The sequence below is a fragment of the Aythya ferina genome (assembly GCF_964211825.1).
Source record: "Aythya ferina genome assembly, chromosome: 39".
NCBI lineage: Eukaryota > Metazoa > Chordata > Aves > Anseriformes > Anatidae > Aythya > Aythya ferina.
In genome coordinates, this window is record NC_140336.1 from 137,032 (window position 1) to 205,745 (window position 68,714).

Genomic DNA, 68,714 nt, shown 5'->3' on the forward strand with positions numbered 1-68,714 from the left:
TTAAGGGGGATTTAGGGGGGATTTGGGGGTGTTTGGGGGGGGTTAAGGGGGTTTAGGGGGGATTTGGGGGGGGTTGGGGGGATTTAGGGGTGTTTGGGGGGGGGTTAGGGGGGATTTGGGGGGGGGTTGGGGGGGATTTGGGGGAGTTTGGGGGGGATTTGGGGGGGTTTAGCGGGGGGTTGGGGGGGATTTGGGGGGGATTTAGGGGGATTTGGGGGGGTTTGGGGGGGTTTAGGGGGGTTTAGGGGGGATTTGGGGGGAGGTTGGGGGGATTTAGGGGGATTTGGGGGGGTTTAAGGGGGGTTTAGGGGGGAGTTGGGGGGGTTTGGGGGGGATTTGGGGGGGTTTAGGGGAATTTGGGGGGGGTTGGGGGGGATTTGGGGGGGTTTGGGGGGGATTTGGGGGAGGTTTGGGGGGGATTTAGGGGATTTGGGGGGGTTTAAGGGGGGCCTAGGGGGGATTTGGGGGTGTTTGGGGGGGGTTTGGGGGGATTTGGGGGGGTTTAAGGGGGGTTTAGGGGATTTGGGGGGGTTTAAGGGGGGCTTAGGGGGGATTTGGGGGGGTTTAAGGGGGATTTGGGGGGGATTTGGGGGAGTTTGGGGGGGTTTGGGGAGGTTTAGGGGGGATTTGGGGGAGGTTTGGAGGGGATTTAGGGGGATTTGGGGGGGGTTTAAGGGGGGTTTAGGGGGGATTTCGGGGAGGTTTGGAGGGGATTTAGGGGATTTGGGGGGGTTTAAGGGGGGTTTAGGGGGATTTGGGGGGGTTTAAGGGGGATTTAGGGGGGATTTGGGGGTGTTTGGGGGGCGTTAAGGGGGTTTAGGGGGGATTTGGGGGGGGTTGGGGGGGATTTAGGGGGGTTTAGGGGGGATTTGGGGGGAGGTTGGGGGGATTTAGGGGGATTTGGGGGGGGTTTAAGGGGGGTTTAGGGGGGTTTAAGGGGGATTTGGGGGGGGCAATGGGATTTATGGGGGATTTGGGGGGGGGCAGTGGGATTTATAGGGGGATTTAGGGGAGTTTGGGGGGGATTTAGGGTGAATTGGGGGTCCCAGGGGGATTTCGGGGGGTCCCAGTGGGGTTTATGGGGGATTTGGGGTGAACTGGGGGGTGGCAATGGGATTTATGGGGGATTTGGGGGGGTCCTAGTGGGATTTATAGGGGGATTTAGGGGAGTTTGGGGGGATTTGGGGTGAATTGGGTGGTCCCAGGGGGATTTATGGGATTTGGGGGGGTCCCAGTGGGGTTTATGGGGAATTGGGGTTAACTGGGGGGGTCCCAGGAGGCTTTATGGGGGAATTGGGGTGAACTGGGGGGTCCCAATGGGCTTTATGGGGTAACTGGGGGGGAGAATGGGATTTATGGGGTAACTGGGAGGGGTCCCAGTTGGCTTTATGGGGGAACTGGTGACCCCAAGGGGGCTTTATGGGGGATTTGGGGGGTTCCAGGGGGCTTTATTGGGGAATTGGGGTGAACTGGGGGCGTAATAACTTTTATGGGGAAACTGGGAGATCTCAATGGGCTTTATGGGGTAACTGGGGGGGCTCCCAGTGGGCTTTATGGGTTAACTGGGGGAGAGAATGGGATTTATGGGGTAACTGGGAGGGGTCCCAGTGGGCTTTATGGGCGAACTGGTGACCCCAAGGGCACTTTATGGGGGATTTGGGGGCTTTATGGGGACTTTATGGGGGAACTGGGGGATCCCAACGGGCTTTATGGGGTAACTGGGGGAGAGAATGGGATTTATGGGGTAACTGGGAGGGATCCCAGTGGGCTTTATGGGCAAACTGGTGACCCCAAGGGCACTTTATGGGGGATTTGGGGGCATCCCAGTGGGCTTTTTGGGGGAACTGGGGGGTCCCAGTAGGCTTTATGGGGGAATTGGGGTGAACTGGGGGCGTAATAACTTTTATGGGGAAACTGGGGGATCCCAATGGGCTTTATGGGGTAACTGGGAGGGGTCCCAGTGGGGTTTATGGGCGAACTGGTGACCCCAAGGGGGCTTTATGGGGGATTTGGGGCATCCCAGTGGGCTTTTTGGGGGAATTGGGTGAACTGGGGGGTTAATAACTTTTATGGGAGAACTGGGGGATCCCAATGGGCTTTATGGGGTAACTGGGGGAGAGAATGGGATTTATGGGGTAACTGGGAGGGGTCCCAGTAGGCTTTATGGGCCAACTGGTGACCCCAAGGGCGCTTTATGGCCTATTTGGGGCATCCCAGTGGGCTTTTTGGGGGAACTGGGGGGTCCCAGTAGGCTTTATGGGGGAATTGGGGTGAACTGGGGGGTCCCAATGGGCTTTATGGGTTAACTGGGGGGGATAATGGGATTTATGGGATAACTGGGAGGGCTCCCAGTAGCCTTTATGGGCGAACTGGTGACCCCAAGGGGGCTTTATGGCCGATTTGGGGCATCCCAGTGGGCTTTTTGGGGGAATTGGGGGATCCCAATGGGCTTTATGGGGTAACTGGGGAGAGAATGGGATTTATGGGGTAACTGGGAGGGGTCCCAGTAGCCTTTATGGGCGAACTGGTGACCCCAAGGGGGCTTTATGGCCGATTTGGGGGCATCCCAGTGAGCTACGGGCTGACCAGTGTGATCCCAGTGTGGTCTAGACCCCACCAGACACCGGGCTGGGATTTGGGGTGAATTTCGAGCTTTTTGGGGTCGCTCCCCGACCTACCTGGGGGTGCTCGGCCATGGGCTGGAGGCTGGCGAAGGGGGCATGGCCCGACATGGTGGGCTCAGAGCGGGGCGAGGGGCCCGGCCCCGGGCATCCTGCGCTGCTGCCGCCACCTGTGGGGTTTTGGGGGAAAAAAAGAGAGAAAAGGGGTGATTTGGGGGTCGGGGGGGTCCCCGGTCCTGCCTATCCCCTGCTACGGTGGTCCCGAAAAGGATGGGGTTAGGGGGTGGGCGTCAGTAGGGTTCAGAGTGAACGGGATAAAAAAAATGCGCCAGGGTGGTGTTTTGGGGTGGATAAGGCCGATTTTTGGTCATCAGTAGGGTCCAGAGTGAACACAAACAAAAAAAACACCCTGGGATGAATTTTTGGGGTGGATAAAGCTGATTTTTGGCCATCAGTAGGGTCCAGAGTGAACACACACAAAAAAATGCCCCAGGATGGTGTTTTGGGGTGGATAAAGCTGATTTTTGGCAATCAGTAGGGTCCAGAGTGAACAGACTCAACGAATGCTCCCCTGTCTTCTTTTTGGGGTGAATAAGGCCAATTTTTGGTCATCAGTAGGGTCCAGAGTGAACACACACCAAAAAATGCCCCAGGATGGTGTTTTGGGGTGGATAAAGCTGATTTTTGGTCATCAGTAGGGTCCAGAGTGAACAGACTCAAAAAATACCCCACTGTCTTCTTTTTGGGGTGGATAAAGCTGATTTTTGGCCATCAGTAGGGTCCAGAGTGAACGGGAACAAAAAAATGCCCCAGGATGGTGTTTTGGGGTGGATAAGGCTGATTTTTGGCAATCAGTAGGGTCCAGAGTGAACAGACTCAACGAATACTTCCCCATCTTCTTTTTGGGGTGAATAAGGCCAATTTCTGGTCATCAGTAGGGTCAAGAGTGAACACACACCAAAAAATGCCCCAGGATGAAATTTTGGGGTGGATAAGGCCGATTTTTGGTCATCAGTAGGGTCCAGAGTGAACAGACTCAAAAAATACCCCACTGTCTTCTTTGTGGGGTGTATAAGACCAGTTTCTGGCCATCATTAGGGTCCAGAGTGAACACACACAACGAATACCCCCCTGTCTTCTTTTTGGGGTGAATAATGCCGATTTCTGGCCATCAGTAGGGCCCAGGGTGAACCCGCGGGCGGGCGGCGGGCGCTAGGACCGCGCACTCCGGCGGCGTCGCCGCGCCTCCCCGTCCCGCCATGGCAACAGGCTCCCCATTGGTCGGCCGCCCCCGCCGCCAGCCAATAGGGAGCCGGCGGCCCTGTCGCTAAGCCGGGAGCCCGCCGAGCCGCTCCCCCCTCCCCTCCCTAAATACCCCAGGGGAGGGGCTGAGGGGGGGGGGAATTGCCCCCCGGGGGGGTAATTAAAGCCCCTCCTCCCCCCAAATTTGCCCCCCCCCCGGGGGTAATTAGAGCCTGAACACCCCCCTGGGGGGGAGGAGGGTTTAATTGCCCCAGTATGGACCAGTATGAGGGATGGGGAGGGGACTGGGGGCAACTGGGAGGGGGTAGGGGGGACTGGGAGGGACTGGGGGCAACTGGGAAGGACTGGGATGGGGTAGGGGGCAACTGGGAGGGGACTGGGGGGGTTGTACTGGAACTGGGAGGGTTATACTTGTAACTGGGAAGACTGGGAAGGTCATACTGGGACAAACTGGGAGAGCCGTACTGGAACTTGACAATCTCTCCCAGTACCAAACGCACCCCACTGCTATTAGGGGGGTCCCATACTGGTCCCAAGGCCCCTGGTACTGGTCTTAGGGTCTCCATACTGGTCTTGGTGACCCTATACTGGTCTTGGGACCCCCATATTGGTCCCCATACAGGCCCTTGCCCCCCCATACTGGTCCTGAGGCCCCTGTACTGGTCCTGGAGCCCCTCATACTGGTCCTTGCCCCCCCCATACTGGTCCTAGCATCCTCATACTGGTCCATACTGGTTCCCGGACCCCCATAACGCACTTGGGCTCCCCTTACTGGTCCTGAGACCCCCATACTGGTCCCTGTACTGCTCCGGAGGCCCCTATACTGGTTTTAGGACCCCATACTGGCCCCTACCGGCCCCATACTGGTCCCTAGCCCCCCTTACTGGTCCCTATACTGGTCTTAGCACCCCATACTGGTCCCTATACTGGTCTTACCCCCTCATACTGGTCCCTACCGGCCCCATACTGGTCCCTATACTGGTCTTAAGCCCCCATACTGGTCCCTACCAGCCCCATACTGGTCCCTACCCCCCCTTACTGGTCCCTATACTGGTCTTAGCCCCCCATACTGGTCCCTACCAGCCCCATACTGGTCCTTAGCCCCCCTTACTGGCCCCTATACTGGTCTTACCCCCTCATACTGGTCTCTACCGGCCCCATACTGGTCCCTACACTGGTCTTAAGCCCCCATACTGGTCCCTAGCCCCCCTTACTGGTCCCTATACTGGTCTTAGCCCCCCATACTGGTCCCTACCAGCCCCATACTGGTCCCAGCTCCCCCCCACACCGACCCCACCCCCCCCTCTCCCACCCCCCAGGCCCCACCCGGGCCTTGCAGCCCCCCCCCCACCACCAACAGGCCCCAACCCCTCACCTGCAGGCGGCGGCGGCGGCAGCGGCGCTGGAGCGGGCGGAGGCCGGGGCCCGGAGGCCCGGGGCCGGGTTGGGGGGGGGGGGGGGAGGGGAGGAGGCTCCGGAGGCGGCGGCGGCGGCGCCGCGGGGGGTTCCCCAGGCCCAGGCCACACAAAATGGCGGCCACAACAAACCGCCGCCGCCGCCCCTCGGGCGCACGCGCGGCCACGCCCCCGCGCCGGCCGGTTCGGCCAATGGGCGGCGGGGACGGCGGGGGGATACGCCCAAGGGGAGGGGGAGGGCCCGCCCCCCTGCGCGGCGCGCGCGTGCGCGGTGACGCCTCTGACGCCGCCCAGCTTGGGGTAGCCGCCCTCACGGTCGGTGTGCGCATGCGCGTCGCATCCCTACTCCCCCTCCCATCGGGGTAACCGCCCAGCTGATCGATCAGCGCATGCGCAGTGTCCCTCACTACCCCTCCCATCAGGGGTAACCGCCCTCCCGTTCGGTGTGCGCATGCGCGGCGCCTCCCTACTCCCCCCTCCCATCAGAGATACCCACCCCCTCCGTCCGATCTGCGCATGCGCATTGCCCCTTACTCCCCCTCCCTTTAGGGGTAACCGCCCCGTTTGCAGTGTGCGCATGCGCAGTGCCCCCTCCTCCCTCTACTCCCCCCTCCCACCGGGGCAGTGCCCCCTCCTCCCTCTACTCCCCCCTCCCACCGGGGGGTAACCGCCCCTTCTGTTCGATCTGCGCATGCGCATCGCCTCCCCCTCCCTCTGCTACCCCCTCCCATCCCTAAATCCCCGCCCCTTTCCATGGCCCCGCCCCCGCAAGCCGCGCATGCGCATTGAAGATCTCGGCGGAAGTCACGCCCCCTTTCGATGAGGGGGGCGTGGTTATGTTTGGCCACGCCCCCTCCTGGTTCAATTAGCCCCCCAGCTAATTAATCTGCCCCCCCAGAGGTTAATTACCCCCCCCAGTTAATTAATTTGCCCCCGCATAAGGTTAATTACTCCCAAAAATAATTAATTAGCCCCCCCAGTTAATTAACCCACCCCCCATAGGGCTAATTACCCCCCAGCTAATTAATTTACCCCCCCTCCGGAGTTAATTACCCCCCCAGCTAATTAATTTGTCCCCCCATAGGGTTAATTACCCCACAGCTAATTAATATGCCCCCCCAAGGGAGGTTAATTACCCCCCACACACTGTTAATTACCCCCCCAGCTAATTAATCTGCCCCCCCTAGAAGTTAATTAGCCCCCAGTTAATTAATTTGCCCCCCCATAAGGTTAATTACCCTCCCAAGTAATTAATTAGCCCCCCTAGTTAATCAATCACCCCCACATAGGGTTAATTATCCCCCCAGCTAATTAATTTGTCCCCCCATAGGGTTAATTACCCCTCCAGCTGGGTTAATTACCCCCCCAGCTAATTAATCTGCCCTTCCATAAGGTTAATTACCCCCCCAAATAATTAATTAGCCCCCCCAGTTAATCAATTTGCCCTTCCATAGGCTTAATTACCCCCCCCAGCTAATTAATTTGCCCCCCAAGGTGTTAATTACCCCCCCAGCTAATTAATCTGCCCCCCCAGGTGTTAATTACCCCCCAACTAATTAATCTGCCCTCCCTAGGTGTTAATTACCCCCCAACTAATTAATCTGCCCCCCCTAGGTGTTAATTACCCCCCAACTAATTAATCTGCCCCCCCTAGGTGTTAATTACCCCCCAACTAATTAATCTACCCACCCCCAAGGTTAATTACCCCCCAGCTAATTAATTTGCCCCCAAGGTGTTAATTACCCCCCCAGCTAATTATTTTGCCCCCCTCCAGGTGTTAATTACCCCCCCCAGCTAATTAACCTCCCCCCCGGGGTTAATTAACGAGCCCGCCTCCTTTTTTCCCTCTCTTTTAATAAAAACCCACCCCAAAAAACCCAAAACCGCGAGAATTCGCCCCAAAACGGCAGCGGGGTCACTTCTGCTTCGGGGGGGGCCTGGGGACAAAGGGGGGGGTGGGGTCAGCACCGGGACCCCCCCCAGTTGCTCCCAGTTCCTCCCAGTAACACCCAGTTCCCTCCCAGTTCCCTCCCAGTAACATCCAGTTCCTCCCAGTCCCTTCCCAGTCCCCCCCCAATCCCTCCCAGTCTCCTCCCAGTTGCTCCCAGTTCTTTCCAGTCCCCTCCCAGTGGTTCCCAGTGCCTCCCAGTTCCTCCCAGTTCCCTCCCAGTTGCTCCCAATCCCCTCCCAGTCCCCCCCCAACCCCCTCCCACTGCTGCCCAGTCCCTTCCCAGTCCACCTCCATCCCCTCCCAATTCCCTCCCAGTGGCTCCCAGTCCCCTCCCAGTTGCTCCCAGTCCCCCCCCAATCCCTCCTAGTCCCCTCCCAGTCCCCTCCCAGTTGCTCCCAGTCCCCCCCCAATCCCTCCCAGTCCCCTCCCAGTGCCTCCCAGTCCCTCCCAGTCCACCTCCATCCCCCCCCAGTCCCTCCCCAGTCCTTCCCAGTCACCCCCCATCCCCATCCCCTCCCAGTTGCTCCCAGTCCATCCCACTGGTTCCCAGTCCTCTCCCAGTGCCTCCCAGTCCCCCCCAGTCCCTCCCAGTCCCCTCCCAGCCCCCCCCCCATCCCCTCCCAGTCCCCCCCCAATCCCTCCTAGTCCCCCCCCAGTCACTCCCAGTCCCTCCCACTGGTTCCCAGTCCCCTCCCAGTCCCCCCCCAATCCCTCCCAGTCCCCTCCCAGTGCCTCCCCATCCCCTCCCAGTAGCTCCCAGTCCCCTCCCAGTTTCTCCCAGCCCCCTCCCCATCCCCTCCCACTGGTTCCCAGTCCCTCCCAATCCCTCCTAGTCCCCTCCCAATTGCTCCCAGTCCATCCCACTGGTTCCCAGTCCCCTCCCAGTTGCTCCCAGTCCCTCCCAGTCCACCTCCATCCCCTCCCAATTCCCTCCCAGTGGCTCCCAGTCCACCCCCAATCCCTCCCAGTCCCCTCCCAGTTGCTCCCAGTTCCTCCCAATCCCCCCCCATCCCCTCCCAGTCGCTCCCAATCCCCTCCCAGTCCCTCCCAGTGCCTCCCCCATCCCCTCCCACTGGTTCCCAGTCCCTCCCAATCCCTCCTAGTCCCCTCCCAATTGCTCCCAGTCCATCCCACTGGTTCCCAGTCCCCTCCCAGTTGCTCCCAGTCCCTCCCAGTGCCTCCCAGTCCACCTCCATCCCCTCCCAATTCCCTCCCAGTGGCTCCCAGTCCCCCCCAATCCCTCCCAGTCCCCTCCCAGTTGCTCCCAGTGCCCCCCAGTCCCCTCCCAGTTGCTCCCAGTCCATCCCACTGGTTCCCAGTCCCCTCCCATCCCCTCCCACTGCTCCCCAGTCCCTCCCAGTCCCTCCTAGCCCGCCCCCATCCCCTCCCAGTCACTCCCAGTCCCTCCCAATCCATCCCACTGGTTTCCAGTCCCCTCCCAGTTGTTCCCAGTAGCTTCCAGTCCCCTCCCAGTTGTTCCCAGTCCCCTCCCAATCCCTCCTAGTCCCCTCCCAGTTGCTCCCAGTCCATCCCACTGGTTCCCAGTCCCTCCCAGTTGCTCCCAGTCCCCCCCCCCAATCCCTCCCAGTCCCTCCCAGTGCCTCCCAGTCCACCTCCATCCCCTCCCAATCCCTCCCAGTCCCCTCCCAGTCGCTCCCAGTCCATCCCACTGGTTCCCAGTCCCCTCCCAGTTGCTCCCAGTCCCTCCCAGTGCCTCCCAGTCCACCTCCATCCCCTCCCAATTCCCTCCCAGTGGCTCCCAGTCCCCCCCCAACCCCTCCCAGCCCCCTCCCCATCCCCTCCCACTGCTCCCCATCCCCTCCCAGTCCCTCCCAGTGCCTCCCAGTCCCACCTGTAGACCCCCACCACCACGGCGTGGTCGCGCTCGTAGGGCTCCAGCGTCAGCTGCTCCTGGGGCCGCAGCTTCTCCTGCTGCAGCTTCTTCACCTCCGAGGCGAACACGGCCTCGGGCGCCGCCGTCGAGTCGATGCAGTTGGCCTGGGGGGGCCCGAAATTTAAGGGGGGGGTCCCCAAAAAATTTTGGGGGGGGTCAAGACCCCGCCCGACCCCGTTAAGGGGGGGAAAAATGGGGTGGAAGGGGGGGATTTGGGGAAAAAATGGGGGTAAAAGGGGGAAAAATGGGGGAAAAGGGGGGGAAAAATGGAGAAGGGGGGGGCAAAAAAAATTTGGGGGGGCCCAAAATTTAAGGGGGGGTCCCCAAAAAATTTTGGGGGGGGTCAAGACCCCGCCCGACCCCATTAAGGGGGGAAAAATGGGGTGGAAGGGGAGGATTTGGGGAAAAATGGGGGCAAAAGGGGGAAAAATGGGGGAAAAGGGGGGGAAAAATGGAGAAGGGGGGGCCCAAAATATTTGGGGGGGGTCCCAAAAAATTTTGGGGGGGGTCAAGACCCTGCTCGACCCCATTAAGGGGGGAAAAATGGGGTGGAAGGGGGGGATTTGGGGAAAAAAGGGGGGTAAAGGGGGAAAAAGGAGGGAAAAGGGGGGAAAAAAATATGGGGGGGTCCCAAAAATATTATGGGGGGGGGCCCGAAATTTAAGGGGGGGGTCCCCAAAAAATTTTGGGGGGGGGTCAAGACCCCGCCCGACCCCGTTAAGGGGGGAAAAATGGGGTGGAAGGGGGGGATTTGGGGAAAAAGGGAGGGAAAAAAGGGAGAAGGGGGGGCAAAAAATATGTGGGGGGGGGACAAAAATATTGGGGGGGGTCCCAAAAATATTTAGGGGGGGTCCTAAAAATTTTTGGGGGGGTCAAGACCCTGCTCGACCCCATTAAGGGGGGGAAAAATGGGGTGGAAGGGGGGGATTTGGGGAAAAAGGAGGGGAAAAAGGGGGGTAAAAACATAGAAGGGGGGCAAAAAGTATGGAGGGGGGGGCCAAAAATATTATGGGGGGGTCCAAAATTTAAGGGGAGGGTCCCAAAAAATTTTTGGGGGGATCAAGACCCTGCTCGACCCCATTAAGGGGGGCAAAAATGGGGTGGAAGGGGGGGATTTGGGGAAAAAGGGGGGTAAAGGGGGAAAAAGGAGGGAAAAGGGGGGGCAAAAAATATGGGGGGGTCCCAAAAATATTATGGGGGGGGGCCCGAAATTTAAGGGGGGGTCCCCAAAAAATTTTGGGGGGGGTCAAGACCCCGCCCGACCCCATTAAGGGGGGAAAAATGGGGTGGAAGGGGGGGATTTGGGGAAAAAGGAGGGGAAAAAGGGGGGTAAAAACATAGAAGGGGGGCAAAAAGTATGGAGGGGGGGGCCAAAAATATTATGGGGGGGTCCAAAATTTAAGGGGAGGGTCCCAAAAAATTTTTGGGGGGATCAAGACCCTGCTCGACCCCATTAAGGGGGGCAAAATGGGGTGGAAGGGGGGGATTTGGGGAAAAAGGGGGGTAAAAGGGGGGAAAAAGGAGGGAAAAGGGGGGGAAAAATGGAGAAGGGGGGGCAAAAAAAATTTTGGGGGGGCCCAAAATATTTGGGGGGGGTCCCAAAAAATTTTGGGGGGGGTCAAGACCCTGCTCGACCCCATTAAGGGGGGAAAAATGGGGTGGAAGGGGGGGATTTGGGGGAAAATGGGGGCAAAGGGGGAAAAAGAGGGGAAAAATTGGGAAGGGGGGGAAAAAAATATGGGGGGGTCCCAAAAATATTATGGGGGGGACCAAAATTTAAGGGGGGGGTCCCCAAAAAACTTTTGGGGGGGGTCAAGACCCTGCTCGACCCCGTTAAGGGGGGAATAATGGGGTGGAAGGGGGAGATTTGGGGAAAAATGGGGGTAAAGGGGGGAAAAAGGAGGGAAAAGGGGGGGAAAATGGAGAAGGGGGGGCAAAAAAAATTTTGGGGGGGCCCAAAATATTTGGGGGGGGTCCCAAAAAATTTTGGGGGGGTCAAGACCCTGCTCGACCCCATTAAGGGGGGAAAAATGGGGTGGAAGGGGGGGATTTGGGGAAAAATGGGGGTAAAGGGGGAAAAAGAGGGGAAAAATTGGGAAGGGGGGACACAAAAATATGTGGGGGGGGCCAAAAATATTATGGGGGGGTCCCCAAAAAATTTTGGGGGGGGGTCAAGACCCCGCCCGACCCCGGTAAGGGGGGAAAAATGGGGTGGAAGGGGGGGATTTGGGGAAAAAAAGAGGGGAAAAATGGGGGGGAAATGGGGTGGGAGGGGGGATTTGCCCCATGAAGGCTCCCAGTGGCTCCCAGTAACCTGTACCTGGCTCCCAGTAACCCATCCCGGGCTCCCAATGACTCCCAGTAACCCCTTCTGGGCTCCCAGTAACCTATTCCTGGCTCCCAGTAGCTCCCAGTGACCCCTCCTGTGCTCCCAGTGGCCCATTACTGGCTCCCAGTGGCTCCCAGTAACCCATCCCGGGCTCCCAGTAGCTCTCAGTGACCCCTCCTGGGCTCCCAGTGGCCCGTTACTGGCTCCCAGTGGCTCCCAGTAACCCATCCCGGGCTCCCAGTAGCTCCCAGTACCTCCCAGTGACCTATCCTGGGCTCCCAGTAACCCATCCCGGGCTCCCAGTACCTCCCAGTGAACCATCCTGACCTCCCAGTAGCCCATTCCTGGCTCCCAGTGCCACATTCCTGGCTCCCAGTACCTCCCAGTGACCCATCCTGGGCTCCCAGTACCTCCCAGTAACCCATCCTGACCTCCCAGTAACCCATCCTGACCTCCCAGCGGCTCCCAGTGCCCCCCAGCGGCCCGTCCGAGGCAACCCATCTCCCAGCGCCCCTTACTGGTCCATACTGGTCTATACTGGTGCCCGTTACCTTGATGGAGATGACGAAGTGGCCGCCGTTGCGCAGGAAGTTGTGGGCGTTGAGCGCGACGATGCGCGACTGGTCGGGCTGCGCCACGTCGGCGAAGATGACGTCCACCATCCCTGGGGAAATCCCAAAAATGACCCCAAAGCCCAACCCCAAAAGGGTCCCCGAGATCCTCGGGACCCTAAAAAGTTCTCAAATTCCCCCGGAATACCCCAAAAAATGACCCCAAATTCAGCAGGAATGCAAAAAATGACCCAAAATGGTCACGATTCTTGGCCATGGCCAACGAAGAGTACCCTAAAAGGGACAAGAGCTTCTCGCAGGTGACCCCAAAACCCATCCAACCCCACCAAGACACCCCAAAATCCATCCTATATGTCCCAAGACCCCAAAACACCTCTTCAGGATGCCCCAAAACACCCCAAAAACCCCAAATGCTCCCAAAACCACCTCCCAAACACCTTGAGGGACCTCCAGACCTTCTCCCACACCTCCAAAACACCCCAAAACCCTACAAAATCCACCCAAATCTTCTCCTAAACCCTCCTGAGACCCCAAATTCTTCCCCGGGACCCCAAGTTCTTCCCTAGGACCCCCTAAAATCTTCCTAAAGATCCCCCAAAGTTCATCAGGACCCATTTCACACCTTCTCAACGCCAAAATTAACCCCAAAAAACTCTTCCAAATGTCCTCAGATTTCCCCAAAATCCACCCAATCCCATCAAGACACCCCAAAATCCATCCTATATGACTCAAGACCCCAAAACACCTCTTCAGAACCCCCCAAAACACCCCAAAAAACCCAAAACCTCCCCAAACCACCTCCCAAACACCTCGAAGGACCTCCAGACCTTCTCCCATACCTCCAAAACACCCCAAAACCCTACAAAATCCCCCCAAATCTTCTCCTAAACCCTCCTGAGACCCCAAATTCTGCCTTAGGACTCCAAACTCTTCCTTAAGACACCCCAAATTCATCCTTAGGACCCCAAATTCTTCCCAAAGACACCCCAAAACTCCCCAGGACCCACCTCACACCTTCTCAACGCCCAAATTCACCCCAAAAAACTCTTCCAGTTGCTCTCAGATGACCCCAAAACCCATCCCACCCCAATCAAGACACCCTAAATTCCATCCTATATGTCCCAAAACCCCAAAACACCTCTTCAGGATGCCCCAAAACACCCCAAAAACCCCAAATGCTCCCAGATCCACCTCCCAAACACCTTGAAGGAGCCTCCAGACCTTCTCCCAAACCTCCCAAACACCCCAAAACCCTACAAAATCCCCCCAAATCTTCTCCCAACCCCCCCGAGACCCCAAAACTTCTTTTGGGATCCCCCAAAAACGGGGTCTCACCTATCAGCATGCGGTATTTATGGGGGTGCCGGGCGTCCTCGATGACGGGGATGACGTTGGTGCGCTTCTTGGCCACGTTGATGAGGTCGCGCCCCGAACGATGCGAGAACTCCACGGCGTAGACCAGGCCCTCCTGGGGACGGGGACATTTTTTTGGGGTCACCCACCTTCCCCCGGGGACAGTTTTTGGGGTCCCCCGAGGTTGGGGATGTCCATGGGGTCCCCAAAGTTGGGGACAGCACTGGGGACGTTCCCTTGACCAAAAACCCGATAATTGCGTCCAAAAAAATGCCGTCTCCATACCCCTTTGACCCAAATCCTACAACAACGTCCCCAAAAGCGCCACCTCCATCTCCCCTTGACCCCAAATCCTACAACAATGTCCCCAAAAGGGCCACCTCCATGTCCCCTTGACCCGAAACCCTATAACAATGTCCCCAAAAGTGCCACCTCCATGTCCCTTTGACCCCAAATCCTACAAAAACGTCCCCAAAACTGCCACCACCATATCCCCTTGACCCCAAATCCTATAATAATGTCCCCAAAAGTGTCACCTTCATGTCCCCTTGACCCAAAACCCTATAACGATGTCCCCAAAGGTGCCACCTCCATGATATCCCCAACCCACATCCCCTTGACCCCAAATCCTATAATAACGTCCCCAAAAGTGCCACCACCATGTCCTTTTGACCCCAAATCCTACAACACTGTCCCCAAAAGTGCCACTTCCATATCCCCTTGACCCCAAATCTTAAAATAATGTCCCCAAAAGTGCCACCTCCATGTCCCCTTGACCCCAAATCTTAAAATAATGTCCCCAAAAGTGCCACCTCCATCTCCCCTTGACCCCAAACCCTATAACTATGTCCCCAAAAGTGCCACCTCCACGTCCCTTTGACCCCAAATCCTACAAAAACGTCCCCAAAACTGCCACCACCATATCCCCTTGACCCCAAATCCTAAAATAATGTCCCCAAAAGTACCATTTTCATCTCCCCTTGACCCCAAACCCTATAACGATGTCCCCAAAAGTGCCACCTCCACAATATCCCCACCCCACATCCCCAGACCCCAAAACCCTCTAAAAATACCCCCAGATCACCCCCCTCCGCGACATCCCTTCGCCCCCAAAATGCCCCCGCGTCCCCCAAAATGCCCCTGCGCCCCCCAAAATGCCCCCGCGCCCCCCAAAAACCCGTCCCCTCACCGGCCCCACGATGTCAGAGACATGGGACACCGTTGTCCCCGAGGCGGCGCCCAGGTAGAGGACTTTTGTCCCCGGGCGGATGTGGATCTGGTCGATGCCCCCGAGGATGGCGGCGGCCAGTTTGGAGCGGAACGGGTTCCAGGCGCGGTACTCCACCTTGGTGTCACCGTCCTGGGGACGCGCGCCGGTCAGGGGTGCCCATCGGGGTGCCCAGTTCACCCCAGTTGACCAACGGGGCTTCCCAGTTGACCCCAGTTGACCAATGGGGCCTCTCAGTTGACCAAAGTTAACCAACGGGGTCTTCCAGTTGACCAAAGTTATCCAATGGGGTCTTCCAGTTGACCAAAGGGACCCAACGGGGTCTTCCAGTTGACCAAAGGGACCCAACGGGGTCTCCCAGTTGACACCAGTTGACCAATGAGGCCTCTCAGTTGACCAACAGGGTCTCCCAGTTGACCAACGGGGCCTCCCAGTTGGCCAAAGGAACCCAAAGGGGCCTCCCAGTTGACCAACGGGGCCTCCCAGTTGACAAAAGTTACCCAAAAGGGCCTCCCAGTTGACACCAGTTACCCAAAAGGGACTCCCAGTTGACACCAGTTACCCAGCGGGGTCTTCCAGTTGACCAAAGTTACCCAACGGGGCCTCCCAGTTGACCAAAGGAGCCTCCCAGTTGACCAAAGCGACTCAACGGGGTCTCCCAGTTGACCAACGGGGCCTCCCAGTTGACCCCAGTTACCCAAAAGTGACTCCCAGTTTACCCCAGTTGACCAACAGGGCCTCCCAGTTGACCCCAGTTGACCAACGGGGCCTCCCAGTTGACCAAAGCGACCTCCCAGTTGACCACAGTTGACCAACAGGGCCTCCCAGTTGACACCAGTTACCCAACGGGGCCTCCCAGTTGACCAAAGTTACCCAACGGGGTCTTCCAGTTGACCAAAGTTACCCAACGGGGTCTTCCAGTTGACCAAAGTTACCCAACGGGGCTTCCCAGTTGACCCCAGTTGACCAATGGGGCCTCCCAGTTGACCACCGGGGCTTCCCAGTTGACCAAAGTTACCCAACGGGGCTTCCCAGTTGACCCCAGTTGACCAATGGGGCCTCCCAGTTGACCAAAGGAGCCTCCCAGTTGACCAAAGGGACCCAAAGGGGTCTCCCAGTTGACCAACGGGGCCTCCCAGTTGACACCAGTTGACCAACGGGGCCTCCCAGTTGACCCCAGTTACCCAACGGGGCCTCCCAGTTGACCCCAGTTACCCAACGGGGCCTCCCAGTTGACCCCAGTTACCCAACGGGGCCTCCCAGTTGACCAAAGCAACCTCCCAGTTGACCCAAGGATCCTTCCCATTGACCCCAGTTACCCAATGGGGCCTCCCAGTTGACCAACAGGGTCTCCCAGTTGACCAACGGGGCCTCCCCGTTGACCAAAGCGACCTCCCAGTTGACCCCAGTTACCCAAAAGGGACTCCCAGTTTACCCCAGTTGGCCAAAGAGACCTCCCAGTTGACTAACAGGGCCTCCCAGTTGACCCCAGTTGACCAACAGGGCCTCCCAGTTGACCCCAGTTACCCAAAAGGGCCTCCCAGTTGACCAAAGAGACCTCCCAGTTGACCAAAGAGACCTCCCAGTTGACCCCAGTTACCCAAAAGGGCCTCCCAGTTGACCAACGGGGCCTCCCAGTTGACCAAAGTTACCCAACGGGGCTTCCCAGTTGACCCCAGTTGACCAGCGGGGCCTCCCAGTTGACCCCAGTTGACCAATGGGGCCTCCCAGTTGACCCCAGTTGACCAACGGGACCCAACGGGGCCTCCCAGTTGACCCCAGTTGACCAACGGGGCCTCCCAGTTGACCAACGGGGCCAAACGGGGCCTCCCAGTTGACCAACGGGACCAAACGAAGTCTCCCAGTTGACCCCAGAGCTGTCCCAGTTGACTCCAGTTGCCCAAGGGGGCGTCCCAGTTGACCCAAGAGGCCGCCCAGTTGACCTCAGGGCTCTTCCAGTTGACCCCACTTGACCCAAGGAGCCTCCCAGTTGACCCCAGTTTACCCTCAGGACTCTCCCAGTTGCCTCAAGGGCTTCCCAGTGCCTCCCAGTCCCCTCCCAACTCCCCCCAGCCCCTTCCCAACTCCCCCCAGCCCCTTCCCAGTTCCTCCCAGTGCCCTCCCAACTCCCCCCAACCCCCTCCCAGTTCCCCCCAACCCCCTCCCAGTTCCCCCCAACCCCCTCCCAGTGCCTCCTACCCTCTTCCAACTCCCCCTAACCCCCTCCCACTTCCCCCCAGCACCCTCCCAGTCCCTCCCAGTATCTCCCAGTGCCTCCCAGTGCCCCACCTCGACCGAGATCCTCTTCTCGCCGTACACCGACTCCCCCGGCACCATGTTGCGGGTGACCAGTGCGTCCTCCTTCCCCCGGCAGATAAATACCCCTGGGGGGGGGGGCAAATTTTGGGGATCTGCCCCATGGGACCCCCAAGTGCCCCCCCAGACCCCCAAGTGCCCCCCCAGACCCCCAACTGCCCCATAACGCCCCCAAATTGCCCCCAAAACCCCCCAATTGCCCCATATGCTCCCTATAGGCCTATATATCGCCCCCCGACCCTATATATCGCCCCCAAATCCCACATATCGCACCCCTGCCTCATATATCGCACCCCAAACCCCATATATCGCTCCCTAGCCCCTATATATCGCCCCCCAAATCCCACATACTGCCCCCCAGCCTCATATATCGCACCCCAAATCCCACATACAGCTCCCTAGCCCCCATATATCGCCCCCAAATCCCACATATTGCACCCCTGCCTCATATATCGCACCCCAAACCCCATATATCACCCCCAAAACCCCATATATCGCCCTCCAAACCCCACATATCGCCCCCAAATCCCACATATCGCACCCCTGCCTCATGTATTGCCCCCAAACCCCATATATCGCCCCCCAAAACCCCACATATTGCTCCCCAGCCCCTATATATTGCCCCCCAAATCCCATATATCACCCCACAAATCTCATACTGCCCCCCAGCCCCCATATATCGCCACCCAAATCCCACATATCACCCCCTGACCCTATATATCACCCCCAAATCCCACATACCACACCCCTGCCTCATATATCGCCCCCCAAACCCCATATATCGCTCCCTAGCCCCTATATATCGCCCCCCAAATCCCACATACAGCTCTCTATCCTCCATATATTGCCCCCCGCCCCCATATATCACCCCCAAAACCCCACATACTGCTCCCCAGATCCCATATATCACCCCCAAAACCTATATATCGCCCCCCCGCCCCTATATATCGCCCCCAAATCCCACATACCGCTCCCCAGATCCCATATATCAACCCCCAGCCCCTATATATTGCCCCCAAAACCCACATATCGCCCCCCAGCCCCCACATATCGCCACCAAAACCCCATATATCGCTCCCCAGCCCCTATATATCGCCCCCAAATCCCACATATCACCCCTAAATCCTATATATCGCCCCCAAATCCCCACATACAGCTCCCTAGCCCCCATATATCGCCCCCCCAAATCCCATATAATGCCCCCAGCCCCCACATATCGCCACCAAAACCCCATATATCGCTCCCCAGCCCCCATATATCACCTCCAAAACCCCACATATCGCCCCCTGCCCCTATATATCGCCCCCCAACCCCCATATATCACCCCCAAAACCCCACATACTGCTCCCCAGATCCCATATATCACCCCCAAAACCTATATATCGCCCCCCCGCCCCTATATATCGCCCCCAAATCCCACATACCGCTCCCCAGATCCCATATATCGCCCCCCAGATCCCATATATCAACCCCCAGCCCCCATATACCGCCCCCCACCCTTATATATCGTCCTGCAGCCCCTATATATCGCCCCCAAATCCCACATATTGCCCCCCAGTCCCTATATATCGCCCCCCAAACCCCACATATCGCCCCCCAGCCCCTATATATCGCCCCCAAATCCCACATATCGCCCCCCAAACCCCACATATCGCCCCCCAAACCCCACATATCGCCCCCCCCCCCATACCTTCGTGCCGGTGGGGCTCCACTGTCACTTTCTTGCCCCCCTTGAAGCCCCCCCGGCCTCCGCGTCCCCCTCCCCGGCCCCCTCGGCCGGGGCCTCCTCGTCCTCGGCCCCCGAAACCGCCGCCACGGCCCCCCCCGGGGGACTTGAAACCGCCACCTGCGGGAAGAGGAGTGGGCACTGGGGGGAACTGGGAGCACTGGGAGGGGGGTTAAGGGGCTAGGGAGGGAACTGGGAGCACTGGGAGAGGGATTGGGGGGGCTGGGAAGGGAACTGGGAGCACTGGGAGGGGGGATAAGGGGCTAGGGAGGGAACTGGGAGCACTGGGAGAGGGATTGGGGGGGCTGGGAAGGGAACTGGGAGCACTGGGAGGGGGGGATTGGAGGCTGGGAAGGGAACTGGGAGCACTGGGAGGAGAGATGGTGCGGCTGGGAAGGGAACTGGGAGCACTGGGAGAGGGGATGGGGGGCTGGGAAGGGAACTGGGAGCAGTGGGAGAGGAAATAAGGGGCTGAGAAGGGAACTGGGAGCACTGGGAGAGGGGATAGGGGGCTAGGAGGGGAACTGGGAGCACTGGGAACGGAACTGAGCTTACTGGGAGCACTGGGATGGGAGACCGGTGGCACTGGGAAAGGATCTAGGCTTACTGGGAGGGGATATGGGGGTACTGGGAAGGGAACTGGGCTTACTGGGAGGGGATATGGGGGTACTGGGAGCACTGGGAGGGGAAATGGGGGGGCTGTGAAAGGAACTGGGCTTACTGGGAGCACTGGGATGGGAGACTGGCGGCACTGGGAAAGGATCTAGGCTTACTGGGAGGGGATATGAGGGTACTGGGAAGGGAACTGGGCATACTGGGAGCACTGGGAGGGGAACTGGGACGGGGGGCACTCACCTCGCCCCCCCCGGAAGCCCCCACGACCCCCCCGGTCGCCCCCGCGGCCCCCCCGGTCCCCGAAGCCTCCGCGCCCCCCCCGGGGGCTGAAACCTGTGGGAGAGAGAAGTGTTACTGGGCAAACTGGGAGCACTGGGATGGCCCGAGAGGGCTCCCAGTTCCCTCCCAGCAAGCCCAGCAGTGCCCCAGTCCGCCCAGTTCCACACCAGTTAAGCCCCAGGCCTTCCCAGTTGCCCCCAATCCCTCCCAGTTCCACTCCAGTTACCCCCAGTTACCCCCCCAATCCCTCCCAGTTCCCTCCCAGTTATCCCCAGTGCCTTCCCAGTTACTCCCCAGTTACCTCCCAGTCCACACCCAGTTGCCCCCCGTCCCTCCAATCCTTCCCAGTCCCCCCCAGTCCCTTCCCAGTTACCTCCCAGTCCCTTCCCAGTCTCTCCCAGCTCCCCCCAGTCCCTTCCAGTTACCCCCAGTGCCCCTCCAGTCCCTCCCAGTCCCTTCCCAGCGCCTTCCCAGTTACCTCTCAGTTCCTCTCAGTCCCCTCCAGTTACATCCCAGTTCCCCCCAGTCCCTTCCCAGTGCCTCCCAGTTACATTCCCAGTCCCTTCCCAGTGCCCCTCAGCCCCTCCCAGCACCCCCCAGTCACCTCCCAGTTCCCCCCAGCCTCTCCCAGTACCTCCCAGTTCCCCTCAGTTACATCCCAGTTCATCCCAGTCCCTCCCAGTGCTTCCCAGTCCCCCCCAGTTACCTCCCAGTCCCATCCCAGTGCCTCCCAGTTCCCCCCAGTGTCTCCCAGTCCCCCCCAGTTACCTCACAGTCCCGCCCAGTCACCCCCAGTTACCGTCCCAGTCCCATCCCAGTACCCCCCAGCCTCTCCCAGTGCCTCCCAATCCCTTCCCAGTGTCTCCTAGTCCCCCCAGTTACCTCCCAGTTCCTCCCAGTTCCCCCCAGTTACCCTCCCAGTCCCTTCCCAGTGCCCCTCAGCCGCTCCCAGTCCCCTCCCAGTGCTCCTCAGCCTCTCCCAGTCCCTTCCCAGTCCTTCCCAGTGCCTCCCAGTCCCTCCCAGTGCTCCCAGTGCGCACCCGGCCTCATCCCGCCGCTGCTCCACGCGGGGCCTCACGCGCCGCGCGCTCTCTCCCGCTGCCGGAAGTCGCCGTGCGTCACCCGCTAGACCCCGCCCAGTTCCGGGCAGAGCGCATGCGCACCACCGTTCCCGAAGCTGCGCCGGGCGGAAGTAACCGCGCAGGGCCGGGATCTCGCTGGGTCCTAGCGCCCGGCCGTGCCCTAAAAGCGCCCCCCAGGGGCGACCCCTGGAATAGGGGCGGGGGGGTTTAGGGGCAGGAATGGGGGATTTGGGGACAGGAATGACGGATTTGGGGTCATGGAGGGGAACTGGGGAAAGGGATGAAGAATATTAGGGTGTTTGGGGGGGATTTGGGGGCAAGAATGGGGGATTTGAGGGGGTGTTGGGGGGGATTTGGGGGCAGGAATGGGGAATTTGGGGTCATGGAGGGTATTTGGGGAAAGGGATGAAGAATATTAGGGTGTTTGGGGGGGATTTGGGGGCAGGAATGGGGGATTTGGGACAGGAATGTGGGATTTGGCGGTCCTGTGGGGTATTTGGGGAAAGGAATGGGGGATTTGGGGGTCCTGGAGGGTATTTGGGGAAAGGGGTGTAAAATATGGGGGTATTTGGGGGGGGATTTGGGACAAGAATGAGGGATTTGGGGTCATGGAGAGAATTTGGGGAAAGGTGTGGAGGATATGGGGGTGTTTGGGGGGGATTTGGGGGCAGAAATAGGGGAATTTGGAGTGCTGGAGGGTATTGAGGGAAAAGGATGAGGGATATCAGGGTGTTTTGGGGGGATTTGGGGGCAGGAATGGGGGATTTGGGGTCATGGAGGCTATTTGGAGAAACAGATAGGGCATTTGGGGATGTTTGGGAGGGATTTGGGGTCATGGAGGGGATTTGGGAAAGGGATGGAGAATGTGGGGGATTTGGGGGGGGGGATTTCGGGGTGAGAATGGGTGATTTGGGGTCCTGGAGAGTATTTGGGGAAATGGATGGGACATTTGGGGGCTGTTGGGGGGATTTGGGGACAGGAATGGGGCATTTTGTGGGGTCCAGAGTGTGGCTGAAAACAGGGATGGAGCATTTGGAGGGGGTCCTGAGAGCATTTAGGGGATCCTGCGAATATTTAGGGACAGATTTGGGGCATTTTGGGATCCTGGGGGTATTTTGGAGATAGATAATAATCATTTGGAGAATTTAAGGGGTTATTTTGAGGTAAAAATGGCGCATTTGACGTGGAAGCTGTGTGGATTTGTATATAGGAACAGGGCTTTGGGGGTTTTGAAGCATAATTGAGGACAAAAATGAAATATTTAGGATTTGTGGGGTTATTTAGAGGTAAAAAGAGTGTATTTGAGGGGGAGTTGTGTGGATTTATGTATGGGAAGTGGGTTTTTAGGGTCTTGAACTGGTTTTGAGGACAAAAATGGGATATTTGGGGGATCCTGGAACATCTAGGGGGTATTTAGGATCAGAGAGAGAGCATTGGGAGGTTGTGGGGGGGATTTAGAGACACAAATGTGAGATTTTGGGGGGTATTTAGGGTCAGGGACGTGGCGTTTGGTGGCCTGAGGGGAAATTTGGGGACAGAAATGAACATTTTGGGGGTGATATTTAGGGGCAAGTGGGGGGGATTTGGAGTGAGGGATAAAGGGATGGGGCATTAGGGATCGTATGGGGACATTCATGGGGCATTTAGGGGGGGGTTGGAAATGTTTGGGGACAAAAATGGGGATTTGAGGGGTTTTATTTAGGGACCTGTGTGGGAGAAAGGCACAAATTGGGGGCGAATTTGAGGTATTTGAGGAAAAATTGAGGATGTTGTGAGGGACTTGGGAGACATTCGGACTATTTGGGGGTGCTACGAGGGCTTCTGAGCGTGTTTTGGGACATTTCGGAGCCGTTTTGGGGCGTTTTGAGGCGATTCGGGGAGCGCCGCGGCCTCCCCGCCGCCATTTTCCCTCCCGCCCGCAGTCCTCCCCGCTCCCGCCCCGCCCTCGGCGAGGGCCGCTCTACCCTCCGCGTCTCGACGGCTCCTCCCCTTCTGCGAGCTGAGCAGCAGCCGCTACTTCCGGCGGCGCTCTACGCTTCCTGTCGCGTCTCGGTGGTTCCGGCGTGAGGGCAGCGGCGGCGGTGAAAGTCACTTTGACGGGAACGGCGGCGGCTGGTGCGGGGGGGGGGGAACTGGGAGCGACTGGGAGCTACTGGGAGAGCACTGGGGGTCTACTGGGAGCACTGGGAGGGCACTGGGGGGGCTGGGTTTTACTGGAGGCACTGGGGAAGCCGCTGGGCCTTACTGGGAGAGGTTTGTAGGGTTTACTGGGAGCACTGGGTGGACTGGGCTGGTGACTGGGGCTTACTGGGAGCACTGGGAGGGGTTGCTGGGCTTTACTGGGAGCAGCGGGGTAGCTGGGAGGCATCACTGGGCTTTACTGGGAGCACTGGGAGAGATCTCTGGGGCTTACTGGGAGAGCTGGGAGGGGTCACTGGGCTTCACTGGGAGCGCTGGGAGGGGTCATTGGGTCTTACTGGGAGCGCTGGGAGGGGTCACTGGGCCTTACTGGGAACGCTGGGTGGGGTTACTGGGCTTCACTGGGAGAGCTGAGAGGGGTTACTGGGCCTTACTGGGAGCGCTGGGAGGGGTCAGTGGGCCTTATTGGGGGCGCTGGGAGGAGTCACGGCTTTACTGGAGGCATTGTAGGGACTTACTGGGAGCACTGGGAGGAACTATTGGGCTCCAGTGGGAGTACTGGGAGCATCGCTGAGCCTTACTGGGTATACTGGAGTGATGACAGAACCTTACTGGGAGCACTTAGGGCTTGCTGGGCTTTACTGGGAGCCCTGGGAAGGATAGCTGGGCCTTACTGGGAGCACTGGGAGGGCTCGTAAGGCCTTACTGGGAGCCCTGGGAAGGATAGCTGGGCTTTACTGGGAGCACTGGGGCAACTGGGAGGGCTCACAGGGCCTTACTGGGAGTGATCATTGGGCCTTATTAAGAGGACTTGCAGGACCTTACTGGGAGGGGTCACTGGGCCTTACTGGGCTTTACTGGGAGGGCTCGCAGGGCCTTACTGGGGGCCCTGGGAAGGATAGCTGGGCTTTACTGGGAGCCCTGGGAGGGTTCACAGGGCCTTAGTGGGAGGGATCACTGGGCCTTACTAAGAGAACTTGCAGGACCTTACTGGGAGGGATCACTGGGCCTTACTGGGACCACTGGGAGGGCTCCCAGTGCCTTACTGGGAACAACATCCAACCACCTCTTCCTGGGACCCAATTGGGGCCGCTGTCGACATCCCCAAACCTCCCCATTCCCCTCCTTCCCCCCCTGTAAACGAACCACTAATTAACACAACTAATTAGTTAATTAACTAATTAATTAGCTAATTAATTAGCTAATTAACTAATTAATTAGCCATGGCGGAGGACATCCGGGCCAAGCTGGAGCGCTACAAGACGGCGCCCTTCGACAGCCGCTTCCCCAACCAGAACCAGACCAAGAACTGCTGGCAGAACTACCTGGGTACGCCCCTCCCCCACCCCTCTGTCCCCTCCCCCACCCTTGGGACCCCCGTGTCCCCTCCCCGGTGACACCCGTGTCCCCCTTTTATCCCCCCACCCCCCAGATTTCCACCGCTGCGAGAAGGCGATGGCGGCCAAGGGGGCGGACGCCACCCCCTGCCAGTGGTACTACCGCGTCTACAAGTCCATCTGCCCCACCTCCTGGGTGAGTGGCCCCTCCCCCCAAGTGACGTGGCACCCTAGGGTGGCCCCTGGGTGGCCTCGTGGGCCTCGGGTCCTCCCGGTGGCCCTTGGGTGACCCGGGGTGGCCCTGATGGCTTTGGGTGTCCCATGGTGGTCTCATGTCCCCTAGGTGACCCGGGGTGGCCTTGTGGCCCTTGGGTGACCCATGGTGGCCTTGTGGCCCTTGGGTGTCCCATGGTGGCCCTGTGTCCTTTGGGTGACCCAAGGTGGCCTCGTGGCCCTTGGGTGCCCCATGGTGGCCTCACGTCTCCCAGGTGGCCTTTGGGTGACCCATGGTGGCCTCATGGCTCTTGGGTGACCCATGGTGGCCTCGATGGCTTTGGGTGTCCCATGGTGGCCTCACATCCCCTAGGTGACCCGGGGTGGCCTTGTAGCCTTTGGGTGTCCCATGGTGGCCTCACGTCCCCTAGGTGACCCTTGGGTGTCCCGGGGTGGCCTCGTGGCCCTTGGATGTCCCATGGTGGCCCTGTGGCCCTTGGGTGTCTCATGATGGCCTCACATCTACCAGATGGCCCTTGGGTGTCCCAGGGTGGCCTTGTAGCCCTTGGGTGGCCCATGGTGGCCTCAACGCCTTTGGGTGTCCCAGTGTGGCCTCGTGGCCCTTGGGTGTCCCATAGTGGCCTCGTGGCCCTTGGGTCACTCAGGGTGGCCCCGTGGCCCTTGGGTGGCCCATGGTGGTCTCATGTCCCCCAGGTGGCCTTTGGGTGTCCCAGGGTGGCCTCACATCTCCCAGGTGGCCCTTGGGTGTTCCGGAGTGGCCTTGTGGCCCTTGGGTGTCCCATGGTGGCCCTGTGGCCCTTAGGTGTCCCATGGTGGCCTCATGTCCCCCAGGTAGCCCTTGGGTGTCCCGTGGTGGCCTCATGTCTACCAGATGGCCCTTGGGTGGCCCAGGGTGGCCCTGATGGCTTTGGGTGTCCCATGGTGGCCTTGTGGCTCTTGGGTGTCCCGTGGTGGCCTCACATCACCCAGATGGCCCTTGGGTGTCCCGGGGTGGCCTCGTGGCCCTTAGGTGGCCCTTGGGTGTCCTGCGGTGGCCCCATGGCCCTTGGGTGTCCCATGGTGGCCTCATGTCACCCAGGTGGCCCTTGGGTGTCCCAGGGTGGCCTTGTGGCCATTGGGTGTCCCAGGGTGGCCTCACATCACCCAGATGGCCCTTGGGTGTCCTGGGGTGGCTTCGATGGCTTTGGGTGTCCCATGGTGGCCTCATGGCCCTTGGGTGTCCCAGGGTGGCCTCACATCTCCCAGGTAGCCCTTGGGTGTCTTGAGGTGGCCTCGTGGCCCTTGGGTGTCCCGGGGTGTCCCTGATGGCTTTGGGTGTCCCATAGTGGCCTCACATCCCCTAGGTGGCCCTTGGGTGTCCCAGGGTGGCCTCGTGGCCCTTAGGTGTCCCTTGGTGGCCTCACATCCCCCAGGTGGCCCTTGGGTGTCCCAGGGTGGCCCCGTGGCCCTTGGGTGTCCCGAGGTGGCCTCGTGGCCCTTAGGTGTCCCATGGTGGCCTAACGTCTCCCAGGTGGCCCTTGGGTGCCCCGTGGTGGCCTCATGTCTCCCAGGTGGCCCTTGGGTGACCCAAGGTGGCCCCGTGTCCCTTGGGTGTCCCCAGGTGGCCTCGTAGCCCTTGGGTGTCCCGGGGTGGCCCCGTGGCCCTCATGGTGGCCACTGTGCCCCTCATGGTGGCCCCCGTGGTGTCCCCACACCCCTCAGGTCCCCCCCAACCTCCCCGTGGTGTCCCCAAGCCCTCAACACCTCCAGGACCCCCCCGTGGTGTCCCCTACGAGCACGAGGTCCTCGTGTCCACCCCGATGTCCCCGTGGGGCCACCACGTCCCTTTGTGGGGCCACCACGTCCCCCCGGGTGTCCCCAAAAGGCCACCGTGTCCCCGCAGGTGACAACGTGGGACGAGTACCGCGAGGAGGGGACCTTCCCCGGCAAGATCTGAGCTCCTCCAACCCGGGGCACGGGGAGGGGGGTTGGGTCCGGGGCCACCACCGCGGCCACCAAGGAGGTGACACGGATGTCACCGGGGCGGGGACGCCGCCGTCACGGGGGCGGTTGACAATAAAAGGGTTGAACTGGCCCGTTTTGGGGGTGTTTGATTGAATTTTTTTTTTTTGCTCCGCCAGGTTCTGGTGGTGGGGACGCGGGGACGGAGAAAACGGGGCGAGAGCGGTCGACGTCGAAATTTTATTAATTAACCAAATTTAATTCGGGGAGGGGGGGACGACCCCTTGCTCGGTCACCCGAGGGTCCTCGAGGTGTCCCCCCCCCAAGGGCGTTACGGGACCAGGGGACCGAGCGGGGGGGGTTGGAGACCCAGGGGCAGGTTCGGGGGCAGGACCCCGGGGAGAAGCGGCGTCAAGCCCAGGCCACGCAGCGGCAGCGCTCCCAGGAGGGCTCCTGGAGGGGGGGGGACACAGGGTCAGGACACCTCCAGCAGTGGTTTCTCCACCCGTCCACCCGTCATCAATGGTTTTTCCACCCAACCGCCCTTCCATCCATCCATCATCAATGGTTTCTCCATCAATCATCAATAGTTTGACCACCCATCCATCATCTTTCAATCCATCATCAACGGTTTCTCCATCCCTCAATCAATCATTAATGTTTTTTTCATCAATCATCAATAGTTTGACCACCCATCCATCATCCTTCAATCAATCATCAATGGTTTCTCCATCCTTCAATCCATAATCAATGGTTTCTCCATCCATCCTTCCATCCCTCATCAATGGTTTCTCCATCCTTCCATCCCTCATCAATGGTTTCTCCATCCATCCATCATCCTTCAATCAATAATCAACGGTTTCTCCATCCTTCAATCCATAATCAATGGTTTCTCCATCCATCCTTCCATCCCTCATCAATGGTTTCTCCATCCATCCATCATCCTTCAATCAATAATCAACGGTTTCTCCATCCTTCAATCCATCATCAATGGTTTCTCCATCCATCATCAATAGTTCCACCACCCATTCATCATCCTTCAATCCATCATCAATAGTTTCTCCATCCCTCAATCAATCATCAATAGTTTCTCCATCCTTCAATCCATCATCAACGTTTTCTCCATCCATCCTTCATCCTTCAATCAATCATCAATGGTTTCTCCATCCACCCATCCATCATCAATAGTTTGACCACCCATCCATCATCCTTCCATCCATCATCAATGGTTTCTCCATCCCTCAATCAATCATTAATGTTTTTTTCATCAATCATCAATAGTTTGACCACCCATCCATCATCCTTCAATCAATCATCAATGGTTTCTCCATCCTTCAATCCATAATCAATGGTTTCTCCATCCATCCTTCCATCCCTCATCAATGGTTTCTCCATCCATCCATCATCCTTCAATCAATCATCAATAGTTTCTCCATCCTTCAATCCATCATCAATGGTTTTTCCATCCATCATCAATAGTTCCACCACCCATCCATCATCCTTCCATCCATCATCAATAGTTTCTCCATCCCGCAATCAATCATCAATGGTTTCTCCATCCCTCAATCAATCATTAATGGTTTTTTCATCAATCATCGATAGTTTCACCACCCATCCATCATCCTTCAATCCATCATCAATAGTTTCTCCATCCCGCAATCAATCATCAATGGTTTCTCCATCCCTCAATCAATCATTAATGGTTTTTTCATCAATCATCGATAGTTTCACCACCCATCCATCATCCTTCAATCCATCATCAATAGTTTCTCCATCCCTCAATCAATCATCAATAGTTTCTCCATCCTTCGATCCATCATCAATGGTTTTTCCATCCATCATCAATAGTTCCACCACCCATCCTTCAATCAATCATCAATAGTTTCTCCATCCCTCAATCAATCATCAACGATTTCTCCATCCTTCAATCCCTCATCAATGGTTTCTCCATCCATCCATCATCCTTCAATCAATCATCAATGGTTTCTCCATCCTTCGATCCATCATCAATCGTTCCTTCACCCATCTTCAACATTTTCTCCATCCATCCATTTTTCTCTCTACCCTTTGGTTTCCCCATCCATCCATTCCCCTTTGATATATTTTTTTCCATCTTTCCATCCCTTTTCACTATTTTTTTCCATCGATCTGTCCTTCAATGACTTCTCCATCCACCTTTTCATCCTTTTCTCTAACTATTTTCGGTGATTTCTTCATCCCATCTTCTACTTTTTCACGCATCTTTAATTTTTCACGTGATTTCGTGATCTCACATGGTTTCTCCATCCATCCATTCCCCTTTGATATATTTTTTTCCATCTTTCCATCCCTTTTCACTATTTTTTTCCATCGATCTGTCCTTCGATGGCTTCTCCATCCACCTTTTCATCCTTTTCTCTAACTATTTTCGGTGATTTCTTCATCCCATCTTCTACTTTTTCACGCATCTTTAATTTTTCACGTGATTTCGTGATCTCAGATGGTTTCCCCATCCATCCATTCCCCTTTGATATATTTTTTTCCATCTTTCCATCCCTTTTCACTATTTTTTTCCATCTATCTGTCCTTCGATGGCTTCTCCATCCACCTTTTCATCCTTTTCTCTAACTATTTTTGGTGATTTCTTCATCCCATCTTCTACTTTTTCACGCATCTTTAATTTTTCACGTGATTTCGTGATCTCACATGGTTTCTCCATCCATCCATTCCCCTTTGATATATTTTTTTCCATCTTTCCATCCCTTTTCAGTATTTTTTTCCATCAATCTGTCCTTTGACGGCTTCTCCGTCCCCTTTCTCTAGCTATTTTTGGTGATTTCTTCATTCCATCTTCTACTTTTTCACGCATCTTTAATTTTTTCACGCGATTTCGTGATCTCAGATGGTTTCTCCATCCATCCACTCATCCTTTCATGGTTTCTCCATCCATCCACTCATCCTTCCATGGTTTCTCCATCCATCCACTCATCCTTCCATGGTTTCTCCATCCATCCACTCATCCTTTCATGGTTTCTCCATCCATCCACTCATCCTTCCATGGTTTTCTCCATCCATCTACTCATCCTTTCATGATTTCTCATTCTTTCATGGTTCCTCCACCTGGTGGTCCCCCATCCCCTCTCCCCGCCACGTCCCCCTCCTCGTCCCCTCACCTGGAGACAGGTCCCGCCGCAGTCGGTGGGGGACGCAGGTGACACCGGGGCGGCAGCCGGAGCCCTCGACGCACCACGGAGCTGCAGGAGATACGGGAATTAGGTTGGGACATGTCTTGGGGAGGGACACGTCGGGGGGAGGACGCGTGAGGAGGTCACGGATGGAGAAGGAGATGGAGGACGTCATGGGTGCGTTGGGGACATCACACACGGGGATGTCACGGGTGGACAGAGAGGTGGAGAACATCGTGGAGGAACACCAAGAGTTGGGGAGAGGAACACCAAGAGGTGGAGAACGTCGTGGAGGAACACCAAGAGGTGGAGAACGTTGATGGAGGGACACCAAGAGATGGAGAGAGGAACACCAAAAGATGGAGAACGTTGATGGAGAGACACCAAGAGATGGAGAGAAGAACACCAAGAGGTGGAGAACGTCATGGAGGAACACCAAGAGGTGGAGAAAGTTGATGGAGGGACACCAAGAGGTGGAAAATGTTGATGGAGGAACACCGAGAGATGGAGAGAGGAACACCAAGAGATGGAGAACATCATGAAGGAACACCAAGAGATGGAGAACATTGATGGAGGACGTTTTGGAGGGACACGTCGAGGACACTGTGGTCATGTAGGCACATCACGGTAGGTCAGACAGTCGTAGGACACCACGGACGGACTGACACAAAGGGGACATCACGAAGGGCCCCAAAGGGATGTTGTGGTTGGACAGAGAGCTGGAGAACATCACGGATGGACACACGGAGGGACAGACGCGTAGGGGACACCAGGGTGGGGGGCAACGGGGACATCATGGACGGCCCCCTGACACCGTGGATGGATCCATGGGGACGTCCTGGCCTTGGGGGAGTCCCACACGAGAACCTCCCCAAGAAGATCACCCGAAACACCCCATGGCCACCTCCCACCCCGTGTCCCCGCGGTCCCCAACTCACGGCAGACGCTGGGGACGCGCCAGGGTCCCACGCGGACCTTGGCCTGGCGGCAGGCGGCCTCGTAAGCACCCAGGACCTCGCTGAGGACCTCCTTGTCCCCGGGGGCTTCGCAGAGCTCCCAGAGGCAGACGTCGAAGAAGACCCTGGGGTGGACCGCGGCGTGACAGCCCCCGAAGGGACCCTGGGGGTCCCGCAGGACGCCGCAGAGCTCGGTGTGGATGAAGGCTTTTTTGGGGGGCTGGCGGCAAGGGGGGCAGCTGGGGCCGGGGCAGGGACGGTGACACGTGGCCGTGGTGGCCTGGTGGAGGTGGTCGTTGTAGGGGTGGCCGTCGAAGTTGCCGCAGAGGCCGCAGGTGACGTTGCGGAAGCTCGGGGACACGGTGACGGCCACGGCCGCCCCGGGGCCGGCGGTGACGCGGAGGCCGAAGTCGGCCACCAGCAGGGTGGTGGCACCCCGGGGTGCCAGGCACACGGCCTGGCCTTGCAGGCAGAAGGGCAGCGACACCTTGGAGCCGTCCACCTGCGTGGGGTGGGGTGGGGTGAGGTGGGTTGGGGGCACCCAGTAGGCGCCCAATCCTCACCCCTGGTCCTCGTAGCAGACATTTGTCATTCTACCACCCACCCAATCTCCTTCATCCATCCAGTTTTGTTCCTCCAAACCTTTTCATCTTTATCTGTCTGTCCGTCCGTCCATCCATCCATCCATCCTCTTCTCTCTCCATCCCTTCTTCATTGACTTTTCCATGTTCTTCACCCATCCCATTTTCCATTTTCTTCACCCATCCATCCATCCCTTCACCTCTGTCCTTCTCCATCCCTTTTCACATGCTTCATCCATCCATCCACTCATCCTTTATCTATTCCTCCATCTCTGCCCTTCTCCATCCCTTTTTCCATGTTCTTCATCCACCTACCCATCCTCTTCTCTGTCCATACCTCTACCTCTGTCTTTTTCCATCCCTTTTTCTAAGTTCTTCAACCATCCATCCATCTTCTTCCTTCTCCATCCCTTCTCCATCCCTTTTTCCACGTTTTTCATCCATCCATCCACCCATTCTCTTTATCTATTCCTCCATCTCCGCCCTTCTCCATCCCTTTTTCCATGTTCTTCACCATCCATCCATCCTTTCCTATATCCATCCCTTCTTCATCCCTTTTTCCATGTTCTTCATCCACCTACCCATCCTCTTCTCTGTCCTCTACCTCTTTTTCCATCCCTTTTTTAAAGTTCTTCAACCATCTATCCATCTTCTTCTTTCTCCATCCTTTATCCATCCTTTTTTCCATGTTCTTCATCCATCCATCCATCCACTCATCCTTTATCTATTCCTCCATCTCTGCCCTTCTCCATCCCTTTTTCCATGTTCTTCCTCCACCTACCCATCCTCTTCTCTGTCCATACCTCTACCTCTGTCTTTCTCCATCCCTTTTTCCACATTTTTCATCCATCCATCCACTCATCCCTTATCTATTCCTCCACCTCTGCCCTTCTCCATCCCTTTTTCCACGTCCTTCACCATCCATCCATCCATCCTCTTCTATATCCATCCCTTCTTCACCCCTTTTTCCACGTTCTTCATCCATCCATCCTCCACCCAACCATCCTCATCTCTTTCCACATCCTTCATCCCTCCCTCCCTCCCCCTCAGCCTTCTCCACGTCCCCACCCTCCCATCCCTCTCTCCACCTCCTCCATCCACCCCCCCACCCATTTCTCCTCCCCCCTCACCCCCTTCTCCACCCCTTCCAACCCTTGCCCATCCCCACTGCTCTCCCCTTCCTCCTCCTCTTCCTCCTCACCTCCACCACACCGGGGTGCCCACCCCGTAGCACGAAGCGGTGCTGGTGCACGGTGACGGTGACGCTGCGGGGGCCGGGGCCACCCCGGGGTGGGTCGGTGACAGTCACGTCGAAGGCAGGGTGGGCGCCGGGGGGGGCACAGCTCCGGGCCACCACGTAGGAGCAGTTGTCCGCCACGGCCATGGCCACCCCGTCGAAGCTCAAGTAGTGTTGGGTCCCCACGGCCCGGCAGGTCCCCGGGGTGCCCACGGTAGCCGGTGCTGCCGCCGGCTCTGCTGAGCACCTCTGGGTGCCCCCGTGGGAGTCGTCAGGGGACACACAGCCTTCACGGCACCCCGGGGTGCAGCCAGGGGCGCAGATGGCGTAGCGGGTGCCCGCGGGGCACTGGGGGGCTGTGGGGAGAAGGTGGTGTTGGGGGAAGGTCCTCGGTCCCCTCTGGATCCTTGGCTTCTCCTAGGTGATCTATAGGGTCATGTCCCCATCCCACCAAGACTTTTGGGGTCCTGGGGTGCTCTATGGGGCCATGTCCTCATCCCACCAAGACTTTTGGGGCCCTGGGGTGCTCTATGGGGTTATTTCTCCCTCCCACCAGGATTTATGGGATCTTGGGGTGCTCTACGGGGTTCTTTCCCCATCCCAAAAGGATTTATGGGGTCTTCGGGTGCTCTATGGGGCCATGTCCTCATCCCACCAAGACTTTTGGGGCCCTGGGATGCTCTATGGGGTTATTTCTCCCTCCCACCAGGATTTATGGGGTCTTGGGGTGCTCTACGGGGTTATTTCCCCATCCCAAAAGGATTTATGGGGTTTTGGGGTGCTCTATGGGGTTTTGTTCCCATCCCACCAAGACCTTTGGGATACTGGGATGATCTATGGGGCCATGTCCCCATCCCATTGTGATTTGTGGGGTCCTGGGGTGCTCTATGGGGTTCTTTCCCCATCCCACCAGGATTTATGGGATCTTGGGGTGCTCTATAGGGTTATTTCTCCCTCCCACCAAGACTTTTGGGGCCCTGGGATGCTCTATGGGGCCATGTTCCCATTCCATTGTGATTTATGGGGCCCTGGGATCCTCTATGGGGCCATGTCTCTATCCCATTGTGATTTGTGGGGTCCTGGGATGCTCTATGGGGCCATGTCCCCAAACCCACCAAGACTTTTGGGGCCCTGGGGTGCTCTATGGGTTTCTTTCCCCATCCCACCAGGATTTATGGGATCTTGGGGTGCTCTATGGGGTTATTTCCCCATCCCAAAATGATTTATGGGGGTCTTGGGGTGCTCTATGGGATCATGCCCCCACCCCACCCAGACTCCTGGATTCCCGGGGTGCTCTACGGGGCCGTGTCCCCCTCCAACCCCTCCAACCCTACCCCCCGAGCCCCCCACGAGCCACTTACAGCAGAACCCCTTGGAACGCCACTCCAGAACCTTCCTCCCGGCCTCCTGGCAGGCCGCCACGTAGGCGGCGAGGACGCGGCAGACCCCCTCGCGGTGACACCGGTCGGCGACGCAGTCCCGAAAGTAGGTTTCGGGGTGAACGGCCTCGTGGCACAGCCGGAAGGGCCCCTCCTTGTTCAGCAGCACCCCGCACTCCCTCCCCACCTCTTCTTGCCCCTTCCCCCCGACCTCCCCGCACCCCGCCGCGTCCCCGCACCCCGCCGTGTCCCCCACCCGCCACCCCCCTGCCGGCGCCAGGTCGTTGCGGGGGTCCCCGTCGAAGTCCCCGCAGAGCCCGCAGAGGTGGCCGCTGTAGGCGCCCGGCACGCGGATGCTCACCCGCCCGTGGTGCCCATCGAAGGCCACTCGCAGCCCCCGGGGGGTCCGCACCTCCACCTCCCAGCCCCGGGGCTCCAGGGTCACCGCCGAGGCCTTGGCCACGTGGGGCAGGAGGGTCGGCACGCCGTTCACCTATTTGGGGGGGACACAGGGCGTAAAGGGAGCCCCCAGAGGGGTCAGAATCGGTTTTCAGCTCTTCTGGAGCCCATTTCCTTGCTACTCACACTTTACTCACTCACTACTCCTGGTTTGCTCGGTCGTTACTCGTGGTTTACTCACTGGAGCATTCACAAGCTACACACTTGTTGCTCACCATTTTGCTACCCACCCTCCGAGGCCACTTGTAGTGGGAATCAGACAGGACTGAGCCCTCTTACTGACTACTCAGGGTTTACTCTCTTGCTACTCACTCCCTGCTCACCAGTTTGCCTCTGGTCCTCCTAAGCAGCTAGTGGCAGGGACTGGACCAAACCCACTTACTCTCTAGTTATGCTTTACTCTCACTACTCAGCACTTCCAGCCAACTAATACATCTCCCAACTTACGACCTTCTCACTCATTATTTACACACTTGCTACTCATTCACTACTCACTCTTCACTATGTCACCCCCCAGCACCTCCCAGCCAGCTAATGTCCCTGCTTTCTCTTTTACTAACTCACTGCTCATGCTTACTCTTTACTCACTATGCATCCTGTGACACCACTGAGCCAGCTCCTACATCCAGGCCTGCTCTTTTACTAACTCACTACTCATTCAATGCTCGTGCTTTACTTCCTACACATCCTTGGGCAACTCTGAGCTGGCTAACATCTTCCGCTTCCCCCATTTCTTGTCAACTCATGTGCTACTCATTACTCACTTGTTACTCCCCTTGCGAAATCTGGACTGGATTTACTTGGTCTTTACTCTTTACACATCACTTGCCTGCTACTCCCTCTTTACTCATCCCTTGGTCAGTCAACACATCCTTACTTAATCCCAGTTTGGGCAGAAGGTGCTACACAGCATCCAGCCCTTCCCTCCCGGTTTACTCCATCCTCACAACTCCCTCCTTGTAGCCCTTACTCACTCCCCAGCTTCACACCACCACCCCCGTGCTCTCCTACTCCTCCCTTACTCACCGTGACCCGCCCGGGCTCCAGCTCCACGCGCGTGCGGCGCACCAGGACCTCGGCACCGGTGATGCCACCCAGGCCACCCCGCACCAGGACGCGGAAGGGCTCCGGGCCCTGGGTGCCGGGGCAGAGTCCGGCCAGGAGGTAGAGGCAGGAGCCGGAGAAATCGTGGTGGAGGCGGTCGAAGGTGCGGACGTGGCCCATGCCCAGGGCTGAGCAGGTGGCGGGGTTGGGGACGGGGTGAGGGACCAGGTTGGAGACGGGTTTGGGGACGGGGATGGGGACGGGGTTGGGGATGGGGGCACAGGGCCCCTGGGGGTGTTTGGGTGAGCAGGAGGAGGCTGTGGGAAGAGAAGAATTGATTATTTGGCTTCTCCTCCTGGAAGGGTTCCTTGGTCCTCCTCCATCCCCTTTTTATCCAATTATCTTTCCTTTTTCACCCAGTTATCCTTCCTTTTTCACCCAGTTATCCTTCCTTTTTCACCCAGTTATCCTTCCTTCACCCTTTTTCCCGTCCCTTCAACCTCCTTCACCCGTTTCTCCATCCTTTCACCCATTTTCCCCGTCCCTTCAACCTTCACCCAACCCTTCAACCTTTTCACCCATTTCCTCATCCCTTCATTGTACTTCAACCATTTCTTCATCCCTCAACCTCCTTCACCTATTTCTTCATTCCTTCGACCTTTTTCACCCATTTCCTCATCCCTTTGACCTCCTTCACCCATTTCCTCATCCCTTTGACCTCCTTCACCCATTTCCTCATCCCTTTGACCTCCTTCACCCATTTCCTCATCCCTTCAACCTCCTACATCCATTTCTTCATCCCCTCATCTTTCTTCACCCATCTCTTCAACCTCCTTCACCCATTTCCTTGTCTATTCATCCTTCTTCTCCCATTTCCTCATCCCTTCAACCTCCTTCACCCATTTCCTCATCCCTTCAAAGTCCTTCACCCATTTCTCCATCCTTTCACCCATTTCCTCATCCCTTCAACCTCCTACACCCCTTTCTCCATCCCCATTCCCAACTCAACGCCCATCCCCAACCCCTTGGCTGTCCCCATCCCATTCCCCCCTTCCCTCCAGTCCCCCTAACTGGGGTCCCCGTCCCCAATCAACGTCCCCACGCCCCACTCACAGCACTGTGTCCCCTGTCCCTCGCCGGCCCCCTCCTCAGGATGGGCGCAGAGCCCACAGAGCTGTCCCCGTAGCGTTGCCGGTGCCGTCACCGTCACCGCGCCGTCCCCACCAACGGCCACCCGCACGCCTATGGCCGTGGCCACCCGCCGTTGTCCCCCTCTTCGCTCCAGGCGCACCCGACCCCCTGCCAGTGAGAGGGGTAGGGGGACCCGGGTCCCGGCCACCTGTAAGGGAGGACATTGGCTCGGAAACCCTGGTGAGGGCACCTGGGACCCTTCCTCAGTCTTGGAAGGGGGAATGAGTGGACCTAGACCCCAAGTTATGGGGTTTTGGGGATGGAAATGGGGTGGGGAGGAGCTGGACACCTGGTCTACCACTCAGTTATGGGGTCTTGGGGATGGAAATGGGGTGGGAAGGAGCTGGACACCTGGTCTACCACTCAGTTATGGGGTCTGGGGGCTGGAAAGGGGATGGGGAGGAGCTGGACACCTGGTCTACCACTCAGTTATGGGGTCGGGGATGGAAAGGGGATGGGGAGGAGCTGGACACCTGGTCTTCCACTCAGTTATGGGGTCTTGGGGATGGAAATGGGATGGGGAGGAGCTCTATGTCTGGGTCCACTACTCAGTTATGGGGTCTGGGGGCTGGAAAGGGGATGGGGAGGAGCTGGACACCTGGTCTACCACTTGGTTATGGGGTCTGGGGGCTGGAAAGGGAATGGGGTGGAGCTCTACATCTGGGCCCACTACTCATTTATGGGGTCTTGGGGTTGGAAATGGGATGGGGAGGAGCTGGACACCTGGTCCAACACCAAGCTATGGGGTCTTGGGGATGGAAATGGGATGGGGAGGACCTGGACATCTGGGCCCACCACTCATCTTGGAGTTCTAGGGGATTGGGAGACCCCAGACATCTGATTTCCCGCTCCCTCCCAGGGACTATGGGACACCCCCCTCACACCCAGGGCCAAATCCTCACCCTCGCCATCGTCTCCTCGCCTCGGTGCAGGACGACCTCGAAGCCATCGCCGCGGAGCGTGACGTGGCTGAAGGAGGCGCCCGGTCCCGCGCCAAACTGGCCGCCCGCCGTGACATGGAGGGTGGGCAACTGGGTGCCACAAGTGCTCACCAACGTCTGGGTGCAAGCCCCCGCCAAGCCGTAGCTCTTCCCATCAAAGGCCCGGTAGCGCCAGCGCCCCAAAACGTGGCAGACAAGTGGGGGCTGCGAGACAGGGAGGCATCTGGGTGAGGATTCCACCACCTTGCACGTTGTCCCCTTCGGGCAGTGCACATCGTTGCAGGACGGCTCGTTGGGGACGCATTTGGGCCAGTCGTCCACCATCCTGCACGTGCTCCCAGCTGGGCAACGCACTTCTTTGCAAGACATCTTGCTGGGCACGCATTTGGGCCAATCCTCCACCACCCTACACGTCGTTCCGGCGGGGCAATGCATGTCGTTGCAAGTTGGCTTGTTGGGCACGCATTTGGGCCAATCCTCCACCATCTGGCACGTCGTCCCCACCGGGCAATGCACCTCTTTGCAGGTTGGTTTGTTGGGCACGCATTTGGGCCAATCTTCCACCATCTGGCACGTGGTCCCGGCCGGGCAGCGGACGGTGCTGCAGGAGGGCTTGTTGGGCACGCAGGTTGGCCAACCACCCTCCACTTGGCACGTGGTGCCCTCGGGGCAGCGGACGGCGCCGCAGGTGGGCTGGTTGGGCATGCACTTGGGCCAGCCCTCCACCACGTGGCACGTGGTCCCTTCCAAGCAGTGCACCGTGTCGCAGGTGGGCTTGGGGGGCACGCAGCGGGGGACGCCCTCCACCACTTGGCACGCGGTGCCGGATTTGCAGGAGACGCCGGTGCAAGACGCCGCGGGCGCGCTCCTCACCATCCGCACGCACTTGGGCCAGCCTCGCACCACCCGGCACGCCATCCCACTCGGGCACTGCAGGTCGCCGCAGGAGGGGATGCGGACACAGCGGGGCCACCCGTTGAGGAGCTTGCAGCCCATCCCCGCTTGGCAGTGGAGGTTCTTGCAGGAAGGCCGGGAGACGCAGGAGGGGTGGCCGTGCACCACCATGCAAACGGTGCCGGGCTTGCAGGCAAAATTCTGGCAGGATGCGGGGGTGGCAGCGCAGTGGGCGCCACGGCAGGACGAGGGGATGGGGGAGACCCCAGCGGAAATTTGGGGGGCAGAAGCAGGGTGACCCCAGGGTGCAGAGCGGAAGAGGGGATGGCTGGGAAGACACTGGGGCCAACCCTCTGTCATCGTGCAGGCCGTGCCCTTGGGACACTGGATGTCATTGCAAGAGGGTTGGGTGTAGACGCACTGTGGCCACCCATCGTTCACCTTGCACGTGGTCCCCTTTGGACACTGGATGTCCCTGCAAGACGGTCTACGAATGGAGGTCTTGGTTTGCACACACTGGGGCCAACCCTCAACCATCTGGCACGTGGTTCCCTTCTGGCATTGGATGTCACTGCAGGAGGGACGGTTTTGCACACACTGGGGCCAACCGTTGACAATATTGCACGTGGTCCCCTTGGGGCAGTGGACGTCACTGCAGGAGGGTTGGCTGTGGACGCACTGGGGCCACCCCTGCAGCATCTTGCACGAGGTCCCTTTGGGGCAGTGGATGTTGTTGCAGGATGGTTGCCTCAGGGTGGTTTTGGTTTGCACACATCGGGGCCAACCATCAACCATCTGGCACACGGTTCCCTTCTGGCACTGGATGTCACTGCAGGAGGGACGATTTTGGACGCATTGGGGCCAGCCGTTGATAATATTGCACGTGGTCCCCTTGGGACACTGGATGTCACTGCAGGAAGGTTGGCTGTGGACACACCGTGGCCACCCATCTGTCATCTTGCACGTGGTCCCTTTGGGACAGTGGACATCGTTGCAAGAAGGCCGTCTTGGGGAGGCCTTGGTTTGGACACACTGGGGCCAACCATCCACCATCTGGCACGTGGTCCCCTTCTGGCATTGGATGTCGCTGCAGGAGGGTTGTCTATGGATACACTGCGGCCACCCATGCAGCATCTTGCACGTGATCCCTTTGGGACACTGAACATCCCTGCAGGAAGGTCCCCTAATGGAGGTCTTGGTTTGGACGCACTGGGGCCAACCATCAACCATCTGGCACGCGGTTCCCTTCTGGCACTGGATGTCACTGCAGGAGAGACGATTTTGGACGCACTGGGGCCATCCGTTGACCATATTACACGCGGTCCCTTTGGGGCACTGGACATCGTGACAGGAGGGCTGGGAGTGGACACACTGCGGCCACCCATGTAGCATTTTGCACATGGATCCCTTGGAACACTGGACGTCCCTACAAGTCGGTCTCCTGATGGAAGTCTTGACTTGCACACACCGGGGCCAACCATCGACCATCTGGCACGTGGTTCCCTTCTGGCACTGGACGTCACTGCAGGAGGGTGGGTTCTGGACGCAGTGGGGCCACCCATTCGTCACCTTGCACGTGGTCCCTTTGGAGCAGTGGAGGTCCGCGCAAGTAGGTCGCCTTGGGGAGACCTTGATTTGCACACACCGTGGCCAACCATCAACCATCTGGCACGTGGTTCCCTTCTGGCACTGGATGTTGCTGCAAGAAGGTCGGTTTGGGACGCACTGGGGCCAACCGTTGACAATATTGCACGTGGTCCCCTTGGGGCAGTGGACATCACTGCAGGAGGGCTGGCTGTGGACGCACTGGGGCCACCCCTGCAGCATCTTGCATGAGGTCCCTTTGGGACACTGGATGTTGTTGCAGGATGGTAGCCTCAGGGTGGTTTTGGTTTGCACACAACGGGGCCAACCATCAACCATCTGGCACACAGATCCCTTCTGGCACTGGATGTCACTGCAGGAGGGACGATTTTGGTCACATTGGGGCCAGCCGTTGATAATATTGCACGTGGTCCCTTTGGGACAGTGGACATCGTTGCAAGAAGGCCGTCTTGGGGAGATCTTGGTTTGCACACATCGGGGCCAACCATCCACCATCTGGCACGTGGTCCCCTTCTGGCACTGGATGTCGCTGCAGGAGGGTTGGTTGTGGACGCATTGGGGCCATCCATTGAACACAGAGCACGTAGTCCCTTTAGGGCACTGGATGTCCTTACAAGTAGGTTGTCTCTGAACACACCGTGGCCAACCATCTACAATCTGGCACACGCTTCCCTTCTGGCACTGGATATCGTTGCAGGATGGTTGTCTGTGGACACACTGAGGCCACCCCAGTAGCACCCTACACACAGTCCCTTTAGGACACTGGATGTCCCCGCAAGAAGGTTGCCTCAGAGAGATCTTGTTTTGGATGCACCGAGGCCAACCATCCACCATCTGGCACGTGGTTCCCTTCTGGCATTGGATGTCCTGGCAGGAGGGCTGCCTGTGGACGCATTGGGGCAACCCATGCAGCATCTTGCACGCCGTCCCTTTGGGACACTGGAGATCCTTGCACGAAGGTTTCCTCGGGGCCATCTTGACTTGGACACACTGGGGCCAACCATCTGCCATCCTGCATGAGGTCCCCGTGGGACACTGGAGGTCGTTGCAAGTTGGCTGGTGCTGAACACACCTTGGCCAGCCATCCAGGATCTGGCACATGCTTCCTTTCTCACACTGGATGTCGTTGCACGATGGTTGTCTGTGGACGCACTGAGGCCAACCAAATAGTATCTTGCACGTGGTTCCCTTAGGACACTGCACATCGTTGCAAGAAGGCCGTCTTGGGGAGATCTTGGTGTGGACACACCGGGGCCAACCATCAACCATCTGGCACACCGTTCCCTTCTGGCATTGGATGTCACTGCAGGAGGGTGCGTTGTGGATGCATCGTGGTTGGCCATCAATCAAGTTGCACGTGGTCTCTTTAGGACATTGGATGTCACTGCAGGAAGGTCGCCTTGGTGAGACCTTGGTTTGAACGCACCGGGGCCAACCATCAACCATCTGGCAAGCTGATCCCTTCTGGCATTGGATGTCGCTGCAGGAGGGACGGTTTTGCACACACTGGGGCCAACCGTTGACAATATTGCACGTGGTCCCCTTGGGGCATTGGACATCGCTGCAAGAAGGTTTCCTAATGGAGGTCTTGACTTGGACACACCGGGGCCAACCATCCACCATCTGGCACGTGGTTCCCTTCTGGCACTGGACATCATGGCAAGAGGGTCGGTTTTGGACGCAGAGTGGCCAGCCATCATCCATCTTACACGTGGTCCCTCTGGGACAATGGATGTCACTGCAAGTAGGTTGCACAGAGGGCATCTTGGTTTGAATGCACCGGGGCCAACCATCAACCATCTGGCATGTGGTTCCCTTCTGGCAGTGGATCTCATTGCAAGAGGGAGCGTTGTGGACACAGTGGGGTTGTCCATCTGCCATCTTACACGTGGTCCCTTTGGGACACTGGATGTCCTTGCAAGACGGCTGCCTCACAGAGGTCTTGACTTGGATGCACCGGGGCCAACCATCAACCATCTGGCACACAGTTCCCTTCTGGCACTGGATGTCAGAGCAGGAGGGAGCGTTATGGATGCATCGTGGTTGACCATCAATCAAGTTGCACGTGGTCCCTTTGGGACAGTGGACATCATTGCAAGAAGGACGTCTTGGGGAGATCTTGATTTGGATGCATCGGGGCCAACCATCAACCATCTGGCACACGGTTCCCTTCTGGCACTGGACATCGCTGCAGGAAGGTGCGTTGTGGACACAGTGGGGTTGTCCATCTGCCATCCTACACGTGGTCCCTTTGGGACACTGGATGTCCTTGCAAGACGGCTGCCTCACGGAGATCTTGGTTTGGATGCACCTGGGCCAACCATCAACCATCTGGCACACGGTTCCCTTCTGGCACTGGATATCACTGCAAGAGGGCGCATTGTGGATGCATCGTGGTTGACCATCAATCAAGTTGCACGTGGTCCCTTTGGGACAGTGGATGTCATTGCAGGAAGGTCGCCTTGGTGAGACCTTGATTTGGATGCACCGGGGCCAACCATCAACCATCTGGCACGTGGTTCCCTTCTGGCACTGGACATCACTACAGGAAGGTGGGTTATGGACACATCTTGGTTGGCCATCAATCATATTACATGCAGTCCCTTTAGGACAGTGGACATCGTTGCAAGAAGGTCGCCTGATGGATATCTTGGTTTGGATGCACCGGGGCCAACCATCAACCATCTGGCATGCAGTTCCCTTCTGGCACTGGATGTCACTGCAGGAGGGAGCGTTGTGGACACACTGTGGTTGGCCATCAATCATATTACATGCAGTCCCTTTAGGACAGTGCAGATCATTGCATGAAGGCCGTCTTGGGGAGATCTTGATTTGCACACATCGGGGCCAACCATCAACTATCTGGCACGTGGTTCCCTTTTGGCACTGGATATCACTGCAGGAGGGAGCATTATGGACACAGTGGGGTTGTCCATCTGCCATCCTACACGTGGTCCCTTTGGGACACTGGATGTCCTTGCAAGACGGCTGCCTCACTGTGGTCTTAGTTTGTACACATCGGGGCCAACCATCAACCACCTGGCATGTGGTTCCCTTCTGGCACTGGATATCACTGCATGATGGCATGTTGTGGACACAGTGGGGTTGCCCATCTGCCATCCTACACGTGGTCCCTTTGGGACACTGGATATCACTGCAGGACGGCTGCCTTACCGTGGTCTTAGTTTGCACACATCGGGGCCAACCATCAACCATCTGGCACACGGTTCCCTTCTGGCATTGGATCTCACTGCAAGAGGGAGCATTATGGATGCATCGTGGTTGGCCATCAATCAAGTTGCACGTGGTCTCTTTAGGACATTGGATGTCACTGCAGGAAGGTTGTCGTGGGGAGATCTTGGTTTGAACGCACCGTGGCCAACCATCAACCATCTGGCACGTGGTTCCCTTCTGGCACTGGATATCACTGCAGGAAGGTGCGTTGTGGACACAGTGGGGTTGTCCATCTGCCATCCTACAGGTGGTCCCTTTGGGACACTGGATGTCCCTGCAAGACGGCTGCCTCACAGAGGTTTTGGTTTGCACACATCGGGGCCAACCATCAACCATCTGGCACACCGTTCCCTTCTGGCATTGGATGTCACTGCAAGAGGGAGCATTATGGATGCATCGTGGTTGGCCATCAATCAAGTTGCACGTGGTCCCTTTAGGACATTGGATGTCACTGCAGGAAGGTCTCCTCGGTGAGATCTTGGTTTGAACGCACTGTGGCCAACCATCAACCATCTGGCATGTGGTTCCCTTCTGGCATTGGATCTCACTGCAGGAAGGTGGGTTATGGACACATCTTGGTTGGCCATCAATCATATTACATGCAGTCCCTTTAGGACAGTGGACATCGTTGCAAGAAGGTCGCCTGATGGATATCTTGGTTTGGATGCACCGGGGCCAACCATCAACCATCTGGCATGCAGTTCCCTTCTGGCACTGGATCTCACTGCATGATGGTGGGTTATGGACACATCGTGGTTGACCATCGATCAAGTTGCACGTGGTCCCTTTAGGACAGTGGACATCGTTGCAAGAAGGTCGCCTGACGGATATCCTGGTTTGGATGCACCTGGGCCAACCATCAACCATCTGGCACGTGGTTCCCTTCTGGCACTGGATGTCACTGCAGGAGGGAGCGTTGTGGATGCATCGTGGTTGACCATCGATCAAGTTGCACGTGGTCCCTTTAGGACATTGGATGTCATTGCAGGAAGGTCGCCTTGGTGAGACCTTGATTTGGATGCACCGGGGCCAACCATCAACCATCTGGCACATGGTTCCCTTCTGGCACTGGATGTCACTACAGGATGGCACGTTGTGGACACAGTGGGGTTGTCCATCTGCCATCCTACACGTGGTCCCCTTGGGACACTGGATGTCACTGCAGGAACGCCGTTGGGCAACGCATTTGGGTCCACCTTCCACTATGTTGCACACGGTTCCTTTTGCACACTGGATGTCCTCACACGTCCTTTTTTTCTGGGTTGGTTGCATGTGGGATATCTTGGTTTGGACGCACCGTGGCCAACCATCAACCATCTGGCACGCGGTTCCCTTCTGGCACTGGATGTCACTACAGGAAGGTGGGTTGGGGACACAGCCTGGTTGGTTGTCCACCATCTTACACGAGGTCCCTGGGCGACACCACACGTTGGCGCAAGATGGCTGCGCACTGGGGAGCTGTTTCGGGACGGGATGGGAGTAGAAATACCTCCTGGTGCCTGCCCAGTTGGGAGAAACTGGTTGCTGGTGGTGGAAGGGCCCGCTCTGCACGCAGCGGGGCCAACCCTGGGCCATGAGGCACCTGGTCCCCTTCGGGCACTGGATGTTGCTGCAGGAGGGCGGGTTGTGGATGCACTTGGGCCAACCGTTGATCATCTTGCACTGGGTGCCTTGGGGACACCGGATGTCGTTGCATGACGGCAGGGGACCGACGCATTTGGGCCAGCCGTCTACCATTTTGCACACCGTCCCCATCTGGCAGCGGATGTCCTCGCACGACGGTGTTTTATGGGCGGGCTGCGAGTAGGAGGTCTTGGTTGGCCCGCACCACGGCCAACCGTCGACCATGTGGCACACGGTTCCCTTCTGGCACTGGATGTCATCACAGGAGGGCGGGTTGTGGACACACTGCGCTTGGCCATCAGTCACCTTGCACGAGGTTCCCTTGGGACACTGGATGTCCCGACAAGGTTGTCTTGGGGACGTCTTGCTTTGGACGCACCGCGGCCAACCGTCAACGATCTGGCAGGAGGTTCCCTTCTCGCATTTGATGTCACTGCAGGAGGGGCGCTTCTGGACGCAGTGGGGCCACCCATCCGTCATCTTGCACGTGGTCCTTTTGGGACAGTGGATGTCAGCGCAAGAAGGTCTCCTTGGGGACGTCTTGGTTGGGACGCACTGGGGCCACCCATCCACCACCTTGCACGTGGTCCCTTTGGAACAGGGAACGTTTTGGCACGACGGGGGCGCCTGGGGAGCTGGCGGTGGTGGCACTTCCCTCTGGAAAACCTGCTTGCGCACGCATTTGGGCCACCCGTCCACCATTTTGCAGTGGGTCCCCTTCAAGCACCGAATGTCCCGGCAGGACGGCAGGAGGTGGACACACCTGGGCCACCCGTCCACCACCTTGCACCGCATGCCCTCGCCGCACTTGGTGTTGTGGCACGAGGGCACGGGGACGCACCTGGGTCTGCCGGCCACCATCTGGCACCGCGTCCCACCCTTGCAGGGGAAATTCCGACACGAGGGCACGGGGACGCATTTGGGCCACCCGTCCACCATCTTGCATCGCGTTCCTGCCCCACAGTGGAAGTTGTTGCACGACGGCAACGGGACGCATTTGGGCAACCCGTCCACCATCTGGCACCGAGTCCCGGCTCCACATCGGGTGTTCTTGCACGATGGCAACGGGACACACCTGGGCCACCCATCCACCATCTGGCACTGAGTTCCTGCCCCACAATGGAAGTTCTTGCATGAAGGCAACGGGACGCATTTGGGCAACCCGTCCACCATCTGGCACCGAGTCCCGGCTCCACATCGAGTGTTCTTGCACGATGGCAACGGGACACACCTGGGCCACCCATCCACCATCTGGCACTGAGTTCCTGCTCCACACTGGAAGTTCTTGCATGATGGCAACGGGACACACTTGGGCCATCCATCAACCATCTTGCATTCTGTTCCTGCTCCGCATCGGGTGTTCTTGCACGATGGTAACGGGACACATTTTGGCCACCCGTCCACCATCTGGCACTGAGTTCCTGCTCCACACTGGAAGTTCTTACATGAGGGCAACGGGACACATTTGGGCAACCCATCAATCATCTTGCATTCTGTTCCTTCTCCACAACGGGTGTTCTTACACGAGGGCAATGGGACACATTTCGGCCATCCATCTACCATTTTGCACTGAGTCCCTGCTTCACAACGGGTGTTTTTACATGAAGGCAAGGGGACACATTTTGGCCACCCGTCCACCATCTTGCACTGCGTTCCTTCTTCACAACGGGTGTTCTTGCATGAGGGCAAGGGGACGCATTTCGGCCATCCATCCACCATCTTGCATTCTGTTCCTGCTTGGCAGTGGAAGTTCTTACATGATGGCAACGGGACACATTTGGGCAACCCATCAACCATTTTGCATTCTGTTCCTGCTCCACATCGTGTGTTTTTACACGAGGGCAATGGGATGCATTTTGGCCACCCATCAACCATCTTGCATTCTGTTCCTGCTTGGCACTGGAAGTTCTTGCACGACGGCAACGGGATGCATTTGGGCAACCCATCAATCATCTTGCATTCTGTTCCAGCTCCACATCGGGTGTTCTTGCACGACGGCAACGGGACACATTTGGGCCATCCATCCACCATCTTGCATTGAGTTCCAGCTCCACATTGGGTGTTCTTGCATGATGGCAACGGGACGCATTTGGGCAACCCGTCCACCATCTGGCACTGAGTTCCTGCTCCACAACGAGTGTTTTTACACGAGGGCAACGGGACACATTTGGGCCATCCATCAATCATCTTGCATTCTGTTCCAGCTTCACAACGGGTGTTTTTACATGAGGGTAACGGGACGCATTTGGGCAACCCATCAATCATCTTGCATTCAGTTCCTGCTCCACATCGGGTGTTCTTGCACGATGGTAACGGGACACACTTGGGCCACCCGTCCACCATCTGGCACTGAGTTCCTGCTCCACATTGGGTGTTTTTACATGAAGGCAACGGGACACATTTGGGCCACCCGTCCACCATCTTGCACTCAGTTCCAGCTCCACATTGGGTGTTTTTACATGAAGGCAATGGGACACATTTTGGCCACCCATCCACCATCTGGCACTGAGTTCCTGCCCCACATCGGGTGTTCTTGCACGACGGCAACGGGACGCATTTTGGCCACCCGTCCACCATCTTGCACTCAGTTCCTGCTTCACAACGGGTGTTCTTGCACGACGGCACTGGGACGCACTGGGGCCAGCCGTCCACCATCTGGCACTGGGTCCCGTCTTTGCACTGGTAATTTTTGCAGGAGGGCGAGGGGACGCACTTGGGCCTGCCGTCCAGCACTCTGCAAGTGGTCCCCAGCCCACATTGTACCCCAGCGCAGAGCTTGGCGCTGCTGTGGGCTGGTGGATCAGCACCTGGGGAACAAAACCAGGAGCCCGGTGAGCGACGCCCCAACCCCTTATCAGACAGCAGAGAATCCACTGCTCAATGATCGGGTTACTTTTGTGACAAATAAAGCAGATTTTCCCACCTTTTCCTCTCCTCCTGCTAAAACAACCTCTTCCTTCCCTTCGGGGCATACTCATGGGAGGATTTAAGGGTGAGTATTCTCTAGGGGCTTGTATAAGGGTTGAGCACCCACTGCTGCCCATTACCAGGGGAGGGGATGGTGCAGTTATGGAGTTGAATGGATTTTGGGCTAGAAACACCAAATCTGGGCATTGGGGATACAAAAGGAGAAGCACAATGAAAGGATTTGGGAGATAAAAATGCCAGATTTGGGGTGGGAGAAGCAAAGCAAGAGGTGCAATGAAAGGACACATGGATTTGGGGGCTGGAAATGCAAAATTTGGCAGGTTGGAGATGCAAAGGGAAAGGAGGGGCAAGGTGGAAAAGGAGAAACCATTTCAAAGACTGGTGGGGAGAGGGGTGGGGTGGCGTTTGGGTGCAGAAACGGGGGTTTTGGCCAAACTGGACTCACCACACTGGAGCACGAGCCAGGCCCAGAGAAGCCACGTCCGACGAGGCCCCATCTGCACCACGCACCGCAGAGAGGACATTAAAAAAGGGTGTGGGGGGACCCAGGCATCCGGGGACCCACCCTGCCCCATAGACCCCACAACCCCCCGGAATGGAAGGGGAGCTGTATGTCCAGGACCCACCTTGACCCTGCTCTACCCCATTGACCCCATTCCCACCTAAAACAGGGCAGGGGACCCAGGCATTTGGGAGCTCTACCCCATAAATCCCCACAGCTGGGCAATGGAAGCAGCTATCCAAGACCCCTCTCACCCCACAGAACCCATTCCCACCTAAAACGGGGCAGGGGACCCCAGATGTCAAGGACCCACCTTGCCCCACCGTACCCCATAGCCCCATATCCCACTAAAATAGGGCAGGGGACCACAGTATCCAGGACCTGCCCCACTCCACCCCATAGACCCCACGATGTCCCAGAACAGGGCAGGAGACCCAGGTGCCCACCTCGCCCCACTCCACCCCGTAGACCCCATAACCCCCCAGAATGAGGAAGGGGATGAAGGCTTCTGGGACCCTACCCCATAGACCCCTATAGACCCTATAGACCCCATAGACCCCCATAGACCCCATAGACCCCCATAGGCCCCCATAGACCCCTATAGACCCCATAGACCCCCATAGACCTCTATAGACCCTATAGATCCCATAGACCCCTATACACCCCATAGACCCCTATAGACCCCATAGACCCTATAGACCCCATAGACCCTCCCCACCCCCATCAAATGGACAGGGGACCCAAATGTCCAGGACTCACCATCCCAGGACCACGGGGCTGTGACTCCTCCGAGGGCTCCGGGTTTTTGTAGGGGCCAAAGGGGTGGCAGCAGCCAATGGCGTGCTGGCTCCACCCTCCCCAGTGCCACCCCCACTGGTCCCCGTGGAGGGGGGTGGGGTCTGGGGGCACCCTGGCCCCGGGGGCAGAGATAAGATCTGGGGCTGGATGGATTCGGGCCGGTGCTGGCGCCAGCAGGGCGGCGGGGGGGTGGTGGTGGCTCCTCTGTGGTTTTTCCATCCATCTGTCCGTCCAAAGATGCCTCTGTCCATCTGTCCTTCCATCCGTCCTTCCATCTCGCCATCCACTCCTTCGTTCACGCAGCGATCCGTCCGTCCGTCCGCCCACCCATCTGCCCGTTCAATGCTTCTTCCAACCATCCCTGCTTCCATCCAAAGATCCCTCCGTCCGTCCATCTGTCCGTCCATCCATCCCTCCATCTGTCTGTCCATCTGTTCGTCCATCCTATGATTCATCCTTCTGTTGATCTCTCCGTCCGTCCGTCCATCTGTCCATCCATCCATCCATCCATCCAAGGATCCCTCAATCCATTCTTCCACCCATCCCTCCAAAAATTCGTTCCTTGGTTGACCCCTCCATCCACCCTACGATCCCTCCACCCCTCCTCCTACCCATCCAACAATCCCTCGAGCCATTCTTCCATTAATCCCTCCATCCGTCCACCCATCCCTCCAACAATTCCTTCCTCGGTTGACCCCACCATCCCTCCTTCTACCCATCCAACGATCCCTCCATCCATTCTTCCATTACTCCATCCATCCGTCCACTTCATCCCTCCAATTCCTTCCTCAGCTGATCCCTCCGTCCATCCTCGAATCCAACGATCCCTCCATCCCTCTCTCTACCCATCCAACGACCCCTCCATGAATTATTCCATTAAACCATCCGTCCACCCAACCCTCCAACAATTCCTTCCTCGGTAGACCCTTCCATCCATCTGTCCACCCAACAATCCCTCCACCCATCCAATTGTTCTTCTCTCTCTCCGTCCTCCATTTCTCCTTCCATCCCTCCATCCTTCCACCTATCCATCCTTCCTTCCACCCCCCCATCTTTCCATCCCTCCACCCTTCCATCCCTCCATCCTTTCATCCCTCCACCCACCCACTCCTTCATCCACCCACCTGGACACCATCCCTCCTTCCCCATTCCCACCCCTCCATCCCCGTGCCCCCCAGCCCCCTTTTTGCCACCCCCCCCAGCCCCCAGGACCCAGGAGGCCAGGTCCAACGTGGGGCAGGGCCGTGTTTGGGGACGCTCGGGTCCCTCTGCTCTCCTGCTCCGGATAATTGGGGCTGCGACGGGGCAGGAGCCTTTTGTTCTCGGGAACAATAGGCACGGCCGAGGTGGGGTGGCGGGAGGAGGGGGGGGGGGGAACAGGGGAGGTACCCAGGGTCCCAGGTGGTTGGGGGGGGTCCAAAGCTCCATGGAGCACCCATAGACCCACCAGAATAGGTGGGGGAGGGCATCTCCCCAAATATCCCCAAGGACCCCCTCATCACCCCCATAATGACCCAAGTGCCCGGACACCACCTCCTGACCCCCCCCTATTGTCCTGAGGGTCTCAGGGCACCTTCCCCACCCTCCAAAGCACCCAAATTTCTCCCCCTCCCCAAATCAATGTGCCCTGGGGGGGGGGGGTCCCAAGCATCTGTGGACCCCCACCCACCTCAGACCCCTGGGAGACCCAGGTTTGGGGACCCCCTCCCCACCCCCATAGGGACTTCAGAGGTTCCTCCCCACCCCGCAGAGGATCCCAGGCATTTGGGGGGACCCCTCCTCAGACCCCACCACCATCACTCTGTGGGACATAGGGGTGTGGGGGGGACTGCCCCCAATCCCCCCCCCCAAAGGGACCCAGGCGTCCGAGGCGGCTGTGGGTCAGCCCCACCTTCGTCGCCGCTAATTGCTGAGCAAATGAACAGGCGGCACCGGGGCATCACGGCCCGGAGAGCCGCTAACGAGGGGCCCGGACGCTGTGGGGTCCCCCTCCCCACCAGCCATATGGGGGGCTCGGGTGTTCCCTGAGCAGGTTTGGGGGGTAGCTGGGGAAATTTGGGGGGGCTTGGGGTGGTTTAGGGGGGGCCTGGGGTAGGTTGGAGGGGGCTTGGGGTAGGTTGGAGGGGTCTATGGGGTGGTGTTGGGGGTCCATGGAAGGTTTGGGTGCACCCTGGGGTGGTTTAGGGGGGTTCTTGTAGGTGTTCGGGGATCCCAGGAGGGTTTTAGGGTGACCCTGAGGTGATTATGGGGAATTCCTTGGGGTGGTTTGAGGGGGACCCTGGAAAGATTTGGGGCTTCTCTGGGGTGGATTTGGGGATCGACAGAGGGTCTGGAGGGTCCTGGTGTTGTTTTGGGGGGGACTCTGGAGCAGTTTGGGGGTCCCATAAGGGATTTAGGGGATCCCTAGGCTGGTTTGAGGGGACCCTGGAGGGATTTGGGTGTCTGGGGGGCCTGAAGGGGTCCCCAAGGAGATCTGGGGTTCTATGGAGGGTTTGGGAGCACCCTGTGATGGTTTATGGGGGTCCCTGCTGGGATTTGGGGGGGTCCTGGAGCAGCTTGGGGAATTTAAGGGGTCTCTGGGGGTGTTTTAGGGGGGTCTCTGGAGCATTTGGGGGATCCCAGCTGGATTTAGGAGCTCCCTAGGGTGATCTGAGGGCGTCTTTGGGGTCATTTTTGGAGTCCCCGGAGGAGTTTGGAGATTGGGGTGGGGGGGGGGAGTGAGAGGGGGTCCCTGTGGAAATCTTGGGTGTCTCTGGGGTGGTTTTGGGGGACCATGGAGGGTTTTGGGGGACCCCAGAGTGGGTTGGGGGGGGTCTCTGTAGAAATTTAGGGGTAGGAAGGGGTGTTTAGGGAGTCCGGGGGGGGTACTTAGGTTGTCCATGGGGGTAATGAGAGGGTGTTTGCAGTAGTTTTGGGGTCATTGAAGTGGTCTTAGGGTCTCTAGAAGGTTTAGGGGATCCCTATGGTAGTTCTGGAGGATGCCCAGAGCGTTTTGGGTGATTCCTCCACCAACCCCAAGGCCAAGGCCTACCCCAACACCAAGGTTGACCCCAACACCAAGGTCAACCCCAACACCAAGGCCAACCCCAACCCTCCAAGTCCCCCACCCCTCAGCACCCCATCATGCTCCCAGCACCCCCAAAACCCCTGAAGGCTCCATGTTGGGGCCACAAGGTCTACCCCAATGCCAACGCAACCCCAAGGCCAAGGCCTGCCTTAACACCAAGGTCAACCCCAAACTCTACACCAAGGCCTATCCCAACCCTCCAAGTCCCCATCCCTCTCCTCCCACCCCTCAGCACCCCATCATACTCCTATCACCCCCCAAAACCCATGAAGGCCCCATGTTGGGGCCACAAGGCCTACCCCAACGCCAACCCCAAGGCCAAGGCCTACCCCAAAGCCAAAGCCAACCCCAAACCCAACTCCAAGGCCAACCCTCAACCCTCTCCTCCCACCCCTCATCAAAGGGTGTCGCCATCAAAGGTGACATAATGGTTAAGAGGGGAGACGTGAACACTGAGAAGGGTGTGTTGGAAACCCCAAACCCCCATGAAATGTGTGCATTGCAAACCCCAAATCCCCATGCAACATATGTGTTGCAGACCCCAAATCCCAGGGCAACGTGTGCATGCAACACTAAATTTGCACCCCAAGGAGCATGCAACACTGAATTTGCACCCTGAGGAGCGTGCAACACCACCATTGCACTCCATGAGGGAAGGACATAAGCAAAGTTGTGGGGGCAGAAGGAGACCGTGGGGTCACATGGAAAAAGGTACAAAGAGGGTGAAAAAGGGGGTTCTAAACGGGGATGGTAGAGGTCAGTGCAAAAATGCAGTGCAAAAGGAGATGCAAAAAGGAAGAAAGAAGAGGGATGCAAGAGGAGATGCAAAAAGGAAACAAGAAGAGAGGTGCAAAAGGAGGCATGGGAGAAATGAGTGCAGAAGGAGATGCAAAAAGGAAGCAAGAGGAGGGATTGAAAAGGAGATGCAAAAAGGAAATAAGAGGAGGGGTGTAAAAGGGGTGCAAAAGGAGGCATGCAAAAACTGGGTGCAAAAAGGGCTGCAAAAACGCAATGCAAAAAGGGAGTGCAAGAAAGGGGATTATCATCCCATTATTATAAATGGGATTATTAAAGGCAGCGCAAAAATAGGTGCTAAAACGTGATGCAAAAGGAGGGTGCAAGGAGGGGGAGCAAAAGCACGTGCAAAAAATGTGGCGCAAGAGGAGGGTGCGAAAAAGGTGATGCAAGAAAAGGGTGCAAAAATGCAATGCAAAAAGGGGGGTGAGGCCACGTGCATCAGTGTCGGTGAGCATGGCCCGAGGTCGGGCAGTAGATGGCAGCAACGACACGAGAGTGGGACCCGAGTGCCCCACAGCCACCCCAGGGGGACGGCAGCACCCGAGCCCCCGCCCCCAGCACTCACCTCCCAGTAAAACCAGTGCAACGCCCTCATGGGCGTCCCCGCCATGGCTGGGAAATAAGGGGAGGGTCAGGGGGGTCCCTTGCGTGGAGCGGTGCCCCCAAATTCGTGGGTTCCTTGAGGGTCTGAGGTCCCCCAAAATTTTGGGGGCTCTGTCGGTCACCTTTATAGAGAGGTGTCCTCAAGTTCACGAGTCCCTTGAGGTTTTGGGGGCCCCCAAAACCCTTGGGATCCCCTTGGTCACCTTCATAGAGAGGAGACCCCGAATTCATGGGTCTTTTTTAGGGTCTGGGCCCAACCCCTCCAGCTTCAGGAGCCTGCAAACCTCTGTCATTAAATAAGAATAAAAAGGCATTTTCTAGGAAAAACACACAAAATTTTATTCTTTTAATCCCTACAATTCCTCAGGCAATGCTTCTCCCTGCCCACTCCTATCCCCCCAAAATTCTCCCCAAAGTACCCCTCGTGTTTTTATCACACACCACCATTTCATCGTGCCCCATAGATTTGCAACACTGAGATTTTTTGCAAGATTTTCTCCCTCCTTTTTTTATGTTTTTATTTTTAAATCTGCATTGAGTTAAATTATTATTATTTTTTTCTTTTGTGGGGGGGATTCGCGTTTGCACCAGGTTTAATCCTTGCACTTTTTGCATTTCCACCTGGCCCAAATTCTTTCTCCTCGTGTTCTGCATTTCCACCAGGCTAAATCCTTGCACTGTTCACATTTATATCAAGACTAAATTAATTCTCCCTTTGTTAAATTAATTAACCTTTTTCATTTGCACCTTGGGCACACCATTTCTTTTTCTTTTTCCATTTGCATCGGGTTAAATCATTGCCCTTTCTGCATTCACACCCAGATTATTTCTCCCCATTTTAGTATTTACACTGGGTTAAATCATTACAGTCTGTGCTTTTGCACCTGAGCAGGACTATTTCTCGCCCTTTTATCACTTGGTACTGTTTGCATTTGCACCCAGGCTAAATTATCTCTCCACCTGTTTGCATTTGCATTGGGTTTTCTTGCTCTTTCTGCATTTGCACCGGGCTGAAGCATTGCACTGCTTGTGTTTGCACCTGACCTGAATTACTTCTCCCTCTCCTTTTTTTTTTCTTTTGCATTTGCATCAGGTTAAATCTTTGTAATTTTTGCATTTGCACATGACACGAATTATTTCTGCCCCCTTTTCAATTTGCTTCAGGTTAAATTACTGCTCTTTTTGCATATTTGGCCTGGCTGGGATTATTTCTCCCACTTTTTTATTTGTTTTTCCTCCCTTCTCTGACCTGCTGTGTTACCTTCTCTCCCCACCTCTGCTTTTCTTCCACCTCCGCAATCTCACGGAGGCGAATTTTAAACAAAACGCTCTGAAACCTCTTGGATCCGGATTCCTTTTTTTGGGGGGAGGAATAAATAAATAAATAAATTTGCTTTTCGCAGGCGGGATTGTGAAATCGCTGGTTTACACAGCGGTTACGAGGGGATTAACCCCCAGGGAAGCGTGTTGCTCCTTGCTAAAGATCCGTTTCGTTTTGCAGAGCAATAATCCGGGTGTTGCACAAGGGAAAGACAAAAAGCCCCTCGGTGTTTGCGTGCTTCCCCCCCTCCTTCGCCTGAAAACTGCAACCAAAATCTGGTTGGAGCTGGGATTTTTGCAAAAAACAAAACAAAACAAAACAAAACACAAAGAAACGACAAAAAATAACGCGTGCACTGGGTTCCCTGCTGCTCCTTGCTTGTGAGCACAGAGCTGAGGGCTTGGACAAACACGGCTCAGGTTGCAACAGCAGCCGGGCGTCCCGCCAGCTCCTCTCCGGTTTCTGGGAAATTTGGGTCTCCCGCTGCCAAAGCCGCCTTCGCCTCCCGCTTGCGTCTTTGCTTTTGCAATGGGTTAGCTGAGACAGGGCCCCGGGGGAGGGAGGAGAGACACACCTGATATTTCTTTCTCCCTGGAGATAAATAAAGAGCGGTGACGGCCTTGCACAATGGGGGCTGGGAGGGTGCAAAGCACGGTGGCCTGGCAGGCTTTTGATTTCAGTGTCTGTGGCTCTGGGGTTGCAAAGTGCATCGTTTTTGCATTGCAGTGTACCTTATTTTGGGTTGCAATGTCCCTTGCTTTAGGGTGCAATTCCCCTTGCTTTGGGGCTTGCAATTCCCCTTGCTTTGGGGCTTGCAATGTCCCTTGCTGGGGTTGCAATGTCCCTTGCTGGGGTTGCAACGCCCCTTGCTTTAGGTTGCAATTCCCTTTGCCTTGGGGATTGCAATGCTCCTTGCTGGGGGTTGTAGCGACCCTTGTTTTGCATTGCATTGCCCCTCGCTTTGGCTTGCAATGCCCGTTGCTTTGGGTTGCAAAGTCTCTTGCTGGGGGTTGCAACGCCCCTTTCTTTAGGTTGCAATGCCCCTTGCTTTGGATTTCAGCGTGCCTTGCTCCGGTTTGCAATCAGCCTTGCTGCGGGGTTGCAGTGCATTGTTTGTAGGGTCACTGCACGTTGTTTTGAACGGCAACACGCTTTGCACTGATTGCCACGTGCCCTTTTCTCTGGGGGTTGCACCCTGCTTTGACATTGCACGACCCGGCTCGGAAAGGGTTGATCGCACGGGGTCACCTCCATTTATTATTTGTTATTATTTTTTTTGAGGGGAAAAGAGTGCTTTTATTTGACTGCTGGGTTTTAATTCCCAGATGAATGCCCTTCACTAGAATTGACATCCCCCAGCGTATCGACGATACGAGAGAAAACGTTTTTCCAGGGAAATTGCCAAGCTCCGACTCCACGCAAATATTTGGGCTCAAAAGCAGTAGATTAAGTCCTGTGCCTGGGGAGGACATCCAAACCCAGGCAGTGATTAATCACCTTCAATTTATCACAGGTTTGCATGATATCTGGTGAATTAGATGTTCTGTGGAAGATCATCACTTGCTAGATTTTTCAAGGGCAGGTTGTGAATGGCCAAAATTGGGTGATTTATGACGGTCTGGGGATGTTTTTAGAATCTCTTCGGGTTTGCTAGAATTCCGCCTTTTGTAATAAATTTTGGGACATTGTTAGAATTGCTTTGGGATTTGATTTAATTGGTTTGGGATGCATTATAAATGCTTTGAGCTAATTTAGGGATACTTGACTTTTCTCCTTTCTAATGGCTTTAGGGTTTGTTACAAATAGTTTGGGGTTTGTTATCATGCTTTGGGATGGTTTTATAATTAATTGCTTGGGAAATTTTTGTCATTAACCCCTTTAGGATAATCCCCCCTCTCTCCAGTTATGAGGGATTGCACAAAACTTGTTATTGTTGTGGGATTCTTGCTTAAAGTGAAAAGCTCCAGAAGTCAAGCAGCTGCTGATGACAATAATTTCCTGCTGAGCTGATGAAAATAAAGATTTTGGTGGACTTGAAGTGACCTTGTATGGATTTCATAGGAAATGATTTATTTCTCTTTTTTTATCTTTGCAAAATACTGATAGTCAAGTCAAGTATTACACAAAAAAAAAGAACCTCCCAGGGAGAAGATTCATGTCTGTATGTGTCTGCTGTCAATTTGAGCAAGCTGCATGCTGTAACGAGCCCAATAATTCACTCATTTAGCAGCAAATTCTTTTTATTTTCTTTTTGAGATTATTCTTTCTTCGCTTTAATTTTAATTTATCATTTACTTATCATTTAATTTTAATTCATTATTCTTTCTCTGCTTTAATTTCTCAGCCTGTTGTTTCTCTAAACACAAAAGCTGAGCTTGTGTTTGTGTCGTTTCCATAATAATTTGGCTGTGCTCTCGAGTGGAAACGTGTCAGGTAGTTTCACGATGGGAAATGAGTCGGATTGATTTCACAGCAGGAAACATGATAGGTTATTTTATGGGGAGAAGCACGTTGTGTTCTATCAACATGGAAAATAAATCTGGTTGTTTCCCTTTGAGAGTTATGCTGGGTTATTTCCCTTTGAGAATTATGTCGGGTTGTTTCCCTCTGAGAATTACATTGGGTTATTTCAACATGGAAAATAAATCTGGTTGTTTCCCTTTGAGAATTATGTCGTGTTGTTTCAACATGGAAAATAAACATGGTTGTTTCCCCTTCAGAAATATATCGGGTTATTTCCCTTTGATAAATATGTCGGGTTATTTCCCTTTGAGAAATATGTTGGGTTGTTTCTCTTTGAGAATTATGTTGGTTTATTTTTCTTTGAGAATATCATCGGGTTATTTCCCTTTGATAATTATTCTGGTTTGTTCCAACATGGAAAATAAATCTGGGTATTCCCCTTTGAGAAATATGTTGGGTTGTTTCACCGTGAGCAAAACTTTGAGGCGTTTCCCCACTAACAATGGAAGCAGAGAAGACAATTCCCATTTTTCCCCTCACCCCAGGAATCACAGAGCAAAAATAAATAAATAAATAAACAAATAAACACCAAATAAACCCAAAACCTCCCCAAGGAATGCAAAAAACATAAGATAATAATAATTGTAAAAAAAGGTTTATTTTTAACCCAACAGCAGGCAGCATTATACTGAAAACAGTCAACAGGAACAGTGCATTTCTAGGGAAAAATGGCAGGGATTTGGGTCTGCCACCCTCCATTTTCGTGCTCATTGTGGATTGGGGTATTTATTGTGCTTTCCTTCAGGCCGCTCCGGTGTGGATGGGTCATCTCGGCATTGGGCTCTACCTGAAGTAAATCAGGTCTTTAAAAAAAACTTATTTTTCTCACCAGTTTGAGGTCAGATCAAGCTTTTGCCCCCTTTTTTTGTGTGTGTGTGTGTGTTTGAGGCCGAGTGACCTCCTACCGTTGACGTCCGTCATAGCTCAGTGCTGGTTTTCCCTCTGCACTCGCAGAAACTCAACCCGAGACGTCGCTTGGTGCCTCTATATGCATGAAAACCTCTGCAGGACTATTTACAAGAAGTGCATGAGCCGGTGTGCGTGAAAACTGTCCTCTTGCCTCTGTCCCCTCGTGGCTTCGTCTTACTGCACGGGGTAGACGGGGGCTTCCACTTCCATCCGCACGATGTTGGAGGCGCGGCTGGAAGAGACGAAACATGGGCAGCCATCAGGGTCCCCCTTGGAAGAGGAACCACTAGACCTTCCTCTTCCTCATCGCATCCCCACCAGGAGGGAAAAAAGTTACATCCTCCCCTTCCCAAAAGGTGAGTTTTGCTCAATGCAACCATGTTTTTATGGGGCTAATCCCATCCCAAAGCAGGGGATTTGGTAAAAAGCTTCCAAACCTGGCTACCACCTTCAAACGTCGTTGCCTTCATCCTCCACATCACGGATGTCGCCCCCAAAAATTGCAGTTCCCTCCCTGTCCACCACCCCCTCGATGCAACCTTGTCTGTTGTCCTGCAGGATCATCCTCGTAGCCCGCAGAGGAGGGAGAGCAGGGGGTTAAAATGTTGCGTGAGGGCAAGTTGGGGTGTCATGCGTTGGTGCGGAGGTGCTGTGCAGGACAAGCAGCGTGGTGGGAGGGCTGGGGAAAGCGGTGGAGTGAGGGCAAGCCGGTGGGCACACAAGGGCAAGGCGTGCGGGCAATCAAGCAGGAGGTGGAGATGGAACAGCCCTTGGAGTCATCTTCATCACCCTTCATCAGTGACTTCAGGTTTGCCCCAAAGTCGGCAAAATGTCTGTACTTGGCAAAAGGGCTCCATGTTGGGCAAGACTGCTCATTAACTGGAAAAAAATCACTCTATATTCAACAAGTTTCCTTTGTACTTTACAAAATCGATCAGTATTTGTCAAGATCGTGTTATATTCAAGAAGATTGCTCTGTTTGCTAAGCTCGCTCTATATTGGGCAAGACTGCACTATACTTGAAAAAATTGCTCTATATTTAGTGAAGACACTTTACATTCAGCAAGATTGATTACCCTATTTTCCACTGAATTGCTGTACATTTGTCAAATTACTATACTCAGAAAGATTGATCTGTATTTGGCAAGATGTCCCTATATTCAAAAAATCACAGTGTATTCAGCAGGATCGCCCTGTATTTGGCAGGATCATTCTGCGTTTGGAAAAATCACTCTATGCTTAGCAGAATCACCCCATTTTTGGCAAGTCTGTTCTTTATTCACTGAAATCGCTATTCAGCCAAATTGCCTTGTATTTGTCTCTCTCCTCTTTGCTTCTCAGGGGGAGAAAATGTTGGGCTGATGAGCGTAGTGAAGCAGAAAATATCATGTGAGATGCTGGAGTACCACTCTTCAGCTTGCACAATTTTTTTCTTTTTACAGATAAATCTTTACTGAGCATCATGATTATGGCCAAAAAAGCGTTTAATCCAGGATGGCCTACATCAGAGCTAACGCACTGCGTGTCTCCTGTTTGTACACGTGCCTCTAACATCGATCCATTCTGAGGCAACAGAAAACCCCAATTATGCAGGGAATTAACTGGGGAGTGTCAATCACACTAGGCCTCATCCAACTGTGGGGCCGAAGGGGTGTTTGTAGCATGGGACGTGAGAGCAAAGGAGCAGAGTCACTTACCAGAATAATTTCCTTGGGTTTGTGTGTCAGTCGCTGTGGATGAAACCAAAGAAGATGGAGAAGTCCTTTCCGGATGCCTCCTTGCCCAACCCTTTGATGCCCCACGGAGGCTGTTCCCTACCCTCTTGCTTGCCCAGGCTTAAAAAATACCAACCCACATTTTGGGGGAGGTCTTTGGGGGTCACTCACCATCCCGCGAAATCCTTGGCTTTCCAGGCGTCAATGACATCCGCGATGTTCTTCACGGTGCGGCCGTCGGGCAGCTTCAGGTCATCGCTGGCGTCCCCGTTGAAGTTGCCACAAGGGGCACAGAGACGGTTGACCAAGGCGGCCCTTGCGGTCAAGGTCACCTCCCCGTTGGGGCTGAAGAGCACGTCCAACCCTGACGTGTGGGAGATGGTGACGTTCCCTGCCGCCGTGCTCAAGGAAATGGCTTCAGACACCTCCGCCGGCAGGCGGGTGAAGAGACCGTTCACCTGCAGGGGTGAAAAATGCCAGAAATGGGTTAGAAATGCCCAACAACCCCGTAAAGTGACGCAGCACAAGTCAATGATATCGGTGTTGAAGTCTCCATGGGACCACATATTGCACTAAAGCAATAATCCCATTAAAACTTCATCAAGGAGATGAAGTCATTTAGTCATGAAGTCATCGAGTCATTTAGTCATGCTGGAGACTCTTGGGCAATATTTTGTCCCTAAACTGCAGTTGGTAAATATCTTTCTTTAGCCAAGTCTACCCAGCTCAACTTAAATGTCTCAACATCTAGCCCAAAAGGAGACCTTCAACCTCATCCTGAAGCAGTAATTTAAAATGGGCCAAAAATCCCGGGTTTTGCACCCAGAAGATAAACTAACTTTATTGATCGTCTTGAATTTAGGACTGAAAGGAAGAGCGGGTAAACCCCACCCAAATTCTGCCTCTTAATTTAATTCCTCATCTTTTTGACTACAAGGATCGTCCGTGCGTCCAGCTTACCCACACCTCCATGTTGTTATTCACGGTGATGAAAGCGTCGCGGAAGAAGACGAAGACGGCCACGGCGGCCGGGATGCCGTCATCCCGACACTCGCTGACCTCCACCACCACCTTGAACCAGCTGGGCGACCGCTCGTCGCAGAGGGCGGCGATTTTGTAGGTGCCGCTGAAGGGGAGCCTCCCTCCGGCACCGTCGAACGTGGTCAAGAAGGCCCCCGGGGAAATCCGGCACCAGCCTTCCTGCTTGATGCACCTCTGCACCCCTTCCCGCGTGGCACAGACCTCGTCTGGGGGACACCGGGTGGCCTCGCAGATGAGCCCCCGGGATGGGTGGCAGTTGCATTTCGTGGAGCAGTTGTTGGAGACGACGGTCTCGCCCGCCTCAAAAGGAAAGGCTCAGAGGTGAGTCCGCATGGATGCCACCTCCAAGCTAACCCCCAAACCTCCCCACTTCCAAAAAGTCCCACAAAGAGGTAGAAAAACCATGAGACCGATTTGGTGAAATTTGTGCAACTTAGATTAATCACCCTCCAGTCCAGCGAAGCAAAATAGGCACTTTAGGATGCTATTAATTGTATGATTTTGGACATGTGTCCTTAAAACGAAGTGGCCATTCACTTCACTGAAGACTGAGTCCCAAAATAAGTTGTGTTGACTAGATGGGACAACCAAGGTCCTCAAAGATTGAGCCCCCACATCCTTTGTATCATCTAATTGGGGCAACCTACCTCATTAAAGATTGAGACCCCAAACCAGTTGCATCATCTAGCTGGGACAAGCCACCTCATTAAAGATTGAGACCCCAAACCAGTTGCATCATCTAGATGGGACAACCCACCTCATCAAAGATTGAGTCCCCAAACCCGTTGCATTGACACAGTGGGACAATCTACCCCACCAAACCCCAATGGCATCAAGTAGATGGGACAACCCGCCCCACAGTCCTTCCTCAACCTGATTTCCACTAAAAACACCGAGCCTCGAGGGCCAAACTCACCTTAAAATACCGTCCCTGGTGCACGCAGCCGCATTGCTCCAAGGACACGCAGGCTTCTCCGTCGAAGAGGTACCCATCGTCGCACTGGCATCCCTCGAAGCACGTCCAGCTGCATGGGGCCGGCACGGAGAGGCTGGCACAGGTGAAGTCGCAGGTACGGGTGCAGAGCTCATAGTGGCTGTGGGGTGGGCAGGAGAGGGCTGGAAAAAAAAAAAAAAAAAAAAAGGAAAAATGACATTATTGCCCCCCAAAAAGTGACTGTTTTTCCTTGAGCCAGTGGAAGGTGGAAAACCAAAGCACAATCTATGGTCTTGGGCATTTCTGGCAGCTGCAAAATGTGCTGAAGTCATCAAACCCTGCTTTTATCACCCAAATTAAAACGTCTGCATGCCACTAATCACTTCTGAAGCAAATTAGAGGGACTTCTGTTTCAAAATCTTTTGACATAAATATCAAAGTTTTGGAGGTAGTGAGCAGGAATTTCTTTCTTTCAGGGTATTTTGGGTGGGAAACAGGCCAACTGAAGCCCTCAAATGAGCTTTTTGGGTGAGGTTTGTAAACATTTCTAGGGTATATCATAGATTTAGGGGGGGGGCTTTAAGCAAAAATCAGCATTGCATGATTTTATGCAGATCATTCATACATCGTCTTGGTCTGGACGGTAAAGGTTTGCCTCAAAAGTGGGGACAGAAAAGCCACAGTCATAAAATTGGAGGGTTTTTCTGCAGGGAAATGTGGATTAGGGGGGGAAATAGGGCTTGAAGTGTCTCCGCAAGGATAATTTGGAGTACTTACGGCAAAAAGTCACCGTTCTCCATCCTCCAATCTCAGCCCCGGCCGCTTGGCAAGCAGCGGCGTAGGCTTGGAGGCTGTGGCACAAGGCATCCCGGGCACCCTCAGCGGCACAAACGTCGTGGAGGCAGTGGTGGAAATACTCCACCGGGCTCACCCGGTGGTGGCACGTCCCAAAAGGTCCCGTTGGGTCCCGGATGAGCCCGCAGGAATCACCAGCACCGTAGGGAGCAGTGGCAGAGGCATCGCACACGGGGCACGCGTTGCCGTTGCAACCGTCGGTGCACGCTCCCTCTTCTGCTGGCATCTTCCAGGAGGTGACAAATTCCTCGGTGCTCTTCGCCAGGGACCCCCCGGGCAGCTGGAAGTCGTCACCGGGGTCCCCGTTGAAGTTGCCACCCAACCCGCAGACGCGGCCCCGGTAGGCGTCGGGGATGGTGATGAGGAGGTAGGTGGCCGCGTTGTAGAGGAGCCGGAGGCCGGCGGCGGTCTGGAGGACGATGTTGTTCCCTTCTTGGCCGATCCGTAGCTTCCTGTCCTCCGTCACCAGTGGCAGTGTGAAGTGCTCCCCGTCCACCTGAGATACGGATGGAGCACGAGGTTTGCATTTGCACACCCACCCGGTGATTTTGCACACCTATGTGCACCGGAGGATTTTGTATGCATGCAAGCATGCACCTGCAAATTTCTTCCTGCACATATGCACCATTTTTTGCATGATTTCGCATGCACCAGGGGCTTTGGCATGCCCTCATGCACCTTGTGCATGAAACAGATTTTGTGTGCACACACGCTCCACAGGGTTTTGGTGTTATTCTGCATGCACTGGATTTTTCATGCATGCATTTAGCAGGGGGTTTGGCGTGCACGCATGCACCAGGGGATTTTTGTTTTCCATGTGAGTGCACCAGTGGATATTGCACACACAAGTGCACCAAGGAATGGGGACATCCCAGCTTCCCAAGGAGGGCGTTTTGCACGCACCAAAATTTTGCACAGACGTGTGCACCAAGGGTTGGGGATGTCGTGACACCAGTGGGGGGATTTTGATGCAGGAAGGCTTTGCATGCATGAAGGGATTTTTGCATGCATGCACAGAGGGATTTGTGCATGCATGCGTGCACCAAGAGTTTTTTTTTATGGATCCATGGATGCACCGAGCAGGAGGGTGCATTCATGCATGCACTAAGGGTTTTTTGTTTGTTTGTTTGCATTCGTGCACATGCAGAGGTGGTTTTTGTGCATAAATTAATGCATGGAGGGTTTTTTTGCATGCATGGATGCACCAAGTTTTTTGTGTGTGTGTGCATGCATGGATGCACCAAGGGTTTTATTTTTTTGTCCATGCATGTATGCACTGAGGTTTTTTTACAAACCTGCATGGATGCATCAAGGTGTTTTGTTGCATGCCTGCATGCACCGAGGCATGTAGCCCTTCCAACTTACCATCACCTCCCACTTCCGACCCCTCTCCATGCTGACCGTGTACCCGTGGATGGAGACGGCCACTTTCTTCGTCAGGGCCACGTTGCCCCGTCCGCTGACGTCGTGCTCCAGGAACACCGAGAAGTTGGCCAGCCGCTGCTCCGGCTTGCAGACACGTGCCAGGACGTAGTTGCAGGACCCCTGGAGGTCAAAAGCTCTCCCGTCGAACGTCACGTAGTGCGGGTCGCCCGACACCACCAGCCGCCCGTAGCCGGCGGGGTAGCACCCCAGCACCCCGTCCTCCACTCGGCACTCCTCGTGGGCGCCGCAGGCGGCTTCCTTGCACTCCACCACCCCGTTGGCTTTGCAGATGCACCTCTCCCGGCACGAGGCGTAGAAATCCTCGCCCTTCTTGTAGTAGCGGCCCCGGTGCTCGCAGCCGCACTCGCTCGCCGGCACGCACTCGGCACCGCTGAGGACGAAACCTTCATCACAGAAGCAGCCTTCGGTGCACGGAGCTGATGCGCAGCCCTCGGGGCTGGCTCGGCCCCGGCACGTGGTGGGGCAGGCGTTCCCACACAGCTCGTAGTGGGAATGGCGAGGGCAGACAGGAGCTGCAAAAAGAAGGCAAGAAAAACCCAAAGTCCCACTCGGATTTGCAGCCAAAAATGTCAGGGAGAGGATTTCTGTCATTGCACCGAGGCTTGAGGAGCAAATCCAAGCAAGTCTTTGGTGGGGGAGCATCATTACAGCTCCAGAGAGCAATGCAAAATAAGTTTGCATTTCTCTTCCGTGCCTTGTGTAAGAATTTTGAGGAAAATAAGGATTTATTTTTCATTTTCTTTCCTTGTATGAAGGAGGGATTTGCAGTGCAATGGGGATTGATTTTGTACTTTATTTCTTTGCATTAAGGAAGAATTTGGAGGGAAACAGGGATTATTATTTTTTTTTCTTGCTCGCATGGAAGAACGTGGAGTGTAATATGGATTTATTTTGCACCAATGCATGAAGGAAGAAGAGTTTTGCTTTGGCAATGAGTTTGAGGGACTTTTCCCACATCTGTGATTGCATCTTAACTCATCATCTGGCCTTGGAGACATGGAGGGAGACGATATAGTAGTTGCACTGGGAGATGTCAAGAGTGGGGCAAACAAACCCAATTTTGGAGGCATTTTGTGTTCCCTTTGGCTCTAAACAAAGCCAAGGGCATGCATTTGAGTTTGAACTCCTATTTTCTGTCCGAACAAGGGGAGAAACCTCCCTTCATCCCCACTCACCGCAGAAGGACGGCGTCCTCCACTCCTCCACGCCGGCGCCGTTGCTCTGGCACTCCGTCATGTAGGCGGCGATGGCTTTGCACAAGATGTCCCGGCGTCCTTTGTACTGACAAGCATCAAAAGCACAATCCTCCAGGAAATTCCCAGGGTTGACAACCCGGTGACAATTTCGGAAGGGTCCCCCAGCCCTGGCGATCACCCCGCAGTAGCCGTCGCCGCGGTAGAGCTGTTTCTGCTCTTCGTTGCACACCGGGCAATCCCCCACGCATCCCGCCGAGCAACCGGGGACATCTCCAACCTTCCAGCTGTCGGCCAGCTGGATTTCATCCTTGGCACGTTTTCCATCGCGGGCGATGAAGTCGTCATCGGGGTTGCCGTTGGCGTTGCCGCAGAGGCCGCAGACGGCGCCGGCGTAGGCATCGGGGAGGATGACGCGGGCGTAGCTGTACCAATCGAAGCTCACCCGCAAGCCAAATTTGGTGCGGACAAAACCATGGACGCCGCTGTGGTAGAGCTCGAACTGGTCCTTCTGGGTGAACGGGAGCTCCACGAAGGCGCCGTTGAGCTGGGGAAGGAGGTAAAGAGGGTCACGGTGGTGTTGGGTTCACGCAACGCGCTCAAGATTAGGGTGTTTTTGCTAAGTTTTTCACATAGTGAGGGTTTCTGGGGCTTTTCTGCAAAAACAGGGAGGATTTCTGGGCAAGTGCAAATCAGCCAAGATCTGAGCGTTCTTGCAAAACACCTTGCAGAAGAAGGGTTGCTGGCAAAAGGGCAGTGTGGGGGGATTTTTGCAAACCTTTTGCACCGGGAAGGTTTTGTGGCCAGATGCAAATCAGTCAAGATTTGGGTGTTCCAATGCAATGTTTTGCAAGAGGGGGGGGTTTCAGGCAAAAGCAAATTGATTGGGTGTTTCTTCAAACTTGGGATCTGTGGGGCTTTTGTTAGTTTATTTGTTCACGAAACCTTTTGCATGAGGAAGATTTCCTGGAAGATGCAAATATGTCAAATATGGGATGTTTGGGGCAAACCCTTTGCGTGGGAAGTGTAATCAGACAGGTGCAAATCACTGAAGATTTGCATAAAAAGCAGTGCAAGGGGAAGGATTCCCAGGCAAAGACAAATTGCTCACGATGTGGGTGTACCTTCAAAACCCATTGAAGAGGGAGGACTTGCAGGGAAAGGGCTCTCTCTTCCACTGAAGACATGATTACTCAGAAAAAAAATAAAGGAATGGTCACAGCACACCCTTTTCTGCAACACTTCAGCCAAAAACAAGGCGGGAATTGAACCTTTCCCAAACTGATTAGGTCAGTTTGCAGGTGCCAGGGTAGAGAGGAATTTTTAACTCAGAAAGCCACATGGGACCAGAAAAAAAGGAAGCCAAAGACGTCAACCAAAGTGGATGCTTTTGAATGTGGAAGTATTTGTCTTATTATTCATGGATATTTGTTACTTGCTCAACTCACCAGAGCAAAAAAGGCCCATTTCCAGCACATCTAAACCAAGCTGTGTGGGTTGTGTTTTGTTTTGTTTTGTTTTGTTTTTCTTTTCCTATTTTTTTTTAGAAGAACTCTTAAGTTTTAAAAATAAAGTGTTGAAATCCAAACTAGCTGCTCAGGGCTCCCTCTGGAGACGGCAGACAGAAATTGATGCTTCCATCGAAGCGTGAATGAATTAAAAAAGAAGATTTGAGGGACGACGTAGATAATAAGTAGTTTGGATGCAGGTTGCAAGAGGTCCTTGGTGGCCACCTACCTTGACCTTGCGTGGATGCTCCTGGCTCATGCTGATGGTGTTGCCGTAGACCTCCAGCGTGACGGTTTTGGTGAAGGACACGGCTTTGCTGCCCCTGTTGTTGTTCTCCACCTTGACGGTGAAGGGGACCAGTGAAGGGTTCTGGGAGCAGAGGGCAGCAAACTGGTAGATGCACGTGCCTTGGAAGTCATATTTCAACCCGTCGAAGGTGGTGTAGTGAGGATCTCCCGTCCCGATGCAGGTGAGGAACTTGTTTGCCTGGCAGCTGGGGACACCACCAACCACGGTGCACTTCTCGTGGGCCTTGCACCCAGACTTCTTGCAAGTCACCTTGCCCCCCGCCTCGCATCGACACCGGCTCTGGCAGCTCCCGTCCTCCCAAAACTCCTCCTGGACCTTGTAGGAGCGGTCGTTGTAGGAACAACCACAGGACTCTGCCGGGACGCACGCGTCGTCGTGGAGGACGAAGCCCTCGTCGCACTGGCAGCTCGCCGTGCATGGCTTGCTGCAGGACGTGGGGGCTTTGGGGTGGGCGCAGGTGGCAGGACACGCCGTCCCGCAGGTCTCAAAGTGGCTGTTTTGGGGGCATCTCTGAGCTGTGGGGATGATATTGGAGAAGATCTTAAAAAAAGGATGAGATAAGAAGCTTCCTGAGGCAGAGGGACATCGGGCTCCTGCATCCAGTTGATGCCTATGAGCAATTTGGGGTCCCCAGGATATGCCATGAGGACAGCTCTTGAAAAAAACTCAACATTATTCTGCATGTTATGGACATCTGAAATCAGATAAGACAGATTTTGGGGTGGTTTGGCATGAAAAGACCAACACAACCCTTCCCCAATGCTGTAGATGTTGGCCACGTTGATGCCTACAAGCATCAACTTGGTGGCTTGGGCAGCAATTCCCAGGCACCCAGCACCAGAACCATGCATAGATTCCCCTTTTTTCTACCCAAAAATGCTTTGGAATCCCCCATCCAAGCTCACCACAGCCCTCCGTGTCCTGCAGTGTCCCTTGACCTCCACAATCATCCTGGCAGGAGGGATCTCGCCAGCTCTCAGCCCAATCCTCCACGCTGGCAGCCTGGGTGCCGTCGGGGAATTTCATTTCATCCTCTGCATCCTCGTTGAAGTTCCCACAGAGCCCACAGGTAGCCCCGAAATAGCTGCTGGGTACTGCCACCATCACGGCCCAGTCTTCGTCATAGGTCACCTGCAGCCCAAAATCTGTTTGCAGGATGACCCTGCCCTCGTTTTGGGAGATTTGGATTTTCCCGTCCTTCAGGGTGGCCGGTAGTCTGGTGAGCTGGTCATTCACCTTGGAGGGAAGGGGAAGAAGAAGGACTAAATCTCAGTAAACTGTCTATTTTCCAAGAGTTTACCACCCCCAAAATCATATAAGGAAGAGAATTTAATTCCCAGACAAAGCAATTATCAGCCTAAACCAGAAATTTTCCTCACGCCCTTCAGATACTGAACAGGTTTTAGTGGCAAAAGGTAAAAAAAAATGAAGTGTCTCATGGGAGACCCATCTCCTTTGATTTCTGAGCTTAAAATCTGGTTTGTGTTAAAACCAGCTCTGCATTCCCAAACTTTATGGGTAGGAGAAACCTCATCTGATCTTGAAATTTTGATTTATATCTCACCTAGGCTGCCTCTCTGGGGTAGATACCTGTGGTTGGTGGATCACTTGGATAAAACTGACTTCACCCTGGAGTAGCTGCCCACACTTGGAGGCATGG

General features: G+C 55.8%; 5 protein-coding genes and 2 long non-coding RNA genes across 8 annotated transcripts in view; 3 read left to right on the plus strand and 4 right to left on the minus strand.

Moving 5' to 3' along the window:
* LOC311426204 (dual specificity tyrosine-phosphorylation-regulated kinase 1B-like) overlaps positions 1 to 5,438 on the minus strand; it is a gene marked incomplete at its 3' end in the record, with an annotated part of 22,132 nt that extends 16,694 nt beyond the window's left edge. The window contains exons 1-2 of the mRNA XM_084502401.1: positions 5,260 to 5,438; positions 2,679 to 2,791 (exon numbers count right to left, since the gene is read on the minus strand). Of these exons, the coding sequence (XP_084358527.1) occupies positions 2,679 to 2,732 (54 nt within the window). The remainder of the gene's footprint in view (positions 1 to 2,678; positions 2,792 to 5,259) is intronic.
* A 1,695-nt stretch (positions 5,439 to 7,133) lies between these two features.
* Positions 7,134 to 20,627, minus strand: FBL (fibrillarin). The gene is made up of 9 exons (XM_084502423.1): positions 20,603 to 20,627; positions 19,524 to 19,616; positions 18,633 to 18,788; positions 16,916 to 17,010; positions 14,588 to 14,758; positions 13,381 to 13,513; positions 12,025 to 12,137; positions 9,103 to 9,248; positions 7,134 to 7,236 (listed from the first exon to the last, which is right to left on the minus strand). Exons 1-9 carry the CDS (start codon positions 20,610 to 20,612, stop codon positions 7,215 to 7,217), a joined length of 939 nt encoding a protein of 312 aa, XP_084358549.1. The 5' UTR covers positions 20,613 to 20,627; the 3' UTR covers positions 7,134 to 7,214.
* Positions 20,628 to 22,605: 1,978 nt separating this feature from the next.
* COX6B1 (cytochrome c oxidase subunit 6B1) lies at positions 22,606 to 26,429 on the plus strand. Its single transcript, XM_084502433.1, has 4 exons — positions 22,606 to 22,759; positions 24,005 to 24,112; positions 24,216 to 24,316; positions 26,237 to 26,429. The coding sequence occupies exons 2-4, from the start codon at positions 24,007 to 24,009 to the stop codon at positions 26,288 to 26,290; spliced, it is 261 nt and encodes an 86-aa protein (XP_084358559.1). The 5' UTR covers positions 22,606 to 22,759; positions 24,005 to 24,006; the 3' UTR covers positions 26,291 to 26,429.
* A 5,693-nt stretch (positions 26,430 to 32,122) lies between these two features.
* On the minus strand, positions 32,123 to 47,508 carry LOC311426205 (uncharacterized protein; the record flags this gene model as incomplete). The annotated part of the gene is made up of 5 exons (XM_084502402.1): positions 37,209 to 47,508; positions 36,320 to 36,454; positions 35,098 to 35,403; positions 33,595 to 34,105; positions 32,123 to 32,589 (listed from the first exon to the last, which is right to left on the minus strand). Exons 1-5 carry the CDS (start codon positions 47,256 to 47,258, stop codon positions 32,123 to 32,125), a joined length of 11,469 nt encoding a protein of 3,822 aa, XP_084358528.1. The 5' UTR covers positions 47,259 to 47,508.
* Positions 47,509 to 55,154: 7,646 nt separating this feature from the next.
* Positions 55,155 to 56,658, plus strand: LOC311426234. The gene is made up of 2 exons (XR_014686625.1): positions 55,155 to 55,231; positions 55,946 to 56,658. It is a non-coding gene; the product is annotated as an uncharacterized lncRNA (long non-coding RNA).
* A 1,064-nt stretch (positions 56,659 to 57,722) lies between these two features.
* Positions 57,723 to 68,714, minus strand: part of LOC311426219 (IgGFc-binding protein-like) — a 15,068-nt gene continuing 4,076 nt past the window's right edge. Inside the window, exons 5-14 of one of the 2 annotated variants that reach the window (XM_084502416.1) lie at positions 67,960 to 68,290; positions 66,974 to 67,569; positions 65,219 to 65,783; positions 63,963 to 64,555; positions 62,520 to 63,093; positions 61,725 to 61,924; positions 60,728 to 61,108; positions 59,939 to 60,225; positions 59,750 to 59,782; positions 57,723 to 58,284 (exon numbers count right to left, since the gene is read on the minus strand). In XM_084502416.1, the coding sequence (XP_084358542.1) occupies positions 59,776 to 59,782; positions 59,939 to 60,225; positions 60,728 to 61,108; positions 61,725 to 61,924; positions 62,520 to 63,093; positions 63,963 to 64,555; positions 65,219 to 65,783; positions 66,974 to 67,569; positions 67,960 to 68,290 (3,534 nt within the window). In that variant the 3' untranslated portion in view covers positions 57,723 to 58,284; positions 59,750 to 59,775. The remainder of the gene's footprint in view (positions 58,285 to 59,749; positions 59,783 to 59,938; positions 60,226 to 60,727; positions 61,109 to 61,724; positions 61,925 to 62,519; positions 63,094 to 63,962; positions 64,556 to 65,218; positions 65,784 to 66,973; positions 67,570 to 67,959; positions 68,291 to 68,714) is intronic. The other variant, XM_084502415.1, reaches the window with a different exon arrangement.
* The window catches only part of LOC311426235, an 8,236-nt gene continuing 5,203 nt past the window's right edge, over positions 65,682 to 68,714 (plus strand). The window contains exon 1 of the long non-coding RNA XR_014686626.1: positions 65,682 to 65,795. This is a non-coding gene — a long non-coding RNA (uncharacterized lncRNA). The remainder of the gene's footprint in view (positions 65,796 to 68,714) is intronic.

Bases quoted from the DNA above. Each gene is read 5' to 3' on its own strand.
- FBL (XM_084502423.1), bottom strand. The intron at 12,138-13,380 runs GTGAGACCCCGT...GGATTTCCCCAG, and splicing joins TAAATACCGCATGCTGATAG to GGATGGTGGACGTCATCTTC. The intron at 9,249-12,024 runs GTAACGGGCACC...GGGCCCCCCCAG, and splicing joins ACTTCGTCATCTCCATCAAG to GCCAACTGCATCGACTCGAC.
- COX6B1 (XM_084502433.1), top strand. From the start codon at position 24,007: ATGGCGGAGGACATCCGGGCCAAGCTGGAGCGCTACAAGACGGCGCCC. The intron at 24,113-24,215 runs GTACGCCCCTCC...CCCACCCCCCAG, and splicing joins CTGCTGGCAGAACTACCTGG to ATTTCCACCGCTGCGAGAAG. The intron at 24,317-26,236 runs GTGAGTGGCCCC...GTGTCCCCGCAG, and splicing joins CCATCTGCCCCACCTCCTGG to GTGACAACGTGGGACGAGTA.